At 42.8% G+C, this 60,546-nt stretch overlaps 3 protein-coding genes and 1 pseudogene across 6 annotated transcripts in view; all 4 read left to right on the top strand.

Moving 5' to 3' along the window:
* LOC103235557 (uncharacterized) overlaps positions 1–4,685 on the top strand; it is a 20,218-nt gene extending 15,533 nt beyond the window's left edge. The window contains exon 4 of the mRNA XM_073016000.1: positions 1,715–4,685. Coding sequence (XP_072872101.1) covers positions 1,715–4,533 — 2,819 coding nt within the window. The 3' untranslated portion in view covers positions 4,534–4,685. The remainder of the gene's footprint in view (positions 1–1,714) is intronic.
* A 6,302-nt stretch (positions 4,686–10,987) lies between these two features.
* Positions 10,988–29,904, top strand: LOC103235221 (uncharacterized). Its single transcript, XM_073016006.1, has 5 exons — positions 10,988–11,082; positions 14,552–14,650; positions 18,144–18,231; positions 21,924–22,050; positions 27,638–29,904. Exons 3-5 carry the CDS (start codon positions 18,217–18,219, stop codon positions 29,902–29,904), a joined length of 2,409 nt encoding a protein of 802 aa, XP_072872107.1. The 5' UTR covers positions 10,988–11,082; positions 14,552–14,650; positions 18,144–18,216.
* An 86-nt stretch (positions 29,905–29,990) lies between these two features.
* On the top strand, positions 29,991–30,934 carry LOC119623593 (uncharacterized; annotated as a pseudogene).
* Positions 30,935–39,556: 8,622 nt separating this feature from the next.
* Positions 39,557–56,808, top strand: LOC140711809 (uncharacterized). Of its 4 annotated transcripts, none has more exons than XM_073016004.1 (5): positions 39,606–39,658; positions 46,733–46,851; positions 47,740–47,812; positions 50,314–50,440; positions 53,821–56,808. In XM_073016004.1, the coding sequence occupies exons 3-5, from the start codon at positions 47,798–47,800 to the stop codon at positions 56,412–56,414; spliced, it is 2,736 nt and encodes a 911-aa protein (XP_072872105.1). In that variant the 5' UTR covers positions 39,606–39,658; positions 46,733–46,851; positions 47,740–47,797; the 3' UTR covers positions 56,415–56,808. The 4 variants fall into 4 exon arrangements, with proteins under 4 accessions (XP_072872102.1, XP_072872105.1, XP_072872103.1 ...); XM_073016002.1 differs by having other exon boundaries at positions 47,725–47,812; XM_073016001.1 differs by lacking the exon at positions 46,733–46,851 and having other exon boundaries at positions 39,557–39,658; positions 47,725–47,812.
* Positions 56,809–60,546: the final 3,738 nt, after the last annotated feature.

The raw sequence follows: 60,546 nt of genomic DNA, 5'->3' as shown, positions 1-60,546 counted from the left end.
AATTGCTGTATTGCCTGGCTGTTTCATAAATGTAGTTGTGACATCATGATTGCACCCTCTGGCAGTGTTAGTCATTCTTTTTTTTTTTTTTTTGAGATGAAGCCTCACCCTGCCACTCAGGCTGGAGTGCAATGGTGCGATCTCGGCTCACTACAACCTCCACTTCCCGTGTTCAGATGATTCTCCTGCCTCAGCCTTCCAAGTGGCTGAGATTACAGGCACCCACCACCATGCCCAGTTAATTTTTTTGTATTTTTAGTAGAGTTGGGATTTCACCATGTTGGCCAGGCTACTCTCGAACTCCTGACCTCATGATCCACCCACCTCAGCCTCCCAAAGTGCTGGGATTACAGACCTGAGCCACTGTGCCCTTCTGTTAGTCAATTCTTATTCCTTGTAATGCTGTGTACATTTTTGACTTCATAAATCAGAAGGTAGTGATCTTAACATATATTTCCTTTCTTACATTGTGTGCTGATGGTAAGTAAAATTTGTAGAGTTTTTCTTAGCAGCAAATTGTTTAGAATTTTGCAGGTTGTATAAAGGTACTTATTTGCTTCCTGGTTTTATGCATTACAATATCTCACTAATTAATTTTTATGATTGTACATAAGGTTTTTTGGTATGCGGTATGCAGTATAACTGACACAGTCCACTAGTTAATGTCACAAAGTGCCACCGGATGCTGTGGCCCACGCATGCCATCCCAGGACTTTGGGAGGCTGAAGCAGGTAGAACACTTGAAGTCAACAGTTTAAGGCCAGCCTGGCCAACATGTTGAAACCCTGTCTCTACTAAAAATACAAAAATTAGCCAAGCATGGTGGTGTGTGCCTGTAATCCCAGGTACTCAGGAGGCTGAGGCAGGAGAATCGCTTGAACCCAAAAGGCAGAGGTTGCAATGAGCTGAGATCAGGCCATTTAATTCCAGCCAGTTGCGATAGAGTGAAACTTAATCTCAAAAATATGAAAATAAAAAAATTATTTAAAATGTCACAAAGTGCTTTTTCTGCATGGATATAGGTAATTTTATGACAGTTATTCAGAAAAACATTGTATTAACTTTTTTTGTCTTTTGAGATGCAGTCTCACTTTGTCACACAGGCTAAAGTACAGTGCGATCTCGGCTCACTGCTACCTCTGCCTCTCGGGTTCAAACGATTCTTGTGACTCACCCTCCCAAGTAGCTGGGACTACAGAAGTGGGCCACCACACCTGGCTAAATTTTGTAGTCTTTTCTTATCTTCTCAGTGCTGTGATTGTTTGACAATACAGAATTTCCATTGATTTTGGTTATCCTTACATAAGCTTGTTGTGGATTATTTACCAATATAGTATTTCGTGTGATCCTTTAGCATTTATTTCTATACAGCAAATATGAAGAATATATAGTTGTCATTGATGTGACAGTGATATTTTTTGGAAACTGTTAGACACTGTAGGGTCCCTGTGGGAAAATATTCTTTAGGTGACACACGTTTGTGCCCTGTCAGTGTTTTGTCACAATATTGGAAATAGGCTTCCATAAAAGTAATTTGAAGCACATGTAATAGCCCATTATTTGTTAAAGAATCTTACGCTTTTCTGTTCCTAAGCTTTGAGGGTCATGTTTGGAAAGTTTAAAATAAGTATTGTTTTTTGTGTCATAGTTACACATTTCAGCATTGTTTACCATCTGTACTTAACTTGAAAATTTTGGTGTTTGTATTGTGTAGCTATTTCTTCCAAATGCATGACGAAGGAGTTCTCATCAACAGCGCAAGGCAATAGAGAAGTGCTCCACACACGGACTTTGCAAAGACATGAAAGTCATCACATTGGAGATTTTTGCTTCCACAATATTGATAAAGATATTCATAACTTTGAGTTTCAGTGGCAAGAAGATGAAAGAAATGGCCATGAAGCACCCATGACAAAAATCAACAACTTGACAGGTAGTACAGACCGATATGATCATAGTCATGCTGGAAACAAGCCTATTAAAGATCAGCTTGGATTAAGCTTTCATTCACATCTGCCTGAACTGCACATATTTCACACCAAAGGGAAAATTGATAATCAAGTTGAGAAGTCTATCAACGATGCTTCCTCACTTTCAACAGCCCAAAGAATTTCTTGTAGGCCCAAAACCCATATATCTAATAACTATGAGAATGATTTCCTGAATTCTTCATTACTCACACAAAAACAGGAAGTACACATGAGAGAAAAATCTTTCCCATGTAATGAGAGTGGCAAAGCCTTTAATTATAGCTCACTCTTAAGGAAACGTCAGATAATCTATTTAGGACAGAAACAATATAAATGTGATGTGTGTGGCAAGGTCTTTAATCAGAAGCAATACCTTGCAGGCCATCATAGATGTCACACTGGTGAGAAACCTTACAGGTGTAATGAGTGTGGCAAGACCTTCAGTCAGACGTCATCCCTTACATGCCATCGTAGACTTCATACTGTTGAGAAACCTTACAAATGTGAGGAATGTGACAAAGCTTTCAGTTTCAAATCAATCCTTGAAAGACATAGGAGAATTCATAGTGCAGAGAAACCATACAAGTGTAATGAGTGTGGCAAGACCTTCAGTCAGGAGTTAACCCTTACATACCATCGTAGACTTCATACTGGAGAGAAACTTTACAAATGTGAAGAATGTCACAAAGCTTTCTGTTTCAAATCAAACTTTGAAACACATAGGAGAATTCATACTGGAGAGAAACCGTACAAATGTAATGAGTGTGACAAGACCTTCAGTTCGAAGTCATACCTTACATGCCATCGTAGACTTCATACTGGAGAGAAACCTTACAAGTGTAATGAGTGTGGCAAGACCTTTAGTCAGAAGTCATCCCTTACCTGGCATCGTAGATGTCATACTGGAGAGAAACTTTACAAGTGCAATGAGTGTGGCAAGACCTTCAGTCAGCAGTTAACCCTTAAATGCCATCGTAGACTTCATAGTAGAGAGAAACCTTACAAATGTGAAGAATGTGACAAAGCTTACAGTTTCAAATCAAACCTTGAAATACATCGGAAAATTCACACTGAAGAGAATCTTTACAAGTGTACTGAGTGTGGCAAGACCTTCAGCCGGATATCATCCCTTACGTGGCATCGTAGACTTCATACTGGAGAGAGACCTTACAAATGTGAAGAATGTGACAAAGCTTTCAGTTTGAAATCAAACCTTGAAAGACATAGGAGAATTCATACTGGAGAGAAACTGTACAAGTGTAAGGAGTGTGGCAAGATCTTTAGTCAGAAGTCATCCCTTACATGCCATCGTAGACTTCATCCTGAAAAGAAACCTTACAAGTGTGAAGGATGTGACAAAGCTTTCAGTTTCAAATCAAAGCTTGAAAGACACAGGAGAATTCACACTGGAGAGAAACCGTACAAGTGTAATGAGTGTGGCAAGACCTTTAGTCGGAAGTCATCCCTTACATACCATCGTAGACTTCACACTGGAGAGAAACCTTACAAATGTGAAGAATGCGACAAAGCTTTCGGTAGGAAATCAAACCTTGAAAGACATAGGAGAATTCATACTGGACAGAAACCGTACAACTGTAATGAATGTGGCAAGACCTTTATTCAGAAGTCATCCCTTATATGCCATCGTACACTTCATACTGGAGAGAAACCTTATAAGTGTAATGAGTGTGACAAGACTTTCCGTCACAAGTCATCCCTCACATGCCATCGTAGACTTCATACTGGAGAGAAACCTTGCAAGTGTAATGAGGGTGGCAAGACCTTCAATCAACAGTTAACCCTTAAATGCCATTGTAGACTTCATACTGGAGAGAAACCTTACAAATGTGAAGAATGTGACAAAGCTTACAGTTTCAAATCAAACCTTGAAATACATCGGAAAAGTCATACTGGAGAGAATCTTTGCAAGTGTAATGAGTGTGGCAAGACCTTTAGCCGGACATCATCCCTTACATACCATCGTAGAGTTCATACTGGAGAGAAACCTTACAAATGTGCAGAATGTGACAAAGCTTTCCGTTTCAAATCAAGCCTTGTAATACATAGGGGAATTCATACTGGAGAGAAACTGTACAAGTGTAATGAGTGTGGCAAGACCTTTAGTCAGAAGTCGTACCTTAGACGCCATCATAGTCTTCATACTGGAGAGAAACCTTACAAGTGTAATGAGTGTGGCAAAACGTTTAATCAGAAGTCATACCTTGCATACCATCGTAGACTTCATACTGGAGAGAAACCTTACAAGTGTAATGACTGTGGCAAGACCTTTGGTCAGAAGTCACACCTTACATGCCATCGTAGGCTTCATACTGGAGAGAAACCTTACAAGTGTAATGAGTGTGGTAAGATGTTTAGTCGGAAGTCATACCTTACACGCCATCGTAGACTTCATACTGGAGAGAAACCTTACAAATGTAATGAGTGTGGCAAAGCCTTTCATGGGCAGTCAGCACTTCACAAATGTAGTGATTGTCACCACGTCTTCAGTAATGCTACAACTATTGCAAATCATTGGAGAATCCATAATGAAGAGAGATCTTAGAAGTGTGATAAAACTGGCAAACTTTTCAGACATCATTCATACCTTGAACTCATACTAGAGAGAAACCTTACAAATGTGAAGAATGTGATGAAGCTTTCAGATTCAAATCAAACCTTTATAGTCCTAGAAATCATATTAGAAAGAAACCTTACAAGTGTAGTGATTGTGAAAGGGTTTTGAATCGAAAAGCAAAGCTTGCACGTCATCATACAATTTATCCTGGAGATAAACCTTAGAAATGTAAATCATGAAAAAAGCTTAGTCACAAATCAAGCCTTGAAAGACAAGAAAATTCATATTGGAGAGAAACCTTACAAGTGTAATGAATATGGCGTGGTTTTTAATCAACAGGCACACCATGCACGTCATCATAGAATTCATACTGGAGAGAAACCTTAGAAATGTGAAGCACGTGACAAAGTTTACAGTTGCCAATCAAGCCTCGAGAGACAGGAGAATTCATACTGGAGAGAAAGCTTACAAATGTGATGAATGTCACAAAGTTTTCAGTTGCACATCAAACCTTGAAGGACCTAGGTGAATTCATACTAGAGAGAAACCATAGAAATGTAAGTTTGTGACAAAGCTTTCCGGTATGATTTGCACCTGGCACAACATCCTAGAATTCACACTGGAGAGAAACCTTACAAGTGTAATGAGTGTGACAGAGTCTTTAGTGGACAGTCAACACCTGTTTACCATCAGGCAATTCATGGTGTAGGGAAACTTTACTGATGTAATGATTGTCACAAAGTCTTCAGTAATGCTACAACCATTGCAAATCATTGGAGAATCCATAATGAAGAGAGATCATACTAGTGTAATAAATTTGGCAGATTTTTCAGACATCATTCATACCTTGCAGTTCATTGGTGAACTCATGCTGGAGAGAAACCTTACAAATGTCATGATTGTGGCAAGGTCTTCAGTCAAGTTTCATTCTATGCGAAACATAGGAGAGAAACCTCACAAGTGTGATGATTGTGGCAAAGCCTTTACTTTACGTTCACACGTCATTAGGCGTCAGAGAATGCATACTGGACAGGAATCTTACAAATGTCATCAATGTGCCAAGGTCTTCAATCTGAGTTTACTCCTTGCAGAACATCAGAAAATTCATTTTGGAGGTAGTTGTTCCAAATGCAATCAGTAGAGCAAACCGTTAAGCATTAATTGACATTAGAGTCAATTCAGCATTGAGTTGAGTTGATTTAACATTGAGTTCAAGCATTAATTGAAATTAAAGTGTTTATGTTAAAAGGATTGGGCTGGGCCCTGGCTCCTGCCTGTAATCTCAGCATTTTGTGAGGCCAAGGGAGGTACATCACTTGAGGTCAGGAATCTGAGATCAACCTGGCCAACAGACGTGAGCCATTTTCCCAGCCTGTTTTCTGTTTCTTTTAAAAAAAAACTGATAGGGATTTTTATGGGTATTGTGTTGAATCTAAATCACATTGAGTTATATAATCATTTAACAATATTTTCCCAAAACATCAATATGGGTTGTAGCTCTGTTTTTAATCATTTTGATCAATGTTTGTAGATTTCAAGGTATGAACTTCTGAGCTTTTAAAGTTTATTTCTAAGTATTTCTTACTTTACGTTCTCCAGCAAATGGAAGTGTTTAAAAATTTTCTTTTAAAATTTTTTATTGTTAAAGTATGGAAATTCAACTAATTTTTGGTGCTGATACTGTATTGTGCAAATCCACTGAATATGTTACCTAGTTCCAGTAGTATTTTGGTTGACTCTTTGTGATTTTCTACACAGAAGATCGTTTCATCTATAAACAAATATAATTTTACTTCTTGCTTTCTGATTTGGATGAGTTTTATTTCTTCTGCTATTTCACTGCTCTGGCTAGGACAGCCAGTATTGATTGAATAAAAGGGGTGAGAGCATTCTTTGCATCATGTGAGATCCTACAGGAAAAGCATTCCATTTTCCCTGCTTGACTCATTGGTTATTTCACAGATGGTCTTTCTATTGTTGAAGTACATTTCCTTTTCTATCTATTTTGTTTAGGATTTCTATGATGACTGGATTTTGAATTTTGTGAAATGATTTTTCTCCATCTATTAAGATGATGTGGTTTTCATCTTTCTGTCTGTTCAAGTGGCATATCACATTGATTTGCTTGAATATGTTGAACCATCCTTGCATCCCAGAAATAAGTGTCACGTGAATATCTACAATTTTTTTTAATGTCCTCTTGAATACAGTTTTCTAGTGCAAGCAATCTTGGAGAAATTCATGGAAAAATAAGTATTTTGAGAAAATTTTGCATGAATTTCACAGTTTTTCACCAAAATAAACTGGTACAAATCTGTTATAACATGTCTGAACAGGCTCTAGTTTAAGGCACTCAGAAGGATAAGACATGAGTTTGAAAAGAGATTCTATCAAAGCAATATAAATTCTGCTAAAATTGAAACAAGAAGAAACATCAAATTTATGATGAGATCAGATGCAGTATCTCAGGCGGTTAATCCTAGCACTTTCAGAGGCCAAGACAGGTGGGTCACGTGAGCCCAGGTATTTAAGACCAGCCTGGGCAACATGGTGAAACCACCTTGTCTACAAAAAATACAAAAATTAGCTGGGCATGGTGGCATATGACTGCAGAGCCAGCTACTGTGGAGTCTGCGGTGGGAGGATGGCTTCAGCCTGGGAGGTTGAGGCTGCAGGGAGCTGTGGTCATGCCACTGCAGTCCAGCATGGGTGACGGAGCAAGATACTGTCTCAATAAAAGAATAATTGTGGGAAAGTTTGGGAAGAGGAATAATCATTGATGCTTTATGAAAACGTTATGGAGATGGTGCCCAAAAGAAATAAACAGTTTGTAAATGGATAACTCATTTTAATCGGTACAAGACAGTGTTGAAGGTGATGCAAGGAGCAGCAGGCACACCATCCACATCAGTTTTTTGTTTTGTTTTGTTTGTTTGTTTTGAGACAGTCTTGATCTGTTGACCAGGCTGGGGTGCAGTGGTGTGATCTTGGCTTACTGCAACCTCTGCTTCCTGGATTGAAGTGATTCTCCTGTCTCTACCTCCCTAGTGGGTTGGGAGTACAGGGGCACACCACCACACACGGCTAATTTTTGTGTTTTTAGTAGAGATGGGGTTTCACCATATTGGCCAGATTGATCTTGAACTCCTAACCTCGTGATCCACCCACCTCGACCTCCCAAAGTGCTGGGATTACAGGCATGAGCCACCACATCTGGCCATATATATACCAGTCTAGAGTGCAGTGGTGCAATCTCTGCTCACTGCAACCTCCACTTCTAGGGTTAAAGTGGTTCTCCTGCCTCAGCCTTCCGAGTAGCTGGGATTACAGGCACGGACCACCATGCTGGCTAATTTTTGTATTTTTAGTACAGACAGGGTTTCACCATGTTAGCCAGATTGGTCTTGAACTCCTGACCTCAAGTGATCCACCCACCTCGGCCTTTCAAAATTCTGGGATTGCACACAGTTTTCTCTTTCAAAGCCAAATGAGGCTAGGCATGGTGGCGGGTGCCTATAATCCCAGCTACTCAGGAGACTGAGGTAGGAGGATCGCTTGAATCAGAGAGGCGGAGGATGCAGTGAGCCAAGATCACGCCACTGCACTGCAGCCTGGTCGACAGGGCGAAACTCGATCTCAAAAAAAAAAAAAAAAATTCAAATGACTAGTAACCTTCATTCATTAGGAAATTACCAGCCAAATTCCTTTTGGTAGGTAGCATAACATAAACACAGGAGCAGCACCAGGAGTTGGAGACCTGCCTGCAACATCATAGGACCAGTAAACTTTTTTGCACTGAGAAAAAAATTTGTCAGTCTAGCTAGAAAATTATTACCATTTGGGATATTTCTGTTAACTGAAATTGGTATACTATATATTGATAAACTATATTTGTAATAGTATATTTTACATAGTTATATAACTATACATCAATATAATTAAGTATACATCAGTATAATTATATAGTAATATATATGTAAATATTGGTAAACTCTATGTTTCTATGACATTTCTATATTATTTGGTATTCAGTTATGTTCACAAGTCCATTGCTTTCTTTCCTTTTTTTTTTTTTTTCTGAGACCAAATCTTGTTCTGTAGCCCAGATCTAGGGAGCAGTCTTGCGATTTCCACTCACTGCAACCTCTGCCTCCCAGGTTCAAGCAATTCTCCTCTCTCAGCCTTCCAAGTAGCTGAGATTACAGGCGCGCACCACCACGCCCAGCTAATTTTTGTATTTTTAGTAGAGACGAGGTTTCACCATGTTGGCCAGGCCGGTCTCGAACTCCTGACCTCAGGTGATCTGCCTGCCTAGGCCTCTCAAAGTGCTAGGATTACAAGCGTGAGCCACCGCGCCAGGCCATGATAATTTAATTTCTACCCTACTTTATTTTATCATCCTCTAGTGTTTCACGCCAGGTAGTTAGGACATGACATCAGAGTGTCCATTAATTCCTGTGGTAGGTGCCATTGTACTTTCTTTCCTGGCATAAAAAGAAGTGAGTCTCTGTGTAGCTATCCTGATAGGGGGTCAATTGTTTAAATCTAATTTAGTGATGAGGCAGATTCCTGTAATTTTATACTCCAATCAGGGTATCTACATTTAATCAAAGTCTTTAAAGATTTATTCACAACTGGTATCAGCCTCTGGGGTAATATTTGACACATCAGTGGAAACCGGTCAAAAACAAAATTATGAAATTAAATGTACCTGTGTAAAATATAGAGATAAGGTATAAAATGAAAATTAAATATGTATCTTCATTATTGGAAGAACTCCGCTAACTGGCTTTGACAGTAGAGCATGGTGGTTAATGCACTCTGAAATCAGCCCAGACAAGATCAGTCCCCATTCCACCCCAAACATGGTGTCAATTTACACAAATCATGTCATCTCTCTGTGCTTGAGACCTCTTGGTCTTTATAATGGTGGTGCCTGGCTCATAGATTATGAAGACTATGGAGGTGAATACATGTCTGTTCTTCAAAGCAAGGAGCAATTCATTGCAAATACACTTAAAATGACACATCCAAATATGGCAAACTCTTCATAATAGAAAGGAACTTTATGAAGTATTTCTATTGCATTTCAGCTGACTGTATTTTTTTATTTTTATTTATTTATTTATTTCTTTTTTGAGATAGGGTATCACTTTGTCACCTAGGCTGGTGGGCAGTGGCACGATCTCAGCTCACTGCAGCCTCAACCTCCTGGGCTCAAGGGATCCTCCCATCTCAGCCCCCCACCAAGTACCAGCTGCCTTTTAAATGTCGCTCATGCATCACGTTCTCTGCAGGATCCTGTGTCTCTGAAGATAAGTAGCACCCTGTGGGAACTGACAGAATGGCTGCTGGGATGGGGCAATGGGAATGATGTTCTTATCGCAGACTACACTTAGAATCCTGGGGAATTTCTCTCTTATTTACCATTATCTGTTCTTTTACATCACTGGGTGCAGGTTAAGGTCCACAGATTTGATTATCAGACACCTAATTGTAGCCAACACCTTATTCCTCCTCCCTAGAGGAGTCCCACAGACAATGGCAGCTTTTGGGTTTAGACATTTCCTGAATGATTCTGGATGTAAATTTCTTTTTTGTGTCCACCGAGTGGGCAGGGGAGTGTCCATTGGCTGCAGTGAGCCCAGACGGGATCTGTCGGGCCACTGCCCTCTAGCCTGGGCGACAGAGAAATACTCTGTCTCAAACCAAAGAAAAGGAATAAGTACATAAATAAAAGAAAGTAACAGATCTCTTCCACAAATGTGCTGGGACAACTAACTGGATAACCCCAAGGAAAAGAATAATGTTGGATCCCTATCTCACACCATCACAATTTTATTTTAAAACGTTAAAAGAAAATGAAGAAAAAAAGAGAGAGAGAGAGAGAGACAAAGGGAGCCCTGCGGGAGGGGGTGTTACTTTGTCGCACAGGCTCGCCTGGATCCCCAGGTTCAGCAATCCTCCCGCCGCTGCTTCCTGAGTAGCTGGGACCTCAGGCTCCCGCCCCTGCGCCCGCATCTTTGCTGTGTTTATCCAGCAGGTCCTCCCTCGCTGACCTGAGCAGTCCGTCCTGCATCCCAGGCGATGGTCCTAGGGAAGTCTCTGAAGCTGAGCACAGACAGGGTGGACTCTCCCTCCCGAGTGAATGGAGAATAGAAAGGGAAAGAATTTGTTCTGTTTTGTGGCCGGTCAGCATGAAATCGTACGTTCCGCCCAGGCCGAGCCTTGCGTTTTACATTCTAGTTTGCATCCCCGTTCCAGACAATTCCAGGGCTTTTGAATCATGCCTCAGCCTTCCTGGCCGGTCTCGCCTCCAAAACCTGAAAACAGAGGTGCTGGGAACAAGGCCGCCCCGGCCCCGCCCTCTGCGGGTTCTAAAGGGCAAAGTCTCTCCGCCTCGCGCCCCGCCCCTACCTCGCCCAGGCCCCGCCCACCTCCTCGCGGGTCCCGCCCAGGCCTGGCTTCTGTCCTGCGCGCGCAGATTCGCGCAGACCAGGAAGCGGATCGCGTGGAGTGACAGTACCGCCGCGGCGCGTGAGTTTCGCCCTGTCTTGTATTAACTCTGCGCTTCCCAGATCCCCAGAGCTTCTGTTCCTGGGACTTGGGATCCCCACAAACCTGGAAATTCGCAGCCGTCTTCCTTCACCCAGAGCAAATTGAGACATCCCCGTGAGAGGCCGGGGGTCGCTTCCTTTTGGGTTTAAGGTCGCCCTGAGGCTGGTCCAGTCCCGGGTCTTTCTGCTGTAGGGCAATGTATACACTTTCTAACGCGTAGTTTTCCTGCTCTAAACCTTTTTCTGACTCCTCCCGCCGCGCGCTTTTTAAAGTCCTCACCCGAGAGGTGGATTCTCGCCCTCTTAGGCCCCTGGAGCGCAGCACCGCTGCCGCAGTCCCGGGAAGGCCGCGTCCTCTGCCTGGTCCTGGGATCCTGCAGACCCCACCCTTGTCTTAAGACGCCATCGCCCCTTCACCTCCCTCCTGGTGCCGGGCCCTGCAGTTCCCCAGGTCTCCCCTCCACAGTCACCGCTTCTCCTGAGCCCGCGTTGGGGAAGTGCCCGGAGTCTGTCCTGTGACACGGGGTGTTCTTGCCTGCCCAGCTCCAGCCCCTGGAAAATGCGCACCCGCGGGATGCAGGAGTCTTACTGCAAACCCTCCTGTGATTGTGTGGGCCAAAGGGATCAGGAGACGGAGAGAGAGCAGTAGAAAATCTGAGACAGAAAAATGAGAAAGACCCACAACAGATGACAAAGTAGAGGATGTTGAGGGATTTGCCAAGAGACAGCAAAAGTGAAAAGAAAACGATAAGAAAGCAGGAGGAGAAAAGCAACTGGAGAAATGTAGAGAAAAGCTAGATGTACAGAGAGATGAAGGACAGCAAGTTGGGAGAGGGGCAGCAAAGAGGGAGGCTCATCAGGGTGAGGGAGAGGAGGAGGGATTTGGAGCCGGGGCAGACAGAGCAGAGTGGTGCTGGTGGCAAGGAGAACAGAGAATCACAGCAGGGAGGACACCTGGGGATCTAGGCTGCCAGAGAGTGGGGTCAGGGCGGTATAACAGGGAAGAGGGAATTTAATGGAGAGAGCAGAGGAGGCGCAGAGATGGTGTTCTGGGAAACTCAGGACTAGAGAGACTGATATGGGGGAGACAGAAGGGTGTTTATTTAAGGTAGGCACTGGCTCAGTGGATTTACATCTAAAAAGCTGAGCATTTCAACAAACACAGAGTGGGGTTTTTTGGTTTCAAAACTGCAGAATAAAAGCAGTTAATCATATATTGATAGGTCACGTAATCTATAGCATAGCGTAACTTGTGTCCTTCCATAGCTAGTGGCTTTGTAGCTGCATTGAAAGAAAAACAAAAACAGCTAAATACACATATTTGTCCTTTTTTTTTTCTTTACTCTTGTTCTGGGAAGGTGGGGGGCTGTCTGGAGCCCATTCCTTTGGCTTCGACTTTGCAAACAGCGTTATCTTATAACTGTCCTTGAAGTGAGCTTGCTAGGCAGAGGAAAACTGGTTCGTCTTTTCTTTTTAACCCTTGCCTTGCCCGTTACTTTTCTTGGAGTGAATGAATGCATATTTATTTTTTAATTGTCTGCCTCAGTTTCCTCACTTAGATGCTTGTTATTAATAAGATTTTAATAGAAAGCATCACTGTTACTGGATTCCCCATGAAAGAGCAGGTTTTCTTCTTTAGGCACAGGCTGATATTCACATAGAGCTATTAGCTGAGTCGTAGTCTGCCTGGTTGCAATTGCTGCTATCATTGATTGAATGTTCTTAACAAGGAGAGGTAAGAGGCAAGGGAGTATTAAACAAATTCTTAGTATGGCTAGAACCATTTCCATTAAGGTTTTGAACCTACTGAAGGAGGAAAATCAGCCTCTAAAGAGGGACTCAGGAGTCTACTTTGTCTCAATCTGGACTGAAACATGGGCTAATTTTTTAATTCTGTCAGTTATTTCTATAATAGCCTTCCTATTGCCGTGGATTTCTAGGCAGCAGTTAGTTAGATTAAACTTGCTAAATACTCCTCCTTCCTGGGCTAGGAGGTAGTCTAAAGTTAATCTATGTTGGTAGATGGCATTTCTCATTTTTGTGGCTTGCTGGGCCAGTAAGTCGATGCATTTGCTGTTTCATTAGTGATGATTTCACGTACTGCTTGCAACTTTGTGATGCAGTTAGAATGTAAATTGGGGTGCGGTGGCTTTATGACTTACCTTGTGCCCAGGTAGCTGGCCTAGAGTACTGAATTAGTCTTTCAGGGGGCCAATTTGTGTCTTTCTAATCTTCTATTTTTATGTCTTCTCTTATGTCTATACCTCTTTTGTTTTTTTCTTTAATGTTATTGTAGACAGGATACCTTCAAGGTTCTCCCTGTTGCAGTGGGAGTGAGAAGAAACATGGTCTAATTGTTTCAAGTACACAAGCCCTTGTCCACTTTCCTGGCAACTGTCCGTAGTCGCGAGGCCCACAGATCTAATAGAGACTGGAGGGTGCTTGCCAGGTATTTGGAGCTTCAAGCTGATACTAGATGCAGTTTAGAGAAGAGAAACAGGAGAATGGATTTGGATGAGGTGATCTGGAGTCATCCTTGCCTTGCCACGAAGTTTTCTTTAGTGTTTTATTATAATACTGCTGTCTTAAACAAGTTAATTCTTCTACTGCGTCTGTAAAAGCTTTTCCTTAGCGAACAGCACAGTATCTCCTGATAATGGAAGTTTTTAAGAGTGAGGCGCTTGAACATGTCAGCATTGGTTCGAGGGAAGAGTCAGAGTTAAATTATCTTATGACATTAACTCTTTTGCTTCTTAAGGCCACTGGTCTCCTATGTTAGTCCTTCTACAAACAACATGAGGAAATGCTTAAGCTGCTAGCAATGTTTTCAGCTACCCGAGCAAACAGGTTTTTAGCTAAAAGAGGAGACTGTGGTAACTTCTGGTCTACGTGCTTATGGAATGATTTGAAGACTCGGAATCATTGGTGTGTAGAGACATGTATGGGGTAACCTGCAGTTCACATTGGTAAGTCTGGCTTTAGAATGGTGCAGTTTACAGGACGACAGGTTTTTGTTTCACAATCTGGTTTTTCCGGCATTTCGGTAAGCATAATTGGCCTTTGTTGTGTGCTGGGGTGCCACAATATGCAATACTCACCATCTTTTTCTGGCGTCCCAGGGGAACAAGGTGGCATGCATACGTATTTATAGTCATTTCTATAGTATCTCTGTACAGGTAGGTTACCACAGACGGGTGAGTCTAGGTCTGCTGCTGGACAAGCATCAAAATACAGAGAAATAGGCCCTCGGTAAAAGGGAGGGACCTTGGTTTGGTTTAAGAGAGGACTTTCTTTTGACCTTGCATGAATTTTAAACTATTCACCAGGTGAAAACTTGAGGTTGTAACATACATCAGGTTGGTTATTTCCTGGTCACAAATTGAGTAATTGAGTGGGTGGTCTGGTTATAAGTAAAAGTCTTTTTTTTTTTTTTTTTTTTTTTTTAAAAGATGGAGTTTTGCTCTTGCCTGACTTGGTGGCTCATCCATGTGATCCCAGCTACTCAGGAAGCTGAGGTAGGAGGATCGCTTGAGCCCAGGAGCTATAAGGTATTAAGTGCATGCTTCCCTCAAGGCCCTCTGGTCCCTTCTGGACTAATGTTGAAATATGGGATGGATTGGCATGGAACTGTTGGGGTGGCCACACCCAACACCAGGCCGCAGGGGCTACGAAATCTGGCAGAGTCAAAGGAATGAGAAAAGACAAGTTAAGGATGCATAAGGTGGGTCCAGGGGGCCAACGCTAGTATGGATGCTACAAAAGACCCGAGCTCTGGAAGCCCACACTATTTATTTGTGGTCAAAGAAGCAGGTGGTGAGGCTGTGGGGGTTGAAAGGAAGTGGTGCATCAAGCACATGATCTACAGGTGTGTGGTTTAGCGTTTATATGGGACATGTTCTGCTACTTGAGATCGTGGGGAACATGTTCTTTTAGTTTAAGATACAACCGTTTTCTGAGCCTGGGAGTGCTAAAAGCAAGGAACCAGCAAGTCTAGGCACATTCCAGAGGCCATCAGGGGTTTTATGCCCTGAGCCCTGGATTCCGTCCAAGCCATGAGGTGTCTGTGGGGAAAAGAGAGAGAGATCAGACTGTGGCTGTGTCTATTGTAGAAAGAAGAAGACATAAGAAACTCCATTTTTTTCTGTCCTAAGAAAAATTCTTCTGCTTTGAGATGCCATTAATCTGTAATCCTAGCCCCAACCCTGTGCACACAGAAACATATGCTGTGTTAACTCAAGGTTTAATGGATTTAGGTCTGTGCAGGATGAGCTTTGTTAAAAACGTGTTTGCAAGTAGTATGCTTGGTAAAAGTCATCGCCATTCTCCAGTCTCAAATACCCAGGGACGCAATGCACTGCAGAAGGCTGCAGGCACCTCTGCCCAAGAAAGCCTGTGTATTGTCCAAGGTTTCCCCCCACTGAGACAGCCTGAGATATGGCCTCATGGGAAGGGAAAGACCTGACCGTCCCCCAGCCCGACACCCATAAAGGTTCTTTGCTGAGGAGGGTGAGTGAAAGAGGGAGGCCTCTTTGCAGTTGAGATAAGAGGAAGGCATCTATCTCCTGGTCGTCCTGGAATGGAATGTCTCAGTGTAAAACCCAATTGTACATTCCATTTTCTGAGATGGGAGAAAACCACCTTATGGCTGGAGGTGAGACATGCTGGTGGCAATACTGCTCTTTACTGCATGGAGATGTTTGTGTAAAGCCAAACATAAATCTGGCCCACGTGCACATCAAGGCACAGCACTTTCCCTAAATTTATTTATGACACATAGACCTTTGTTCACGTTTTCCTGCTGACCCTCTCCCCACCATTACCCTGTAGTCCTGCCACATTCCCCTCCCTGAGATAGAAGAGATAGTGATGAGTAAATACTGAGGGAACTCAGAGACCAGTGCTGGCGCGGCTCCTCCGTACGCTGAGTGCCGGTCCCCTGGGCCCACTGTTCTTTCTTTTTACTCTGTCTCTGTGTCTTATTTCTCTTCTCAGTCTCTCATCCCACCAGATGAGAAATACCCACAGGTGTGGAGGGGCCAGCCCCCTTCAGGATTTTATGCCTTGGGCTTAGATTGTAATGCAGCAGGGCAGCCTTCCACCCTTTGGCACAGAACTTGGAGTTCCAAAGGCCACAGCGGGTTTTAGACCCTGGAACCCTTCATGTTCCAAGACTCTTTTTATATTATGTCAGACTAGCAAGCCCTGCCTCAGCTTTTCTCCAACACTCAGCTTTTCCCCAACATGGGATGCTATTGTAAAAGCACCCATGTATTCTTTTTTCTTTTCTTTTCTTTTTCTTTTTCTTTTCAGGTGGAGTTTCCCTCTTGTTGCGCAGGGTGGAGTGCAATGGTGTGATCTCGGCTCACATGGCACCTGGCCACCCATGAATTCTTGGTTGAGAAAATTTGCTTATGTCTTAGTTCCACAGCTGACCCTCTTTCCCTGTTTTCAAGGTCGATAGCTGTGTATTCGCACTTCTGCATTTTATAAATGTCACTGTGATTTTCTTGTAAGGAAAAATTAAATGTCGGGAATCAATGGCATCAGAACCATGTAAAGAAGTTTCTTTGGCCCAGGCATGTGAAAGAGGCTTCTCTAATTTTCAAAGATAGGGGTGATAAAGACCAACCCTTCCCATTAGCCCTTCTAGGCCCCATGTAAGAATTCAGGCACACGTTTTCACTCATCTATCACATCAGAAACGTGTTTTTTTTTTTTTTTTTTTTTTTTTTTTTTTTTTTTTTTTTTGAGACAGAGTCTCTGTTGTCCAGGCTGTGAGTGCAGTCTGATGATCTTGGCTCACTGCAACCTCTGTTTCCTGGGTTCAAGTGATTCTTGTGCCTCAGCATCCCAAGTAGCTAAGATTACAGGAGTGTGCCACCACACCCGGCTAATTATTATATTTTTATTTTATTTTGTTTTTGAGTCTCACATTGTCACCCCAGACTGAAGTGCAGTGGCATGATCTTGGCTCAGTGCAACTGCCACCTCCTGGGTTCAAGCGATTCTCCTGCCTCTGCCTCCTGAGTAACTGGGATTACAGACACCCACCAAGCCCAGTTACTTTTTTTAGTTTTAGTAGAGATGGGGTTTCACCATGTTGGCCAGGCTGGTCTTAAACTTCTTTTTTTTGAGACGGAGTCTCGCTCTGTCGCCCAGGCTGGAGTGCAGTCGCCAGATCTCAGCTCACTGCAAGCTCCGCCTCCCAGGCTTACGCCATTCTTCTGCCTCAGCCTCCCGAGTAGCTGTGACTACAGGCGCCGCCACCTCGCCCGGCTAGTTTTTTGTATTTTTTTTTTTTAGTAGAGACGAGGTTTCAACATGTTAGCCAGGATGGTCTCGATCTCCTGACCTCGTGATCCGCCCATCTCGGCCTCCCAAAGTGCTGGGATTACAGGATTTGAGCCACTGCGCCAGGCCTTGTCTCAAACTTCTGACGTCAAGACCTTTGAGAGTGCTAGTATTACAGACATGAGCCACCGTGCCTGGCTCAGTTTTTATTTTTAGTAGAGACAGGGTATCACTGTGTTGGCCAGGCTGGTCTTGAACTCCTGAGCCCAAGTGATCCTCACACCTCCGCCTCCTAAGTAGCTGGGACCACAGACACACATGTGCACAACCATGCCTGGCTAAGTTTTTGTATTTTTGGTACAGATGGGGTTTCACCATGTTGCCCAGGCTGGTCTCAAACTCCTGAGTTCAAAAGATCTATCTGCCTCAGCCTCCTAGAGTACTGGGATGATAGGCATGGGTCACCACACCCAGCATCTGCATGGGGTTTGGTCAGGGCTGGGTCTGGGGACCAGGGCTGGGTCAGGCAGCAGAGCTCATTCCAGCCCAGCTCCCCACTGCAGCAGCATATGTGTGGGCTCCTTCAGGAGAGAAGTGGGAGTTTTCCTGTAGGAGTTTATCATCCCTGGTGCAGTAGGCAGCACAGGGGACCATATTTCCCAGGGTGAGGTCTCCTTTGTATGTTTCATTGTGTTACAGGGAGGGGGTTTCTTGATTCTGAGCAATAAACAACATATTTCTAACATTCAGGACTGACTTCTAAACACTCTTGGTACATGAGGAAGAAACCCGGAAGAGGAAGAGGAAAGCAAAGGAGTCAGGGATGGCTCTTCCTCAGGTGAGATGATATTTCGGTGGATTGTTCTGTCTCCTTCCTTTCAGAAACGCTGGACTTAGAGTTGGGGAATCTTCTCTGAGTCTGAAGCTTCCTGCCTGACAGTTTTGCTCACCCTCACCCATGCCTTCCCTCAGTCCCTCTCATCTCGCTTAGATTCCATCTCTCGTGACCCAGTGACATGAACTTGGGAAGAGGCGGCACTGGGCATGGTCCTGGGAAGGGCTCACACCAGACATGGATGGAGATGGGGTGAGGGTCCCGTGGTGTCAGTGCTGTTGGGCAGCAGGGATTGTTCAGGGGCCACATCTGGATGCACTGTCAGTTCTCTGTGGACCAGGATTAGAGCAGCTGCCACTGGAAGTCACGTATTAATGTGCACAAAGTATGTGGTAAATTCCAGAAAAGAAGACCAATATGGAGAAATGTTTTCTGCTTGATTTTTTACTACACTTTTAGGTAATTGAATGAGTTACTGTGTTTCTGACTCCAAAAATCTTACTAATTAGAATGGAAAGTTCGTACACAGATACGAATGATACAAGGTGTTTTATTCCATCATTATTTTAAGAATATGAAATCAACCTAAATAATAGCAGGAGATTCATTAAACCATTCTTAGCACATTAAGCTCATGGAGACTGTGGTGTTACTGTGGAGAGACTTGTGAAACAGGTGCTTTCCGTAAAAATGGTTACAATTTTTATTATCATTATTATTATTATGTTATGATAATGTTATTATATTTCAAATATACGTCGTCTTGCTGTATCGCCCAGGCTGAAGTGCAGTGACATGATTGTGGCTCACGGCCACCTCCACCTTCCAGGTTCGAGCGATTCTCCTGCCTCAGCCTCCCGAGTAGCTGGGATTATAAGCACATGTCACCATGCCCAGCTAATTTTGTTGTATTTTTATTAGTGACGGGTATCACCATGTTGGCCAGGCTGGTCTCAAACTACTGACCTCAGGTGATCTGCTCACCTCAGCCTCCTGGAGGGCTGGGATTACAGGTGCAAGCCAGCGTGCCCAGCCCCAACAATTATTATTAAATATATATTTTTTCTATTTAAACATCACATGATGAGTATATTTGTTTTGTGGTAAAACTCCAAGCAAAGCTGCAGCTTAGACCCTGGGCCATAAGGCATCTCCGTTCCCTGTCACATCCTCCACCCTCCTTCCAGCCTCACTGCAGAGCTGCTACTGTCAGTTTTGTGCCAGGTGTCAGAGCTAGTCTCGTACACGTGTATTTCTGCATCATTATAAGACTTTAGAAAAAATTCTACAATAAATTTTAAAAAAAAGTTTTTTACAAAAATTAGCTGGGCATGGCGGCACGTGCCTGTAATCCAAGCTACTCAGGAAGCTGAGGCAGGAGAATCGCTTGAACCTGGGAGGTGCACGTTGCAGTAGACATTGCAGTAGGACGTTGCAGAGATTGTGCTACTGCACTCCAGCCTGGGCACAGAGCAAGACTCCGGCTCAAAAAAAAAAGAAAAAAAGTTTTTATATTTCTGTTTTCACTTTAGATTTGGGGCTACATGTGAAGGTTTTTTACACAGGTAAACTAGTGTCATTGGAGTTTGTTGTACAGATTATTTCATCACTCTGGTGTTAAGCCCCGTACCCAAAAGTTATTTTTAATTAATTTAGTTTTTTGAGACTCAGTTTTGCTCTTGTTGCCCAGGCTGGAGTATAATGGCATGATCTCAACTCGCTGTAACCTCTGCCTCCCGGGTTCAAGCGATTCTTCTGCCTCAGCTTCCCCAGTAGCTGAGATTACAGAGGCCTTCTACCATGCCTTGCTAATTTTTGTATTTTTAGTAGAGACAAGTTTCACCATGTTGGGCCAGGCTGATCTTGAACTCCTGACAGGTGATCCACCTGCCTCGGCCTCCCAAAGTGGTGGGATTACAGGCGTGAGCCGCCGCGTCTGGCCCCCAATAGTTATTTTTTCTGCCGCCTCCTTCCTCCCCACCCTCCACCCTCAAGTAGACCCCAGAGTCTGTTGTTTTCTTTGTTGTGTTTTAGTAAATATTGTACTTTGATATTTGATTCTGCTGGTTGTGAATTTACATGTTGTCCTGTTAGTAAACATGGCTACCTTGCTCTTTGACATCTGCATTGGAAAAACTGACTGAATGACAAGTGGGTCCTTTGTGATTTTTTCCTGTATAAAGAGTGCCATAGTGGCTGCCTCTGCGCACGCCTGCATTCCTGCAGATATCTGAACGTTCCTCCAGGTCAGGCAGGTGAAAGGGTGATTGCTTCCTCTAGGATGGGACATTTCCTGTTTTCTTAGATCCAACAAGATTCCCCCCACCCCCAACTGCCGAAGTGTCCTTTTCCAGCAAGATGAGATTCCTCTTCAGTTAAACAAAACTTGCTACTTTTTATATTTTTAAAGCCTTTATATATATAAACACACACACACATACACATATACATACATATACACACACAAATGTATATATTTTGAACAACTTTTACAGTTTGAAAATCTGGGGAAAATGACAACCCTTAGTATTAACATCTAGTTTTTTGTGAGTCTGTGTAGGCTTCATTATTTTGTTATATATATATAACATATATTATACATATATAACATATATAACAAATATATATATATTTGTTATATATAACAAATATTTATATATATTTGTTATGTATATATAATATACATTATATCTAACAAATATATTATTTATATATTTGTTATATATAACATATATATTATATACATATATAAAATGAATTTTCATACTTTGAGTAATCTAGTTTTCATGTATTTTCTTTTATTTTGAGACTGGGTCTCACTGTGTTGCCCCGGCTGGAGCACAGTGGCACGATCTTAGCTCACTGCAACTTCCACCCTCAGGGTCAAACCACCTTCCTACCTCAGGCTCCCCAGTAGCTGGAACTACAGGTGCCTGCCACCATGCCTGGCTGGTTTTTTTTTTTTTTTTTTTTTGAGATGGAGTCTCTGTTCCCCAGGCTGGAGTGCAGTGGCATGATTTTGGATCATTGCCACCTCTGCCTCCCAGGATCAAGCAATTCTGCTGTGTCAGCCTCCCAGGGAGCTGGGATAACAGGCGTGTGCCACTGTGCCCAGCCAGATATTAGTTTCTGATCTTTCATTGTGAATATTGTCATCTCTGAAGACATCACCCATACTCTGTCTCATCTAGATACTGAATGTCACTTGGTGTGTCAATAAAAGTTTCTTGGGCGGGCACGGTGGATCACGCCTGTAATTCCAGCACTTTGAGAGGCTGAGTCAGGTGGATCACGAGGTCAGGGATTTGAGACCAACCTGGCCACTGTGGTGAAACCCCATTTCTGCTAAAAATACAAAAGTTAACTGTTCCTGGTGGCATGTGCCTGTAATTTCAGCTACTCAGGAGGCTAAGGCAGGAGAATCGCTTGATCCTGGGAGGTGGAGGTTGCAGTGAGAGGAGACTGCGCCATTGCACTCCAGCCTGAGTGACAGACCGAGACTCCACCTAAAAAAAAAAAAAAAATTTAGTAAAACACAACTGGGAGGACAAAATGTGGTGAGAAATCCCTTACGCAGATTGGTTAGAATATTCACTGCATTTAAATCCATGCTTTCACCTCTCTTTTCTTCTCATTTTCTGTAAAGATAAGAATTCCGCCCATAACCATTTGGTTAAAATGTGTTTTCCTTTCAGGGTCTATTGACATTCAGGGATGTGGCCATAGAATTCTCTCAGGAGGAGTGGAAATGTCTGGACCCTGCTCAGAGGACTCTATACAGAGACGTGATGGTGGAGAATTATAGGAACCTGGTCTCCCTGGGTGAGGATAACTTCCCTCCAGAAGTGGGGATGCGCACTTGCGTATCTTTGTATTTTATCTTTTTTTTAGATACAAAGTCTTGCTCTGTCCCCCCAGGGTGAAGTGCAATGGTGGGATCATGGCTCACTGCAATCTTGAATTCCTGGGCTCAGGTGACTGTCCCACCTCAGCCTCCACCAGTAGCTGATACAGGTGCATGCCACCACGTTGGGCAAATTTTTAGTTGTTTTTTTTCCAGACGGGGTCTTGCTGTGTTGTTGAAATTCGTCTTGATCTCCTGGGCTCAAGAAATCCTCCTCAGTCTCCCGAGTAGCTGGGATTACAGGCGCCAACCCCCATACCTAATTATTGGCTTTTATTTTTAAGATTTTTGTGTATGTGCAGCCGGGCATGGTGGCTCACGCCTGTAATCTCAGCACTTTGGGAGGCCGAGTCGGGCAGATCATGAGGTCAGGAGATCGAGACCAGCTTGATCAACACGGTGAAACCTGGTCTCTACTAAAAATACAAAAATTAGCTGGGTGTGGTGGCACTGGCCTGTAATCCCAGCTACTTAGGAGGCTGAGGCAGGAGAATTGCATGAACCTGGGAATCAGTTTACAGTGAGCCAAGATCGCCAGTGCACTGCAGCCGGGCGACACAGTGAGACTCCATCTCAAAAAAATAAATAAAATAAAATAAAATATTTGCATATGTGTGTCCTTAAGGCTAATATGAGTCTATGAGTTTCTTGTAGACAACACGTAGTTGGTTCCTGTTGATTCAGCCAGTCTTTGCCTTCTGAGTGCAGAGTTAAATACTTACAGCTGAAGTATTACTGATGGAGAAGACCTTACCTTTGTGATTTTGTTACATATTATCTGTATTTCTTGTAGGTTTTTTTGGTTCTTCGTTTCTCATTTCCTACTTTTTGTGTTTAATTGCTTTTTTGTGTAGACCTGCTTTGACTCCCTTATTTCCTTGTTTGTTTGTTTATGATGGAGTCTCACTCTGTCGCCAAGGCTACAGTTCAGTGGTACGGTCTTGGCTCACCACAGCCAACTCCAACTCTCGGGCTCAAATGATCCTTGTGCCCCAGTGGCTCACCCCTATAATCCCAGCACTTTGGGAGGCCAAGGTGGGCAAATCACCTGAGGTCAGGAGTTCAAAACCAGTCTGGCTAACATGGCGAAACTCCATCTCTACTAAAATACAAAAATTGGCTGGACACTGTGGTGGGCGCCTGTAATCCTGCTACTCAAGAGTCTAACCCAGGAGGGTAACTTGAACCTGGGAGGTAGAGGTTGCAGTGAGCCGAGATTGCACCACTACACTCCAGTCTGGGTGACAGCACGAGCCTCTGTCTCAAAGAAAAAAAAAAAAAATTCCATAACCTGCAAAAACTACTCTTTCTCTATTAGAACTCTGTGTTTATGTCAGAATTATTTTTGTGTATGTTGCATTTTCATTAACATATATGTACAGTGTTTTTTCATGCTTTTTTCTTCTAAACAACAGAAAAAAAGTTGAATTATGAAGAAAAGGTATACTTACACCAGTTTCCGTATCTGTCCTTTTATTTTCCTATTCATTTATTTATTTATTTGTTGATGAGATGAAGTTTTGTTCTTATCGCCTAGGCTGGGGTGCAGTGGCACAATCTCGGGTCACTCCAACCTCCAACTCCCGGGTTCAAGTGATTCTCCTGCCTCAGTATCCCGAGTAGCCGGGATTACAGGTGTGTGCCACCATGCCTGGCTAATTTTGTTTTTTTTGAGACGGAGTCCTGCTCTGTCGACCAGGCTGGATTGCAGTGACGCGATCTCGGCTCTACCTCCCGGGTTCATGCCATTCTTCTGCCTCAGCCTCCCGAGTAGCTGGGACTGCAGGCGCCCGCCACTATACCCGGCTAATTTTTTGTATTTTTAGTAGAGACGAGGTTTTGCCGTGTTAACCAGAATGGTCTCAATCTCCTGACCACATGATCCACCCGCCTTGGCCTCCCAAAGTGCTGGGATTACAGGCATGAACCACCGCCCCTGGCCATAGTTTTGTATTTTAATAGACACAGGGTTTCTCCTTTTTGGTCAGGCTGGTCTGGAGCCCCCGCCCTCGAGTGATCCACCAACCTCGGCCTCCTAAACTGCTGGGATTACAGATGTGAACTACCACGCCCGGCCTCTCTTTTTATTTACCTTTACTGGAAAACTTTATATATATTTGTGGGTTGGAGTTACTCTTTGGACTTCTTTCATTTCTTTCTTTCTTTTTTTTTTTTTTTTAAGACAGAGTCTTGGTCTGTCACCCAGGCCGGAGTGTGGTGGTACGATCTTGGCTAACTGTAACCTCTGCCTCCCAGGTTCAAGTGATTCTGCTGCTTCAGTCTCCCAAGTAACTGGGACTACGGGCACATGCCACCACACCTGGCTAATTTTTTCTTTTTTTCTTTTTTGTAGAAATGGGGTTTCACTGTGTGAGCCAGGATGGTCTCAATCTCCTGACCTCGTGATCCTCCTGCGTCAGCCTCCCAAAATTCTGGGATTACAGGCATGAACCACCATGCCTGGCCAGCCTCAAAGTTTTTAAAACATGTTATTGCTATAGATGCCTTCAAGTATTGCAAGATTTATAGTACAAGCTCTAAACTTCCTTTGTTTAATCAGATTTGTCAGCCTTTGGTGATGTTGATGATGATGAGATGCTCCTGTTCCTGTCTCAGTCATTTCACTGTCCTGTCAGAAGTAGGTTAGACTGGCCAGCTGAGGTGGCTCACGCCTCTAATCCCAGCAGTTTGGGATGCCAAGGTGGGCGGATCACTGGAAATCACGAGTTTGAGACCAGTCTGGCCAACATGATCAAACCTCGAATCTACTAAATACAGGAAATTGGCCGGGTGCAGTGGCTCAAACCTGTAATCCCAGCACTTTGGGAGGCTGAGAGGGGCAGATCACCTTTGTTCAGGGGTTCAAGGCCAGCCTGGCCAACATGGTGAAACCCCGTCACTACCAAAAATACAAAAATTACCTGGGCGTGGTGGCGCATGGCTGTTATCCCAAGCACTTGAGAGGCTGAGGCAGGAGAATCACTTGAATGCGGGAGGTGGAGGTTGCAGTGAGCCAAGATTGCCCCACTGTACTCCAGTCCAGGTGACAAAGTGAGACACCAGGCTGAGGTGGGAGAATCTCTTGAGGCAGGAGAATCCTGCCACTACACTCCAGCCTGGGTGACAGAGTGTGACTCGGTCTCAAAAACAAAGAGGAAAAGAAATAGCTTAAACTAGGAGGCTTCAGACATAGAAATTTATTTCTCATGAATTTGGAAAGTAAGAAATCCAAGAGCAAGGTGCCAGCCAAATTGGTTCCTGGTGAGAGCCTTCTTCATGGTTTAGTCCAGCCATCTTCCTGCCGTGTCCTGACACGGGGGAAAGAGGAACAGAAAACGAGCTCTTTAATATCTCTTCTTATGAAAGCACAAGTCCTATTCATGAGTAGTCAACACCCATGACCAAACGCTCTCAAAGGCCCCATCTGCTGGAAAATCCTATTAGAGAATAAGAACTCTGAACATGGCTTTTGGCCAAGAAGAACATTCATACCAGGGAGCCTGCATCATATTTTTTATGTTTTTATTGTGCAATTTGATTTTTAAAATGTTTTCTCTGATCTCAGTTTAAACATTTTCCCAGCACACATTCTATGTTTTATATTTTGTGCACAGTGAACTAGATAATTAAGGCCAACAATGCATATATATATATAGAATTGCTGTATTGCCTGGCTGTTTCATAAATGTAGTTGTGACATGGTAATTGCACCCTCTGACAGTGTTAGTCATTCTTTTTTTTTTTTTTTTTTTTTTTGAGATGAAGCCTCACCCTGTCACTCAGGCTGGAGTGCAATGGTGCGATCTCGGCTCACTACAACCTCCACTTCCCGTGTTCAAATGATTCTCCTGTCTCAGCCTTCCAAGTAGCTGAGATTACAGGCACCCACCACCACGACCAGCTAATTTTTTTGTATTTTTAGTAGAGTTGGGATTTCACCATGTTGGCCAGGCTACTCTCGAACTCCTGACCTCATGATCCACCTGCCTCAGCCTCCCAAAGTGCTGGGATTACAGATCTAAGCCACCGTGCCCGGCTGTTAGTCAATTGTTATTCCTTATAATGCTGTGTACATTTTTGACTTCATAAATCAGAAGGTAGTGATCTTAACATGTATTTCCTTTCTTACATTGTGTGCTGGTGGTAAGTAAAAGTTGTGGAGTTTTTCTTAGCAGCCAATTGTTTAGAATTTTGCAGGTTATATAAAGTTACTTATTTGCTTCCTGGTTTTATGCGTTACAATATTTTACTAATTAATTTTTATGATTGTACATAAGGCTTTTCGGTATGTATGCGGTATGCAGTATAACTGACACAGTCCACTAGTTAATGTCACAAAGTGCCACCGGACGCTGTGGCTCATGCATGCCATCCCAGGACTTTGGGAGGCTCAGGCAGGTGGATCACTTGAGGTCAAAAGTTGGAGGCCAGCCTGGCCAAATGTTGAAACCTTATGTCCACTAAAAATACAAAAATTAGCCAAGCATGGTGGTGTGTGCCTTGAACCTAAAAGGTGGAGGTTGCAGTGAGCCAAGATCAGGCAGCATTGAACTCCAGCCCATTGTGACACAGCAAACCTTTGTCTCAAAAATATAAAAACTAAAAAAAATTTTCAAATGTCACGACATGCATTTTCTGCATGGATTTAGGTAATTTTATGACAGTTAGTCAGAAAAACATTGTATTTTTTTTTTTTTTTGAGACGGAATCTTGCTCTGTCACCCAGGCTGGAGTGCAATGGCCAGATCTCAGCTCACTGCAAGCTCCGTCTCCCGGGTTTACGCCATTCTCCTGCCTCAGCCTCCCAAGTATTTGGGACTACAGAAAAATATTGTTTTAACTTTTTTTTTTTGAGATGGGGTCTCACTTTGTCTCCCAGAATGAAGTGCAGTGGTGCAATCTCAGCTCACTGCAACCTCTACCTCTTGGGTTCAAACGATTCTTGTGCCTCAGCCTCCCAAGTAGCTGGGACTACAGATGTGGGCCATCATATCTGGCTAAATTTTGTAATCTTTTCTTATCTTCTCAGTGCTATGATTGTTTGACAACACAGAATTTCCATTGATTTTGGTTATCCTTACATGAGGTTGTTGTGGATTATTACCAATATAGTATATCGTGTGGTCCTTTAGCATTTTTTTGTATACAGTAAATATGCTGTAAATATGAAGAATACTTTTCATTGATGTGACAGTGATGTTTTTTGCAAACTGTTAGACACTTTAGGGTCACAATGGAAAAATATTCCTTACTTTAGGCTACACATGTTTGTGCTCTGTCAGTGTTTTGTCATGATATTGGAAATAGGCTTCCGTAAAAATAATCTGAAGCACATGTAATTGCCCTTTATTTGTTAAAAAATCTTACGCTTTTCTGTTCCTAAACTTTGAGGGTCATGTTTGGAAAGTTTAAAATAAGTATTGTTTTTTGTGTCGTATTTATACATTTCAGCATTATTGGCCATCTGTACTTAATTTGAAACCTTTTGGTGTTTATATTTTGTAGATATCCCTTCCAAATGCAAGATGAAGGAGTTCTTGTCAACAGCACAAAGCAATAGAGAAATGTTCCACACAGGGACATTGCAAAGACATGAAAGTCATCAAATTGGAGATTATTGCTTCCAGGGTGTTGATAAAGATATTCATGACTTAGAGTTTCAGTGGCAAGAAGATGAAAGAAATGGCCATGAAGCACCCATGACAAAAATCAAAAAGTTGACAGGTAGTACAGACCGATATGATCAAAGGCATGCTGGAAACAAGCCTATTAAAGAGCAGCTTGGATTAAGCTTTCATTCACATTTGCCTGAACTACACATATTTCACACCGAAGAGAAAATTGATAATCAACTTGAGAGGTCTGTCAACGATGCTTCCTCGGTTTCAACAACCCAAAGAAATTGTTGTAGGCCCAAAACCCATATGTCTAATAACTATAGGAATAATTTCCAGAATTCTTCATTATTTACACAGAAACAGGAAGTACACATGCGAGAAAAATCTTTCCAATGTAATGAGAGTGCCAAAGCCTTTAGTAATAGATCACTCTTAAGGAAACATCAGATAATCCATTTAGGAGAGAAACAATATAAATGTGATGTATGTGGCAAGCTCTTTAATCAGAAGCAATACCTTGTAGGCCATCATAGATGTCACACTGGTGAGAAACGTTACAGTTGTAATGAGTGTGGCAAGACCTTCAGTCAGACGTCATCCCTTACATACCATCGTAGACTTCATACTGGAGAGAAACCTTACAAATGTGAAGAATGTGACAAAGCTTTCCATTTCAAATCAAATCTTGAAAGACATAGGAGAATTCATACCGAAGAGAAACCATATGAGTGTAATGAGTGTGGCAAGACATTTAGGCAGAAGTCAATCCTTACATGCCATCGTAGACTTCATACTAAAGAGAAACCATACAAGTGTAATGAGTGTGGCAAGACATTTAGGCAGAAGTCATCCCTTACATGCCATCGTAGACTTCATACTGGAGAGAAACCTTATAAGTGTAATGAGTGTGGCAAGAACTTTAGGCACAAGTCATCTCTTACATGCCATCATAGACTTCATACTGGAGAGAAACCTTACAAATGTGAAGAATGTGACAGAGCTTACAGTTTCAAATCAAACCTTGAAATACATCAGAAACTTCATACTGAAGACAATCCTTACAAGTGTAATGAGTGTGGCAAGACCTTTAGCCGAACGTCATCCCTTACATGCCATCGTAGACGTCATACTGGAGAGAAACCTTACAAATGTGAAGAATGTGACAAAGCATTCCGTTTCAAATCAAATCTTGAAAGACATAGGAGAATTCATACTGGAGAGAAACCATACAAGTGTAATGAGTGTGGCAAGACCTTTAGTCGGAAGTCATACCTTACATGCCATCGTAGACTTCATACTGGAGAGAAACCTTACAAGTGTAATGAGTGTGGCAAGACGTTTAGTCACAAGTCATCCCTCACATGCCATCGTAGACTTCATTCTGCAGAGAAACCTTACAAGTGTAATGAGTGCGGCAAGACCTTCAATCAGCAGTTAACCCTTAAACACCATTGTAGACTTCATACTGGAGAGAAACCTTACAAATGTGAAGAATGTGACAAAGCTTACAGTTTCAAATCAAACCTTGAAATCCAACAGAAAATTCATACTGAAGAGAATCCTTACAAGTGTAATGAATGTGGCAAGACCTTCAGCCGGACGTCATCCCTTACATGCCATCGTAGACTTCATACTGGAGAGAAACCTTACAAATGTGAAGAATGTGACAAAGCTTTCCGTGTGAAATCAAACCTTGAAGGACATAGGAGAATTCATACTGGAGAGAAACCATACAAGTGTAATGAGTGTGGCAAGACTTTTAGTCGGAAGTCATATTTTACATGCCATCATAGACTTCATACTGGAGAGAAACCTTACAAGTGTAATGAATGTGACAAGACCTTTAGTCAGAAGTCATCCCTTATATGCCATCGTAGACTTCATACTGGAGAGAAACCTTACAAGTGTAATGAGTGTGGCAAGACATTTAGTCAGAAGTCAAACCTTACATGCCATCGTAGACTTCATACTGGAGAGAAACCTTACAAATGTAATGAGTGTGGCAAGAACTTTAGTCAGAAGTCATACCTTACATGCCATCGTAGACTTCATACTGGAGAAAAACCTTACAAGTGTAATGAATGTGGTGAGGTTTTTAATCAACAAGCACACCTTGCAGGTCATCATAGAATTCACACTGGAGAGAAGGCTTAGAAATGTGAAGCATGCGACAAAGTTTACAGTCGCAAATCAAGCCTTGAAAGACAGGAGAATTCATACTGGAGAGAAAGCTTACAAATATGAAGAATGTCAGAAAGTTTTCAGTCGCACATCAAACCTTGAAAGACATAGGAGAATTCCTACTGGAGAAAAACCATAAATATGTAAGAGTTTGTGACAAGGCTTTCAGGCGTGATTCGCACCTGGCACAGCATCCTAGAATTCACACTGGAGAGAAGCCTTACAAGTGTAATGAGTGTGACAGAGTCTTTAGTGGGCAGTCAACACTTGTTTACCATCAGGCACTTCGTGGTGTAGGTAAACTTTACTGATGTAATGATTGTCACAAAGTCTTCAGTAATGCTACAACCATTGTAAATCATTGGAGAATCCATAATGAAGAGAGATCATACTAGTGTAATAAATTTGGCAGATTTTTCAGATGTTGTTCATACCTTGCAGTTCATCGGTGAACTCATGCTGGAGAGAAACCTTACAAATGTCATGATTGTGGCAACGTCTTCAGTCAAGCTTCATCCTATGCAAAACATAGGATAATTCACACAGGAGAGAAACCTCACAAGTGTGATGATTGTGGCAAAGCCTTTACTTCACACCTCATTAGACATCAGAGAATGCATACTGGACAGAAATCTTACAAATGTCATCATGGTGCCAAGGTCTTCAGTCTGAGTTCACTCCTTGCAGAATATCAGAAAATTCATTTTGGAGGTAGTTGTTCCAAATGCAATGAGTAGAGCAAACAATCAAGCATTAATTGACATTAGAGTCAATTCAGCGTTGACTTGAGTTTGAGTTGACTTAACGTTGAGTTCAAGCATTAATTGACATTGAAGTGTTTATGTTAAGAGGATTGGGCCAGGCACAGTGGCTCACACCTGTAATCTGAGCGCTTTGGGAGGCCAAGGTGGGTACATCACTTGAGGTCAGGAGTTTGAGATCAGCCTGGCCAAGAGATGTGAGCCATTTTCCCTGCATGTTTTTCATTTCTTTAACAAAAACTGGCCGGGCGCGGTGGCTCAAGCCTGTAATCCTAGCACTTTGGGAGGCCGAGACAGGCGGATCACGAGGTCAGGAGATCGAGACCATCCTGGCTAACATGGTGAAACCCTGTCTCTACTAAAAAATAGAAAAAAATTAGCCGGGCGCAGTGGCGGGCGCCTGTAGTCCCAGCTACTCGGGAGGCTGAGGTAGGAGAATGGCGTGAACCCGGGAGGCGGAGCTTGCAGTGAGCCGAGATTGCGCCACTGCACTCCAGCCTGGGCGACAGAGCGAGACTCCGTCTCAAAAAAAAAAAAAAAAAAAAAAAAAAAAAATTAATTTTTCCAAACCATGAATATGGGTTGTAGCTCTATGTTTTAAATCATTTCAATCAATGTTTGTAGATGTCAAGGTACAAATTTCTGACCTTTTTATGTTTGTTTCTTTTTTTTCTTTTTTTTTTTTGAGATGGAGTCTTGCTCTGTCACCCGGGCTGGAGCGCAATGGCCAGATCTCAGCTCACTGCAAGCTCTACCTCCCGGGTTCATGCCATTCTCCTGCCTCAGCCTCCCAAGTAGCTAGGACTATAGGCGCCAGCCACCTTGCCCGGCTAGTTTTTTGTATTTTTTTTTTAGTAGAGACGGGGTTTCACCATGTTAGCCAGGATGGTCTTGATCTCCTGACCTCGTGATCCACCCGTCTCGGCCTCCCAAAGTGCTGGGATTACAGGCTTGAGCCACCGCGCCCAGCCGTTTATTTCTAAGTATTTCTTAATTTAAGTTCTCCAGCAAATGGAAGTGTTTTAAATTTTTCTTTTAAAATTGTTTATTGTTAAACTGTGGGAATTCAACTAATTTTAGGTGCTAATATGGTGTTGTGCAAATCCACTGAATATGTTACTTAGTTCCAATAGTATTTTGGTTGACTCTGTGATTTTCTACACAGAAGATCATGTCATCTACAAACAAATATAATTTTACTTCTTTCTTTCTGACTTGGATGAGTTTTATTTCCTCTGCTATTTCATTGCTCTGTCTAGGACAGCCAGTGTTGATTGAATAGAAGGGGTGAGGGCATTCTAGCATCATGTGAGGTCCTACAGGAAAAGCATTCCATTTTCCCTGCTTGGTTATTTATTCATTTGTCATTTCATGGATGGTCTTTCTATTGTTGAGGCAAATTTCCTTTTCTATCTATTTTGTTTAGGATTTCTATGATGACTCGATTTTGAATTTTGTGAAATACTTTTTTCCATCTATTAAGATGATGTGGTTTTCATCTTTCATTCTGTTCAAGTGGTATATCACATTGATTTGCTTGAATATGTTGAACCATCCTTGCATTCCAGAAATAAGTGGCACTCGAATATCTACATTTTTTTTAATGTCCTCTTGAATACAGTTTTCTAGTACAAGGGATCTTGAAGAAGGTCATGGAAAAATACGTATTATGAGAAAATTGTGCATGAATTTCACAGTTTTTGCACCAAAATAACCTGGTGCATGCCTGTAATCTCAGCTTCTCTGGAGGCTGAGGCAGGAGAATCGCTTGAAGCCATTTGGCAGAGATTGAGGTGAGTTGAAATCATGCCATTGGACTCCAGCCTGGGCAACAAGAGTGAAACTCCATCTCAAAAAAAAAAAATAGAAAAAGAAATAGAAAACATCACTGATTGGTTAAAGCTATTGAATTAGACAGAAATGTAACTCTGAAAATATATATTTAAATATTGAATAATGAAGAGCATTTCTGAATGGTGTGTATATACATATATATTTTGTATATGATTTCAGATGCAATTTTAGATATTCTATGAAATTGTATAGGCAGAAGGATACAGCACAAACTGGTAAAAATTGTGTCTAGATATAAATGACTACTTTTTATTTTAGTGTTTAAATATTTTATTACATTTGTTCAGGTGAGTGTTAATTTTTTGTTTATGCATTGCCACGGTATAGCCAGCAGTTTACTACAACACTCATTTATTTTCTCACAGTTCATAGATGAAAAATGTGTCAGGTTTTTGTGGGTACTCTGGTTTCACAAGGCCAAAATCAAGGTCAAAGCCATGGGATCGAGTCTTGAGATTGTGGGGGCAGAATTTCCTTCTAAGCCCATTCAGATTGTTGTCAGAATTCATTTCTTTCTCCTGATCCCCATATATTCAAAATCCAGCACGTGAAATCACCCTCGCGCTCCTGGGTCCTAACTTCCTCTGCTTTTGCATCTCTCTGACATACATTTCTGCTGCAGGGACACATAGGACCTACCCAGATAATCCAGGATAACTTTATTTATTTTTCTTCTTTTTTTCTTTTTCTTTTTTTTTTTTTTTTGAGACTGAGTCTTGCTCTGTCGACCAGTCTGAAGTACAGTGGTGCAATCTCTGCTCACTGCAACCAGTGCCTCCCGGGTTAAAGCGATTCTCCTGCCTCAGCCTCCCGAGTAGCTGGGATTACAGGCACACACCACCGTGCTGGCTAATTTTTGTATTTTTAGTAGAGACAGGGTTTCACCATGTTAGCCAGGCTGGTCTTGAACTCTTGATGTCAAGTGATCCACCCACCTCGGCCTTTCAAAATGCTGGGATTACACACAGTTTTCTCTTTCAAAGTCAGATGAGGTCAGGCATGGTAAGTGGTGCCTATAATCCCAGCTACTCAGGAGACTGAGGTAGGAGGATTGCTTGAACCAGAGAGGCAGAGGATGCAGTGAGCCGAGATCGCGCCACTGCACTCCAGCCTGGATGACAGAGCAAAACTGAGTCTCAAAAAAAAAAAAAAAAATTCAAATGACTAGTAACCTTCATTCATTAGGAAATTACCAGCCAAATTCCTTTTGGTAGGTAACATAACATAAACACAGGAGTAGCACCAGGAGTTGGAGACCTGCCTACAACATCATAGGACCAGTAAACTTTTTTGCACTGAGAAAAAAATTTGTCAGTCTAGCTAGAAAATTATTAACATTTGGAATATTTCTGTAAAGAGAAATTGGTATACTATGTATTGATAAACTACATTTGTAATACTATATTTTACATAGTAAAATATTACATAGTAAAATATATTTTATTTATTTCATATATTTATATTATATTTATACAAAATATAGTATTTTAAAGTATGGTATTTTACAATACTGTATTTTACATGATCTTGTACCATTTTATGGCTGCATAGGCCATGATGTATGGGTACCACAATAACTATACATCAATATAATTAACTATACATCAATATAATTATATAGTAATATATATTTAAATATTGGTAAACTATATGTTTCTATGAAATTTCTATATTATTTGGTATTCAGTTGTGCTCACGAGTCGATTGATTTCTTTTTTTTTTTTTTCCCTGAGAGCAAATCTTGTTCTGTAGCCCAGATCTGGGGAGCAGTGTCGCAATCTCGGCTCACTGCAGCCTCTGCCTCCCAGGTTCAAGCGATTCTCCTCTCTCAGCCTTCCAAGTAGTTGGGATTACAGGCGCGCACCACCACGCCCAGCTAATTTTTGTATTTTTAGTAGAGATGAGGTTTCACCATTTTGGCCAGGCTGGTCTCGAACTCCTAACCTCAGGTGATCTGCCTGCCTAGGCCTCCACTAATCATATTTCCTGATCCTCTCCCTTCTCCCACCCTTTACCCTCCAATAGGCCCCAGTGTGTGTTGTTCCCCTGTATGTATCTGTCTTCTCATTTACCTCCGTCTTATAAGTGAGAACATGCGGCATTTGGGTTTGTGTTCCTGGGTTTGTTTGCTAAGGAAAATGGCCTCCAGCTCCATCCATGTCCCTGCAAAGGACGTGGTCTCATTCTTTTTTATGGCTGCATAGTCTGTGAGGTATAGGTACCACATTTTCTTTATCCAGTCCACCGGTGATGGGCATTTAAATTTCTTCATGTTTGCTGTCGTGAATATTGCTGCAAATAACATATATGTGCATGCGTCTTTACGATAGAACAATTTATATTCCTTTAGGCATATATCCAGTAATGAGATTGCTGGGTCGAATGATATAGCTGTCTTTAGGTCTATTTGTGGAAGGCAGAGTGACAAGTTCAAAAATTTTTAATTTAAACTAATGGCTTTATGTTCTTCCTTTTACTTCCTTTCATGTCTTTCAAAATCCATCTTAAGTGCTTTGCCTGATTCCAGTCATCTGCATATAGCTTAAACTATCAAAGATCTAAATATTATAAGGAAATCTACTTTGGGTGGAAAGACTTCTCTGGGAGGCAGAGAATCCACTGAGACCTACGTAGCGTGTGTTAGGTGCCTGACATACCAGACCTCAGTATTTCCTGCTTCCTTCTTGTGAGACCCTCTCTACCTCCAAGGATCAAAGAAAAGAATCTCCCCAGACACTCTAAAATCCCTTTGGAGATGCTACCTAGGAATTAGTAAATGTTTTGTTCGTAATTACAACAGGGAAATAAAGTTTTAAAAATATAATAGCGTCCTAGGACTGCACTGTTACCTGTGACAGGTAAAATGATCATTGCAGTTGTGAGAGCAGGTCAGTACACAGAACCACAAGTCCATATCTAGCAGCCTGGCTGCTGCCCTCTCATATAATACTGACTGGCATGACCAGGTCACTGAGCTCACCATCCAGACAGAAGGATGGGTCAGGTGAGTGTTTTATGCTTCAGTTTGACAGGCAGAGTCTGGAATAGAAGGAGGTATATAAGAAGTCCAGATATGGCCGGGTGTGGTGGCTCACGCCTGTAATCCTAGCACTTTGGGAGGCCAAGGGGGGAGTGGATCACCTGAGGTCAGGAGTTCGAGACCAGCCTGGCCAACATGGCTAAACCCATCTCTACTAAAAGTACAAAAATTACCGGGCTTGGTGGTGGGTGCCTATAATCCCAACTACTCTGGAGGCTGAGGCAGGAGAATCGCTTCAACCTGGGGAGCAGAGGTTATCATGAGCCGAGATCATGCTGCTTCACTTCAGCCTGGGTGTAGGAGCGAAACTCCATCTTGGGAGAAAAAAAAGGTCCAGATAAGTGATCACATCAAGAAAAGGGAATCTTAGGGGTTTGGGGAAACTAGTCTAATGTCAAAGCCACACAGGAAGGAGGAATAATTCCTGGGGCATGAGCTGAGCCAGGAAGGAGAGTTGGGGACTGTAGACCCTATCCCAGTCCCTGATAGCTCCTAATGTAGTTTAGTTTAATCCTTCCATAATAATGATTTTTTGGTATTTAATCCACATGATGATGAAACCTGGGTTTTAAGGTCCTTGAAGACTGGAACTCTAAAATCTATCTGTGGTTCAGCCACTTCACACAAATCATAGAAAGACTATTAAGGATAATTAGAAGTATGCCCTTATGACCCTAATGCTGGAAATCATTGGGATAAATCTACAAGAATTACCTAATTCTGTGCGGAATCCGCGCCCTCAAGTGGCAGTTGCTGGCATAGAAATGTTATCTCAAAGTTCTCCTCTGAAGGGCTAAATGGAGAGTCATTGTTTCTCTATTGAAAACATAAGGAGTCTGTTGATTATGGTGAGACTGTTTTCATTCTTGAAGTTAGGAAGGCAACGTTTAGGGAACAGGAAAGTTTCTAATAATCAGTTTTAGATAGCAGTTGTCAGTCTTGGATTATCTTGTAATGCTGTTGTCTGGCTTAAAAGAAACTCTAATATCCGGTTCTCATCACAACAATACAGTAAGTTGGTGAGGTGATGCATATGTTAATTAGCTTGATTGTAATACTATATTTTACATAGTTATATAACTATACATCAATATAATTAAGTATACATCAGTATAATTATATAGTAATATATATGTAAATATTGGTAAACTCTATGTTTCTATGACATTTCTATATTATTTGGTATTCAGTTATGCTCACAAGTCCATTGCTTTCTTTCCTTTTTTTTTTTTTTTTTCTGAGACCAAATATTGTTCCGTAGCCCAGATCTGGGGAGCAGTCTTGCGATTTCCGCTCACTGCAACCTCTGCCTCCCAGATTCAAGCAATTCTCCTCTCTCAGCCTTCCAAGTAGCTGAGATTACAGGCGCGCACCACCACGCCCAGCTAATTTTTGTATTTTTAGTAGAGACGAGGTTTCACCATGTTGACCAGGCCGGTCTCAAACTCCTGACCTCAGGTGATCTGCCTGCCTAGGCCTCTCAAAGTGCTAGGATTACAGGCGTGAGCCACCGCGCCGGGCCATGATAATTTAATTTCTACCCTACCTTTTTTATTTGATCATCCCCTAGTGTTTCACGTCAGGTAGTTAGGACATGATATCAGAGTGTCCATTAATTCCTGTGGTAGGTGCCATTGTACTTTCTTTCCTGGCATAAAAAGAAGTGAGTCTCTGTGTAGCTATCCTGATAGGGAGTCAATTGTTTAAATCTAATTTAGTGATGAGGCAGATTCCTGTAATTTTATACTCCAATCAGGGTATCTACACTTAATCAAGGTCTTTAAAGATTTATTCATAACTGGTATCAGCCTCTGGGGTAATATTTGACACATCAGTGGAAACCGGTCAAAAACAAAATTATGAAATTAAATGTACCTGTGTAAAATATAGAGACAAGGTATAAAATGAAAATTAAATATGTATCTTCATTATTGGAAGAACTCTGCTAACTAGCTTTGACAGTAGAGCATGGTGGTTAATGCACTCTGAAATCAGCCCAGACAAGATCAGTCCCCATTCCACCCCAAACACGGTGTCAATTTACACAAATCATGTCATCTCTCTGTGCTTGAGTCCTCTTGGTCTTTATAATGGTGGTGCCTGGCTCATAGATTATGAAGACTATGGAGGTGAATACATGTCTGTTCTTCATAGCAAAGAGCAATTCATTGCAAATACACTTAAAATGGGACACATCCAAAGATGGCAAACTCTTCATAATAGAAAGTAACTTTATGAAGTATTTCTATTTATTTTTTGAGACAGGGTGTCACTTTGTCACCTAGGCTGGTGAAAATAACCAGTCAACTTGCTGCACTCTATGCACTGGTCTTGAATGGAAAATGTGGTGATTCTGCTAAAGCTTCTCTGTCTTTCCCTGTGTGTGAAACCTAAACATCTCTACTTGGGTACGCTCATCCCATTCATTTAGAGTTGATGTTTCCAGGTGGCTGTCCTCACGCTTTGTGTTCACATAAACTGTATACTTAATCATATATTCTAAATTTTATTATTTATTATTGACATCAGTTTCTATCGGATTCTAGGAGCCTCACCAGAGAGGGCACCTGTCGCCATGTTGTAAAACTCACACTTGTCAAGAAGACATGGGTTAGGGTTTTCCCCCTCCTTCAGGATGAAGCTAATTAGCTGACACAGATGGTCACCTCCATTACCATGTAGAGCCAGGATGAACTACGTGTGACCAAGAGTGTTCAGTCCTCTTCCCTGAGGACTGATTAGTGTTTATCTTGAAAACATGTACTTAGTGGGTTGTATAGAAAAGTGAAGTTTATTTCCCTTTTTTCAACCTCTTAGCTGTTTGCCTGTATTTCGCATCACAATCTGGTCTAAGGTTTATCTATCAGTGAAATGGTTTTTATTTCTTTATTATCGTCGTGGAGATGATTTGTCATTTGGGGGAAGACTTTTTGTTTTCAATTATATTTTCTCAGCAATTAGTAAAGTAAAAAGTATTTTTGGGGGGCCAGGCGCGGTGGCTCATGCCTGTAATCCCAGCACTTTGGGAGGCCGAGGCAGGTGGATCACTTGAAGTCAGGAGTTTGAGAGCAGCCTGCCCAACATGGTGAACCCGCCTCCAAAAATACAAAAAAAGCCGGGCATGGCGGCATGCGCATGTAATGGCAGGTACTCTGGAGGCTGAAGCAGGGAAATCGCTTGAACCCAGGAGGCAGAGGCTGCAGTGAGCCCAGATCCCGCCACTGCACTCCAGCCTGGGCGACAGAGAAATACTCTGTCTCAAACCAAAGAAAAGAAATAAAGCAACAGATCTCTTCCACAAATGTGCTGGGACAACTAACTGGTTATCTACATGGAAAAGAATAATCTCACACCATCAAAATTTTATTTTAAAATGTTAAAACAAAATGAAGAAAAAAAAAGAGAGAGAGAGACAAGGAAGGGAGCCCTGCAGGACAGGGTGTTACTTTGTCGCACAGGCCTGCCTGGACCCCCAGGCCCAGCAATCCTCCCGCTGCTGCTTTTGAGTAGCTGGGACTTCAGGCTCCCGCCCCCGCGCCCGCATCTTTGCTGTGTTTATCCAGTAGGTCCTCCCTCGCTGACCTGAGCAGTCCGTCCTGCATCCCAGGCGATGGTCCTAGGGAAGTCTCTGAAGCTGAGCACAGGGTGGACTCTCCCTCCCGAGTGAATGGAGAATAGAAAGGGAGAGAATTTGTTCTGTTTTGTGGGCGGACAGCATGAAATCCTACGTTCCGCCCAGGCCGGGCCTTGCGTTTTACATTCCAGTTTGCATCCCCGTTCCAGACAATTCCAGGGCTTTTGAATCATGCCTCAGCCTTCCTGGCTGGTCTCGCCTCCAAAACCTGAAAACAGGTGCTGGGAACAAGGCTGAGACACTCACAGGTCCCGCGCCAGCCCCGCCCTCTGCGGGTTCTAAAGGGCAAGGTCTCTCCGCCTCGCGCCCCGCCCCTACCTCACCCAGGCCCCACCCACCTCCTCGCGGGTCCCGCCCAGGCCTGGCTTCTGTCCTGCGCGCGCAGATTCGCGCAGACCAGGAAGCGGATCTCGTGGAGTGACGGTTCCAACGCGGCGCGTGAGTTTCGCCCTGTCTTGTATTAACTCTGCGCTTCCCAGATCCCCAGGGCTTCTGTACCTGGGACTTGGGATCCCCACAAACCTGGAAATTCGCAGCCGTCTTCCTTCAGCCAGAGCAAATTGAGACATCCCCGTGAGAGTCCGGGGGTCGCTTCCTTTTGGGTTTAAGGTCGCCCTGAGGCTGGTCCCGTCCCGGGTCTTTCTGCTATAGGGCACTGTATACACTTTCTAACGCGTAGTTTTCCTGCTCTAAACCTTTTTCTGACTCCTCCCGCCGCGCGCTTTTTAAAGTCCTCACCCGAGAGGTGGATTATCGCCCTCGTAGGCCCCTGGAGCGCAGCGCCGCTGCCCCAGTCCCGGGAAGGCCGCGTCCTCTGCCTGGTCCTAGGAGCCTGCAGACCCCACCCTTGTCTTAAGGCGCCCTCGCCCCTTCACCTCCCTCCTTGTGCCGGGCCCTGCAGTTCCCCAGGTGTCCCCTGCACAGTCGCCGCTTCCCCGAGCCCTCGTTGCAGAGGTGCCCCCGGCCTGTCCTGTGACACGGGGTGTTCTTGCCTACCGAGCTCCAGCCCCTGGAAAATGTGCTCCACCGGGATGCAGGCGTCTTACTGCAAACCCTCCTGTGATTGTGTGGGCCAAAGGGATCAGGAGACAGAGCAGTAGAAAACCTGAGAGAGAGAAAAGAAGAATGAGAAAGACCCATAACAGATAGCAAAGTAGAGGATGGGTGAGGGATTTGCCAAGAGACAGCAAAAGTGGAAAGAAAACGATAAGAAAGCAGGAGGAGAAAAGCAACTGGAGAAATGTAGAGAAAAGCTAGATGTACAGAGAGATGAAGGACAGCAAGATAGGGAGAGGGGCAGCAAAGAGGGAGGCTCATCAGGGTGAGGGAGAGGAGGAGGGATTTGGAGCCGGAGCAGACAGAGCAGAGTGGTGCTGGTGGCAAAGAGAACAGAAGGAGAACCACAGCAGGGAGGACACCTGGGGGTCTAGGCTGCCAGGGAGTGGGGGGACAAGGGAGTGTAACAGGGAAGAGAGAATTTAATGGGGAGAGCAGAGGAGGCGTAGAGATGGTGTTGCACTGGCTCAGTGGATTTACATCTAAAAAGCTGAGCATTTCAACAAAGACAGAGTGGGGTTTTTTTGCTTTCAGAAGCAGAATAAAAGCAGTTAATCATATAATGATAGGTCACGTAATCTATAGCATAGCGTAACTTGTGTCCTTCCATCGCTGGTGGCCTTGTAGCTGCATTGAAAGGAAAACAAAAACAGCTAAATACACACGTTTGTCCTTTTTTTTCTTTTTCTTCACTCTTGTTCTGGAAAGGGTGGGAGGGTGGGAGGAGCTGTCTGGAGCCCATTCCTTTGGCTTCGACTTTGCAAACAGCTTTGCAAACAGCGTTATCTTATAACTGTCCTTGTAGTGAGCTTGCTAGGCAGAGGAAAACTGGTTGTCTTTTCTTTTTAACCCTTGCCTTGCCCATTACTTTTCTTGGAGTGAAAGAATGCATATTTATTTTTTTAATTTCTGCCTCAGTTTCCTCCCTTAGATGCTTTTCATAAACCAGATTTTAATAAAAAGCATCACTGTTACTGGATTCTTCATGAAAGAGCAGGTTTTCTTTAGGCACAGGCTGATATTCACATAAAGCTATTAGCTGAGTGATAGTCTGCCTGGTTGCAATTGCTTCTGTAGTTGATTGAATGTTCTTAACAAGGAGAGGTAAGAGGCAAGGGAGTATTAAACAAATTCTTAGTATGGCTGGAACTACTCTATTAAGGTTTTGAATCTACTGAAGGAGGAAAACCAGCCTCTAAAGAGGGACTCAGGAGCCTACTTTTTCTAAGTCTGGATTGGAACATGGGCTAATTTTTTCATTCTGGCAGTTATTTCTGTAATAGCTTTCCTATTGTCATGGATTTCTAGGCAGCAATTGGTTAGATTAAATTTTCTACATACTCTTCCTTCCTGGGCTAGGAGGTAGTCTAAAGTTAATCTATGTTGGTAGATGGCATTTCTCATTTTTGTGGCTTGCTGGGCCAGTAAGTCGAATGCATTTACTGTTTCATTAGTGATGATTTCACGTACTGCTTGCAACTTCAGGATGCGGTTAAGCGTGTAAATTGGGGTGCAGTAGCTTTATGACTTACCTTGTGCCCAGGTAGCCGGCCTAAAGTACTGAATTAGTCTTTCGGGGGCCAATCTGTGTCTTTCTAATCTTCTATTTTTATGTCTTACGTCTATATCCCTTTTGTTTTTTTCTTTAATGTTATTGTAGACAGGATACCTTCAAGGTTCTCCCTGTTGCAGTGGGAGTGAGAAGAAACATGGTCTAATTGTTTCAAGTACACAAGCCCTTGTCCACTTCCTGGCAACTGTCGGTAGTCGCGAGGCCCACAGATTTAACAGAGACGGGAGGGTGCTTGCCAGGTATTTGGAGCTTCAAGCTGATACTAGATGTGGTTTAGAGAAACGGGAGAATGGATTTGGATGAGGTGATCTGGAGTCATCTTTGCCTTGCCACGAATTTTTCTTTAGTGGTTTATTATAATATTGCTGTCTTAAACAAGTTAATTCTTCTAGTGAGTCTGTAAAAGCTTTTCCTTAATGAGCAACACAGTATCTCCTGATAATGGAAGTTTTTAAGAGCTAGACGCTTGAACTTGTGGGCATCGGTTTGGGGAAAGAGTCAGTTAGGGTTAAATTATCTTGTGACATTAACGCTTTTGCTTCTTAAGGCCATTGGTCTCGTATGATGAGGAAACGCTTAAGCTGCTAGCAATGTTTTCAGCTACCCGAGCAAACAGGTTTTTAGCTAAAGGAGGAGGCTCTGGTAACTTCTGGTCTATGTGCTTATGGAATGATTTAAAGACTCGGAATTGTTGCTGGTCCGGGTTCCTTTTTAATAAGGTATAGGTAGGTTGCTGGGTAGGTGTGTGGAGACATGTATGGGGTAACCCGCAGTCCGCATGGGTAGGTCTGGCTTTAGAATGGTGAAATTTACAGGACGACAGGTTTTTGTTTCACAATCTGGTTTTGCCAGCATTTCGGTAAGCATAATTGGCCTTTGTTGTGTGCTGGGGTGCCACGATATGCAATACTCACCATCTTTTTCTGGGTCCCGGGGGGACAAGGTGGTATGCATAGGTATTTGTAGTCGTTTCTATAGTATCTCTGTACAGGTAGGTTGCCACAGACGGGTGAGTCTAGGTCTGGGGCTGGACCAGCATCAAAATACGAGAAATAGGCCCTTGATAAAAGGGAGGGACCTTGGTTTGGTTTAAGAGGGGACTTTCTTTTGACCTTGCACGAATTTTAAACTCTTCACCAGGTGAAAACTTGGGGTTATAACATACACAAGGTTGGTTATTTCCAGGGTCACAAATGGAGTAGATAGTCTGATTGTAAGTACAAGTTCTTCAGCGAGTCCTTATACACTCCTAACAAGTATGGAACAATAGAGTCTTAGTTATGCTGTTCTCTGACCAGGTAGTATGTGTACAGCGGGGACACGTTTCTATAGGGGCTTCTTCTAACATGGTTAAGGGGGGTAACAACAGCAAAACAATGGACAGCATATTCATATCCAGCAAGGACAGAAGAGGGCCTTGCCTGGGGGAGGAGATTGGTCAGAACGACAGAACAGTAGGAAGACGGTTAGTATTACAAGGAAAACTACTAGTCTTAAGATTACTAACTACATTTACTTGCTTGACGTGTCCTCAAGCTTCAGCTGTGCATAGTCTAGTCAGCTTCCAGTATGTGACTAGAGCAGGGCTTGCTGTTTCTTCAAGCTTCAGCCACGTGTAGGCTGGTCAGCCTCAGAAAGTGACCAGAGCAGCGCTGTCGTCCTCAGCAGCAGCTTGGTCTCGTCACAGGACCAGCCGAGTTGGATGATCTGGGTCTTGCTGGCCGGTCCACTTGTCCTGAGCTGCCGGTTTTGGCTGACTGTGGTGGATCTAAGGCACGATTTGTCCACTCCCACTGCTGTTTAACTTATAAGAATTGTGCATGCTGGGTATGCAGTGATAACATTAGACTCGGGAGTAGAGGCTCAGCCTCTGCCTACTAGAACATCAATCAATTAATTTTTTGGGACAGGGCCTGGCTGTATTGCCAAGGATGGAGTGCAGTGGCGTGATCTCCTCTAACTGCAGCCTCGACCTACTGGGCTCCAGCGATCCTCCTACCTTGGTCTCCCGAGTAGCTAGGACCACAGCCGTGAGCCACCAATCCCAGCTAGTTGTTTGTTTGTGGTTTTTTGTTTTGTTTTGTTTTGTTTGTTTTTTTGTAGAAATGGGGTTTCACTATGTTTCCCAGGCCAGTCTCGAAATCCTGGGCTCAAAGGATCTTTCTGCATAGGCCCCTCAAAGTACAAGGATTACAGGGATGAGCCACCGCACCTGGCCTACATAGTACTTTTTGAAAGGGACATCAAAGCATGGTGGCTCACACCAGTAATCCCAGCACTTTGGGAAACCGAGGTGAGTGGGTCACCTAAGGTCAGGAGTTCAAGACCAGTCTGGCCAATATGGTGAAAACCAGTCTCTACTAAAAATACGAAAGTTAGCCAGGCGTGGTGGTGTGCACCTGTAGTCACAGCTACTCGGGAGGCCGAGGCATAAGAATCGCATGAACCTGGGAGGCAGAGGTTGCAGTGAGCCAAAATTGTGCCACTGCACTGCAGCCTGGGTGGCAGAGTGAGTCTCCATCTCACAAAAACAAACAAAAAATAAAATAAAAAACAAAAAGAGACATCAAAAGTACATGTGTTCTCATGTGTAATACGTTTACTTTATTTTCTTTCTGTTTCCTCTTCATTTCTTTCTCTTTTTTTTCCAATTTGAGTTTGAGATAAATCTTAGTTTTGTTTTTGTTTTTGTTTTTTGTGTTTTTTTTTGGCAGAATCTCACTCAGTCACCCAGGCTGGAGTGCAGTGGCATGATCTCAGCTCACTGCAACTTCCGCCTCCTGGGTTCAAGCGATTCTTTTGCCTCAACCTCCCAAGTAGGCGGGACTACAGGCGTGCACCAACATGCCCAGCTAATTTTTGTACTTTTAGTAGAGATGGAGTTTCACCATGTTGGCCAGGCTGGCCTTGAACTCCTGACCTCAGGTGATCCACTCGCCTCGGCCTCCCAAAATGCTGGGATTACAGGCATGAGCAACCACGCCCAGCCGAGATAAATCTTAGTTTTCAGAATTTATTTGTTAATACATAAGCACTTCTGAAAGATGCCTTTGTCACATCCAATAATCAGCTGACATCATTTTTTTTTGTACGTGTATATTTTCCAGTTATTTTCCCCTTGACCCCAGAATTTGTTAGAGTTTTTTTAAAAACAATTTCAAAATAGTTTATTTTTGAAATCAGTTGCGTCCAGTTCAGATCGAGGTCTGCATGCTTTCCAGTTTTTATTATTTGTTGAAAAGCTTTGGAACCTAATACAGAAGTTTGATTGTTTCCGTGTGTACCTGGTAATGATATCAGTGACCTTTTATCTTAACATCAAAATGTAGTTCAACCAGTTAGTCTGTTTTTCAGTTTTCTTTCCTTCTGTCATTTGTTAAAATCTTGAGCTGTGAGCTATTAAGTGTATGTTTCCGTCAAGGCCCTCTGGTCCATTCTGGACTGATGTTGAAAGATGGGCTGGACTGGCATGAAACTCTGTTCCGAAAGCTCCCGTGTATTCCTTTTTTTTTTTTTTTTTTTCCCTGAGATGGAGTTTCGCTCTTGTCGCCCAGACTGGAGTGCAATGGCGCGATCTCAGCTCACTGCAACCTCTGCCTCCCGGGTTCAAGCTATTATCCTGCCTCAGCCTCCCAGTTCGATGGGATTACAGGTGCCTGCCTCCACGGCTGGCTAATTTTTTGTATTTTTAGTAGAGATGGGTTTTACCATGTTGGCGAGGCTGGTTTCAAACTCCAGACCTCAGGTGATCCACCCACCTCGACCTCCCAAAGTGCTGGGATTGCAGGCGTGATCCATTGTGCCTGGCCACTCATGTATTCTTGTTTGAAAAAATTTGCTTATGTCTTACCTCTACAGCTGACCTTCTTTTCACCGTTTTCAAGGTCAATAGCTGTGTGTTCACACTTCTGCATTTTATAACTGTAAGTGTGATTTTCTTGTAAGGAAGAATTAAATGTCAGGAATTAATGGCGTCAGAACCTTGCAAAAGAAGTTTCTTTAACCCAGGCATGTGAAAGATGCTTCTCTAATTTTCAAGGACAGGGGTGATAAAGACCAACCCTCCCATTAGCCCTTCCAGGCCCCCATGTAAGAATTCAGGCACACCTTCTCACTCATCTCAGACCTTCTCAGGGTAACTTGGTGAATATGTCCCTGCTCTGAGCCCAGTGAGCCTCCCTGCAGCTTGGAGATGACGGGCTAGACCAGAAAAGCTCAACCCGAGCGACGCTGACCCCTGAAATGGTTGGCAAAATAGAGTGTGTGTCTGGGTGTGGCTTTTCTTCTGGGAGAGGGGAGTGTCCAGTTGTAATTAGAATTTTAAATGGGATGCAGTACCCCCCCCCCCCCCCAAAAAAAAAAAGCAGAAGAATGGAAGAAACTGGTGTAGACTCAGACACAGAGACCATCTTCGGGGCCTTTCTCTGAGTTAGGATATCACAGCGAAATCTAAAGCCGTCACGTCAGTCCCTGGCAGGGAACCCTCCACCGGCTTCCCGTGTTCCCCAAGACAAAAGCCCAACTCCTCACTGTGGCTCCACAGCCCTGTGTCCAGGGCCCCTGCCAGTGTCCAGCCTCCTCCTGGGAGCTTGCCCTCCTCTCCCGACTCCCTCTGCCCCGGTCACATTTGCTTTTCTCTTTTCCCAAACATCAAAACCCTTCCTGTCTCTGGTCACTGTCCCTGCTCTTACCCTATGTCCCTAAATGATCACGGTGCTGTCCCTTTCCTCCTCCTTCAGGTCTAGGCTCAGAGCTGTCTCCCATGCCCTCCCTCCCCCATCTGAAGTTCCCTCTGCCCGTCAGTCTCTATCACGTTACTCAGGTTTTATTATTTCTGCATCAATCATATCAGAAACACTTTTTTTTTTCTTTTTTCTGGACAGAATCTCGCTCCATCACCCAGGCTGTGAGTGCGGTCTCATGATCTTGGCTCACTGTGACCTCTGTCTCTGGGGTTCAAGTGATTCTTATGTCTCACCCTCCCAAGTAGCTGAGATTGCAGGTGTGTGCCACCATACCCAGCTAATTATTGTATTTTTATTTTTATTTTATTTTATTTTTGAGTCTCAATCTGTCACCCAGGCTGGAGTGCAGTGGCATGATCTCGGCTCACTGCAACCACCACCTCCCGGGTTCAAGCGATTCTCCTGCCTCTGCCTCCTGAGTAGCTGGGATTACAGACACCCACCAAGCCCAGTTACTTTTTATATTTTTAATAGAGACAGGGTTTCACCATGTTGGCCAGGCTGGTCTGGAACTCCTGACGTCAAGTAGTTAACCCACCTCGGCTTTCCAGAGTGCTAGTATTAGAAGCACGAGCCACCGCGCCTGGCCCAATTTTTTTATTTTTAGTAAAGACAGAGCTTCACCATGTTGACCAGGCTGATCTCAAACTCCTGAGCTCAAGCGATCCTCCCACCTCAGCCTTTTAAGTAGCTGGGACCACAGACACACAGACGTGCACCATCACGCCTGGCTCAGTTTTTGTATTTTTGGTAGAGATGGGGTTTCACCATGTTGCCCAGGCTGGTCTCAAACTCCTGAGCTCGAGGGATCTACCCACCTTAGCTTCCTACAGTGCTGAGATGACAGGCGTGAGTCACCTCACCCAGCCTCTGCATGGGGTTTGGTCAGGGCTGGGTCTGTTCCCTGAAGGGGAGCTCATTCCAGCCCAGCTCCCCACTGCTGCAGCGTGTGTGGGGGCTTCTCAGGAGGGGAGCGGGAGTTTTCCTGTGGGAGTTTATTGTCCCTGGTGCAGTGGGCAGCAGAGGGGACCGTATTTCCTCAGGGTGAGGTGTCCTTTGTATGTGTCATTGTGTTACAGGGAGGGGGTGTGTTGATTCTGAGCAATCAACAACATATTTCTAACATTCAGGATTGATTTCTAAAGACTCTTAGTCTGTGAGGAAGAAACCCGGAAGAGGAAGAGGAAAGCAGAGGAGTCAGGGATGGCTCCTCCTCAGGTGAGATGATATTCTCGGTGGATTGTTCTGTCTCCTTCCTTTCAGAAACGCTGGGCCTTGGAGTTGGGAATCTTCTCTGAGTCTGAAGCGTCCTGCCTGACAGGTTTGCTCACACTCACCCGTGCCTTCCCTCAGTCCCTCTCATCTCGCTTAGATTCCATCTCCTGTGACCCAGTGACATGAACTTGGGAAGAGGCGGCACTGGGCATGGTCCTGGGAAGGGCTCACACCAGACATGGATGGAGACGGGGTGAGGGTCCCGTGGTGTGAGTGCTGTTGGGCAGCAGGGATTGTTCAGGGGCCACATCTGGATGCTCTGTCAGGTCTCTGTGGACCAGGATCAGAGCAACTGCCACTGGAAGTCACGTATGCATGTGCACAAAGTACGTGGTAAATTCTAGAAAAGGAGACCAGTATGAGGAAATCTTTTCTCCCTGATTTTATACTACATTTTTATGTAATTGAGTGAGTTACTGTGTTTCTGGCTCCAAAAATCTTACTAATTAGAATGGAAAGTTTATACACAGACATGAATGATAGAAGATGTTTTATTTCCTCATTATTTTAAGAATATGAAATTGGCCAGGCGCGATGGCTCATGCAGGTAATCCCAGTACTTAGGGAAGCCGAGATGGGTGGATCATGAGGTCAAGAGTTCAAGACCAGCCTGGCCAAGACGGTGAAACCCTATCTCTCCTAAAACTACAAAAATTAGCCAGGCACAGTAGCATGTGCCTGTAATCCCAACTACTTGGGAGGCTAAGGGAGAAGAAGCACTTAAACCTAGGAGATGCAGGTTGCAGTAAGCTGAGATCATGCCATTGTGCTCCAGCCTGGGTAACAGAGCGAGACGCTGTCTCAAAAAAAAAAAAAAAAAAATTAGCCAGGCGTGGTGGCGTGCCATCTGTAACACCAGCTACGCAGGAGGCTGAGGCAGGAGAATCACTTGAACCTGGGAGGCGGAAGTTGCAGTAAGCTGAGATTGTACCACTGCACTCCACCCTGGGTGACAGAGCAGGACTCCATCTCAAAAAAAATAAATTTATATTTATGTTTTTACTTTAGGTTTGGGGCACATGTGAAGGTTTGTTACACAGGTAAACTAGTGCCATCGGGGTCTGTTGTACAGATTATTTCATCACTCTGGTATTATGCCCTGTACCCAATAGTTATGTTTTATTTATTTATTTTTTCGAGACTAAGTTTTGCTCTTGTTGCCCAGGCTAGAGTATATTGGCATGATCTCAGCTCACTGCAATAATACTGCCAAAGTATCATTTTCCAGCAAGATGAGATTCCTCTTCAGGTCAACAAAACTTGCTACTTTTGATATTTTTTAAAACTTTACATATGTAAACACCCACACACACAATATACACACACACATATACATATACATACATATGCACACACACAAATGTATATATTTTGAACAACTTTTACAGTTTGAAAATCTGGGGAAAATGACAACCCTTTATATTAACATCTAGTTTTTTGTGAGTCTGTGTAGGCTTCATTATTTTGTTTTTTATATATATATATATATATTTATATATATATATTTATATATATATATAAAATGAATTTTCATACTCTGAGTAATCTAGTTTTCATGTATTTTATTTTATTTTGAGACTGGGTCTCACTGTGTTGCCCAGGGTGGAGCACAGTGGCACGATCTTAGCTCACTGCAACTTCCACCCTCAGGCTTAAGCCATCCTCCTGCTTCAGGCTCCCAAGTAGCTGGAACCACAGGTGCCTGCCACCATGCCCGGCTAATTTTTTTTTTTTTTTGAGATGGAGTCTCTGTTGCCCAGGCTGGAGTGCAGTGGCACGATTTCGGATCGCTGCCACCTCTGCCTCCCAGGATCAAGCAATTCTGCTGCGTCAGCCTCCTGGGTAGCTGGGATAACAGGCATGTGCCACTGTGCCCAGCCGGATTTTAGTTTCTGATGTTTCACTGTGGACGTTGTCATCTCTGAAGACATCACTCATACTCTGTCTCATCTAGATACTGAATATCACTTGGTGTGTCAATAAAAGTTTCTGGGCCGGGCACAGTGGATCACGCCTGTAATTCCAGCACTTTGAGAGGCTGCGGCAGGTGGATCACAAGGTCTGGAGTTTCAGGCCAATATGGTGAAACCCTGTTTCTACTAAAAATACAAAAATTAACTGGTCATGGTGGCACACACCTGTAATTTCTGCTACTCAGGAGGCTAAGGCAAGAGAATCGCTTGATCCTGGGAGGTGGAGGTTGCAGTGTACCGAGAACACGCCACTGCACTCCAGCCTGGGCACTCAGTGAGACTCCACCTCAAAAAAAAAAGTATAATAAAACACAACTGGGAAGACAAAACATGGTGGAAAATCCCTCACTCAGATTTGTCAGAACATTCACTGCAATTAAATCCACGCTTTCCCCTCTCTCCTCTTCTCATTTTCTGTAAAGATAAGAACTCCTCCCATAACCATTTGGTTAAAATGTGTTTTCATTCCAGGGTCTATTGACATTCAGGGATGTGGCCATAGAATTCTCTCAGGAGGAGTGGAAATGCCTGGACCCTGCTCAGAGGACTCTATACAGAGACGTGATGTTGGAGAATTATAGGAACCTGGTCTCCCTGGGTGAGGATAACTTCCTTCCAGAAGTGGGGATGTGCCCTTTTGTATCTTTGTATTTTCTCTTTTTTTTTTTTTTTTTTTTTCAGATACCGTGTCTCTCTCTGTCCCCCAGAGTGGAGTGCAATGGTGGGATCAGGGCTCGCTGCAATCTTGAACTCCTGGGTTCAAATGATTGTCCCACCTCAGCCTCCCCCAGTAGCTGGTACAGGTGCATGCCACCATGCCGGGCTACATTTTTAGTTTTATTTTTTTTTTTTAGAGACAGATTCTTCCCATGTTGTTGAAGTTGGTCTTGATCTCCTGGTCTCAAGACATCCTCCTTGGTCTCCCAAGTAGCTGGGCTTACAGGCCCCAATCCCCATACCTAACTATTGGCTTTTATTTTTTTAATTTTTGCATGTGTGTGTCTTTACAGCTAATACGAGTTTTCTGTGGACAACACGTAATTGGTTCCTGTTGATTCAGCCAGTCTTTACCTTCTGAGTGCAGAGTTAAATATTTACATTAGAAGTATTACTGATGGAAAAGACCTTACCGTTGCGTTTTTGTTACATATTATCTGTATTTCTTGTAGGTTTTTTTCCTTCTTCATTTCTCATTTCCTACTTTTTGTGTTTAATTGCTTTTTTGTGTAGACATGCTTTGACTCCTTTCTTAATTACTTTTTTTGTTGTTGTTTTTTATGACGGAGTCTCACTGTGTTGCCCAGGCTACAGTGCAGTGGTGCGATCTTGGCTCACCGAAGCCAGCAACGCCTCTCGGGCTCAAACGATTCTTGTGCCCCAGGGGCTCAAGTCTGTAATCCCAGCACTTTGGGAGGCCGAGGCAGGCAAATCACCTGAGGTCAGGAGTTCAAAACCAGCCTGGCTAACATAGCGAAACTCTGTCTCTACTGAAAGTACAAAAATTAGTTGGGCATGGTGACGCACAGCTGTTATCCCAAGTAATCAAGAGGCTGAGGCAGGACAATCACTTGAACCCAGCAGGTGGAGGTTGTAGTGAGCCAAGATTGCCCCACTGCACTCCAGTCTGGGCGACAAAGTGAGACTCTGGGCTGAGGTGGGAGAATCTCTTGAGGCAGGAGAATCCTGCCGCTACACTCCAGGCTGAGTGATAGGCATGACTCAGTCTCAAAAACAAACAAAAAATGAAATAGCTTAAACTGGGAGGCTTCAGACACAGAAATTTATTTCTCATGAATTTGGAAAGTGGGAAATCCAAGAGCAAGATGCCAGCCAAATTGGTTCCTGGTGAGAGCCTTCTTCATGGTTTAGCCCAGCCATCTTCCTGCTGTGTTCTGACATGGTGGAAAGAGGAACAGGCAGTGAGCTCTTTAATATCTCTTTTTATAAAAGCACGAGTCCTATTCATGAGTAGTCAACACCCATGACCAAATTCTCTCAAAGGCCCCATCTGCAGGAACATCGTATTGGAGAATAAGAACTCTGAATGTGGCTTTTGTTCAATAAGAACATTCAGACCAGGGAGCCTGCATCATATTGTTTATGGTTTTATTGTGCAATTTGTTTTATACAATGTTTTCTCTGATCTCAGTTTATATATTTTCCCAGTACACATTCTATGTTTTATATTTTATGCATAGTGAACTAGATAACTAAGGGAAATGCATATATATAGAATTGCTCTATTGCCTGTCCCATAAATGTAGTTGTGACATCGTAATTGCAACCTCCGACACTGTTAGTCAATTTTTTTTTTTTTTTTTTTTTTTTTTGAGACAAAGTCGCTCAGGCTGGAGTGCAATGGCTCGATCTCGGCTCACTACAACCTCCGCCTCCCGGGTTCAAATGATTCTCCTGACTCAGCCTTTCGAGTAGCTGGGATTACAGGTGCCCACCACCACGGCCAGCTAATTTTTTTGTATTTTCAGTAGAGTTGGGGTTTTACCATGTTGGCCAGGCTACTCTTGAACTCTGGCCTCATGATCCGCCCGCCTCTAAAAGTGCTGGGATTACAGGTATCTGCCACCGCTACAGGCCGTTAGTCACTTCTTATTCCTTATAATGCTGTGTATTTTTTTGACCTCATAAATCAGAAGGTAGTGATCTTAACAGGTATTTCAGTTCATATATTGTGTGCTGGTGGTAAGTAGAAGTTGTGGCTTTTTTCTTAACAGGGAATTGTTTAGAATTCTGCAGGTTGTATAAATGTACCTGTTATTTGCTTGGTAGTTTTATGGGTTACAATATTTTACTAATTTTTATGATTGTACATTAGGCTTTTTGGTATGTGGTAAGCAACATAACTGACATGAGTCCACTAGTTAATGTCACAAAGTGCCACCAGGCACTGTGGCTTACGCCTGCAATCCCAGGACTTTTGGGAGGCTGAGGCAGGTGGAGCACTTCAGGTCAAAAGTTCGAGGCCAGCCTGGCCAACATGTTGAAACCTTATCTCTACTAAAAATTCAAAAATTAGCCAAGCATGGTAGTGTGTGCCTGTAATCCCAGGTACTCAGGAGGCTGAGGCAGGAGAATAGCTTGAACCCAAAAGGCGGAGGTTGCCGTGAGCCAAGATCAGGCCATTGCACTCCAGCCTGTTGCGACAGAGTGAGACTTCACCTCAAAAATATAAAAATACTAAAAATACTAAATTTTTTTTCTTAATGTCACAACTTGCTTTTTCTGCATGGATATAGGTAATTTTATGACAGTTATTCAGAAAAACATTGTATTAACTTTTTTTTTCTTTCTTTTTTTTTGAGATGGAGCCTCACTTTGTCGCCCAGGCTGAAGTACAGTGGTGTAATCTTGGCTCACTGCAACCTCTACCTCTTGGGTTCAAATGATTCTTGTGCCTCAGCCTCCTGAGCAGCTGAGACCACAGCTGTGGGCCACCACGCCTGGCTAAATTTTGTAATCTTTTCTTATCTTCTCAGTGCTATGATTGTTTGACAATACAGAATTTCCATTGATTTTGATTATTCTTACATGAGCTTGTTGTGGATTATTTATGAATATAGTATATTGTGTGGTCCTTTAGCATTTATTTGTATACAGTAAATATGCTGTAAATATGAAGAATATATACTTTTCATTGATGTGACAGTGATATGTTTGTTGCAAACTGTTAGACACTTTAGGGTCACAGTGGAAAAATACTCCTTACTTTAGGCTTACACATGTTTGTGCCCTGTCAGTGTTTTGTTATGATATTGGAAATACACTTCCGTAAAAATAATTTGAAGCACATATAATTACCCTTTATTTATTAAAGAATCTTACGCTTTTGTGTTCCTAAACTTTGAAGATCTTGTTGGGGAAGTTTAAAATAAGTATTTTTGTGTGTGTCATATTTACACATTTCAGTATGATTTACCATCTGTACTTAATAGGAAACCTATTGGTGTTTATATTTTGTAGATATCTCTTCCAAATGCATGATGAAGGATTTCTTGTCAACAGCGCAAGGCAATACAGAAGTGATCCACACAAGGACATTGGAAAGACATCACATTGGAGATTTTTGCTTCCAGGAAATTGGTAAAGATATTCATAACTTTGAGTTTCAGTGGCAAGAAGATGAAAGAACTGTCCATGAAGCACCCATGACAAAAATCAAAAAGTTTACAGGTAGTACAGACCGATATGATCAAAGGCATGCTGGAAACAAGCCTATTAAAGATCAGCTTGGATCAAGCTTTCATTCGCATCTGCGTGAACTGCACATATTTCAGACGGAAGAGAAAATTGATAATCAAGTTGAGAAGTCTATCAACGATGCTTCCTCAGTTTCAACAGCCCAACGAATTTCTCGTAGGCCCCAAACTCATATTTCTAATAACTATAGGAATAATTTCTGGAATTCTTCATTACTCACACAGAAACAGGAAGTACACATGAGGGAAAAATCTTTCCAATGTAATGAGAGTGGCAAAACCTTTAATTATAGCTCACTCTTAAAGAAACATCAGATAATCCATTTAGGAGAGAAACAATATAAATGTGATGTATGTGGCAAAGTCTTTAATCGGAAGCAATATCTTGCATACCATCGTAGATGTCACACTGGTGAGAAACCTTACAAGTGTAATGAGTGTGGCAAGACCTTCAGTCAGACGTCATCCCTTACATGCCATCGTAGACTTCATACTGGAGAGAAACCTTACAAATGTGAAGAATGTGACACAGCTTTCCGTTTCAAATCAAACCTTGAAAGACATAGGAGAATTCATACTGGAGAGAAACCGTACAAGTGTAATGAGTGTGAGAAGACCTTTAGTCGGACGTCATCCCTCACATGCCATCGTAGACTTCATACTGGAGAGAAACCTTACAAATGTAATGAGTGTGGCAAGACCTTCAGTCAGGAGTTAACCCTTACATGCCATCGTAGACTTCATAGTGGAGAGAAACCTTACAAATGTGAAGAATGTGACAAAACTTACAGTTTCAAATCAAACCTTGAAAGACATCGGAAAATTCATACTGGAGAGAAACCTTACAAGTGTAATGATTGTGGCAAGACCTTTAGTCATATGTCATCTGTTGTATACCATCGTAGACTTCATAGTGGAGAGAAACCTTACAAATGTGAAGATTGTGATGAAACTTTCACTTTCAAATCAAATCTCGAAAGACATAGGAGAATTCACACCAGAGAGAAACCATACAAGTGTAATGAGTGTGGCAAGACCTTTAGTCGGAAGTCATACCTTACACGCCATCATAGACTTCATACTGGAGAGAACCCTTACAAGTGTAATGAGTGTGGCAAGACCTTCAGTCAGCAGTTATCCCTTACACGCCATCATAGACTCCATACTGGAGAGAAACCTTACAAGTGTAATGAATGTGGAAAGACCTTCAGTAAGGAGTTAACCCTTACATGCCATCGTAGACGTCATACTGGAGAGAAACCTTACAAGTGTAATGAGTGTGGCAAGACCTTCAGTCAGGAGTTAACCCTTACATGCCATCGTAGACGTCATACTGGAGAGAAACCTTACAAGTGTAATGAGTGTGGCAAGACCTTCAGTCAGGAGTTAAGCCTTACATGCCATTGTAGACTTCATACTGGAGAGAAACCTTACAAGTGTAAAGAGTGTGGCAAAGCCTTTTGCGGGCCATCAGCACTTATTTACCATCAAGCAATCCATGGTCTAGGGAAACTTTACAAATGTAACAATTGTCACCAAGTCTTCAGTAAGGCTACAACCATTGCAAATCATTGGAGAATCCATAATGAAGAGAGATCTTACAAGTGTAATAAATGTGGCAAATTTTTCAGACATCATTCATACCTTGCAGTTCATGGGCGAACTCATACTAGAGAGAAACCTTACAAATGTGAAGAATGTGATGAAGCTTTCAGATTCAAATCAAACCTTGAAAGTCATAGGAGAATTCATATTGGAGAGAAATCGTACAAGTGTAATGAATGTGGCAAGGTTTTTAATAAAAAAGGAAACCTTACACGTCATCATAGACTTCATACTGGAGAGAAACCTTACAAGTGTAATGAGTGTGGCAAGAAGTTTAGTCGAAATTCAACTCTTGTAATTCATAAGGCAGTTCATACTGGAGAGAAACGTTACAAGTGTAATGAGTGTGGCAAGATGTTTGGTCGAAATTCAGTCCTTGTAATTCATAAGGCAATTCATACTGGAGAGAAACCTTACAAGTGTAATGAGTGTGGCAAGACCTTCTGTCAAAATGCAGCCCTTGTAATTCATAAGGCAATTCATACTGGAGAGAAACCATACAAGTGTAATGAATGTGACAAGGCTTTTAATCGAAAAGCAAACCTTGCACGTCATCATAGGCTTCATACTGGAGAGAAACCTTACAAGTGTAATAAATGTGGCAAGGTTTTTAATCAACAAGCACACCTTGCACGTCATCATAGAATTCATACTGGAGAGAAACCTTACAAGTGTAATGAGTGTGGCAAGGTTTTTAATCGAAAAGCAAAGCTTGCACGTCATCATAGAATTCATACTGGAAAGATACATTAGAAATGTGAAGCATATGACGAAGTTTACAGTCACAAATCAAGCCTCAAAAGACAGGAGAATTCATACTGGAGAGAAACCATACAAATGTAAGAGTTTGTGACAAGGCTTTCAGGCATGATTCACACCTGGCACAACATACTAGAATTCACACTGGAGAGAAACAAGTGTAATGAGTGTGACAAAGCCTTTAGTGGGCAGTCAACATTTATTCCTCATCAGGCAATCCATGGTATAGGGAAACTTTACTAATGTAATGATTGTCACGGAGTCTTCAGTAATGCTACAACCATTGCAAATCACTGGAGAATCCATAATGGAGATCTTACATATGTAATAATTGCGGGAAATTTTTCAGACATCATTCATACCTTGCAGTTCATTGGCAAACTCATGTTGGAGAGAAACCTTACAAATGTCGTGATTGTGCCAAGGTCTTCAGTCAAGCTTCATCCTATGCAAAACAGGAGAATTCATACAGGAGAGAAACCTCACAAGTGTGATGATTGTGGCAAAGCCTTTACTTCACATTCACACCTCATTAGACATCAGAGAATGCATACTGGACAGAAATCTTACAAATATCATGAGTGTGGCAAGGTCTTCAGTCTGATTTCACTCCTTGTAGAATATCAGAAAATTCATTTTTGAGGTAATTGTTCCAAGTGCAATGAGTATAGCAAACCATCAAGCATTAATTGACATTAAAGTGTTTATGTTAAGAGGATTGGGCCAGGCGCAGTGGCTCACGCCTGTAATCCTAGCAGTTTGGTAGGCCAAGGCGGGTACATCACTTGAGGCCAGGAGTTTGAGATCAGCCTGACCAACAGACAGGAGCCATTTTCCCAGCCTATTTTTTGCTGCTTTAACGAAAACTGATAGGGATTTTTCTGGGTGTTGTGTTGAATCTAAATCACATTGGGTTATATAATTATTTAACAATATTACTTTTTCCAAACCAGCAATATGGGTTTTATATATATATATATATACACACACAGATTTCTCATCTTTTTACAGTTATTCCTATTTAAGTTCTCTAGCAAATGGAAGTGTTTTTAATTTTCTTTTAAAATTGTTCATTGTTAATGTATGGAAATTCAACTAATTTTTGGTGCTGATATTGTATTGTGCAGATACATTGAATGTGTTTGTTAGCTCCAGTAGTATTTTGATTGACTCTTTGTGATTTCCTACACAGAAGAGTGTGTCATCTACAAACAAATATAATTTTACTTATTTCTGATTTGGATGAGTTTTATTTCTTTTGCTACTTAATTGCTCTGGCTAGGACAACCAGTATCTATTGAATAGAAGGGGTGAGTGCATTCTTGCATCACGTGAGATCCTACAGGAAAGCATTCCATTTTCCCAGCTTGGTTATTTACTCGTTGGTCATTTCATGGATGGTCTTTCTATTGTTGAGGTAAATTTCCTTCTCTACCTATTCTGTTTAGGATTTCTGTGATTATTAGATTTTGAATTTTGTGAAATGCTTTTTTTCCATCTATTGAGATGATGTGGTTTTCATCTTTTGTTCTGTTCAAGTGGTATATCACATTGATTTGCTTGAATATGTTGAACCATCCTTGCATTCCAGAAATAAGTGGCACTTGAATATCTACAATCCTTTTTATAGCCTCTTGAATACAGTTTTCTAGTACAAGAGGTCTTCAAGAAGTTAATGGAAAAATATGTAGTATGTGTATTATGAGAAAATTGTACATAAATTTCACAGTTTTTGCAACAAAATAAACTGGTATAAATCTGTTATAACATGCCAGAATAGGCTCTAGTTTAAGGCACTCAGAAGGATAAGACATGAGTTTGAAAAGAGACTCTGTCAAAGCAATATACATTCTGCTAAAATTGAAACAAGAAGAAACATCAAATTTACAATTTACAATGAGACCAGATGCAGTGGATCAGTCCTGTAATCCCAGCACTTTCAGAGGCCAAGACAGGTGGGTCATGTGAGCCCAGGTATTCAAGACCAGCCTGGGTAACATGGTGAAACATCCTTCTCTAGAAAAAATGCAAAAATTAGCTGGGAATGGTGGCACATGTCTGCAATATTTTTAGTAGAGATGGGGTTTCACCATATTGGCCAGGCTGGTCTTGAACTCCTGACCTCGTGATCCGCCTGCCTCAGCCTCCCAAAGTGTGGGGATTCCAGAAGTGAGCCACCGCGCCCACCCCATATCAGTTTCACAAAAAAAAAAAAAAAGAATCTTGTTTGTGCCACAGTGAAGAGAACTGACACCTAACAGCAGAAACAGTATTCAGGAGTTCAAGAACAGGCTGGTTAACATGGTGAAACCCTGACTCTACTAAAAATACAAAAATTACCTGGGTATGGTGGTGGACGCCTGTAATCCCAGTTACTCAGGAGGCTGAGGCTGGAGAATCGCTTGAACCCCAGAGGTGGACGTTGCAGTGAGCTGAGGTGGCACCATTGCACTCCAGCCTGGGCTACAAGAGCGAAACTTTGTCTCAAAAAAAAAAAAAGGTCAAGCCCCTTCTCTTCCTCTCTCCTCTCCTGGTGTGTGTACTTAACTCTGCTTCTTGCCAGATCTTCTCACAAGACTTTCAGGATTAAGCGATTCCTGGCCAAGAAACAAAAGCAAAATCGTTCCATTCCCCAGTGGATTCAGATCAAAACTGGTAATAAAATCAGGTACAACTCCAACAGGAGACATCGGAGAAGAACCAAGCTGGGTCTATAAGGAATTGCACATGAGATGGCACATATATTTATGCTGTCTGAGCATCACAATCGCATTAACCATGTCAAGCTGAAGATGTCACCACTGTCTGGAGAGTTATACGTGTTTTATTGGGAATATATTTTTTTCTCTCTGAATCTGTTACGAATGTGTTAGTTGGATGGGTTCAGTAATAAATACGTAAGACTTTTCATTTCAAAAAACAAAGTCAAATGATGTCATTCCATAGAGTACCTTAATTTCTGTATTGCTTTCTTCTTTTTTTTTTTTTTTTTTTTTTGAGATAGAGACTCCACTGGGTTCAGTGGATCACACCTGTGGTCCTGGCACTTTGGGAGGCTGAGGTGGGAGGATTGCTTGAGACCAGGAGTCTCCTGGGAATCATCTCCTCTCTTCTAACCCAATTCATGACAGACCCTTGGACTTTACTGTTTGGAAAATCTATATAAAGCAGTATCAGTGTGTTAAAGCATTATGTCTGTCACAAGCTTGTGAAAGGAAAATAAAAATTACTAAGCCAAAGAGAAAAGTCAAGCTGGGAACTGCGTCAGACAAACCTGCCTTCCATTTTATTCTTAAATGAGATAGCTACAAGGATTTAAAAAAAGCTACATAGGCCGGGCGTGGTGGCTCAAGCCTGTAATCCCAGCACGTTGGGAGACCCAGACGGGTGGATCACGAGGTCAGGAGATGGAGACCATCCTGCCTAACACGGTGAAACCCCGTCTGTACTAAAAAATACAAAAAAACTAGCCGGCTGAGGTGGCGGGCGCCTGTAGTCCCAGCTACTGGGGAGGCTGAGGCAGGAGAATGGCGTGAACCCGGGAGGCAGAGCTTGCAGTGAGCCGAGATCGCACCACTGCACTCCAGCCTGGGCCACAGAGTGAGATTCCGTCTCAGGAAAAAAAAAAAAAAAACACTACATAGAGGCCGCGCACGGTGTCTCATGCCTCTAATTCCAGCACTTTGGGAGGCTGAGGTGGGCAGTTCACCTGAGGTCAGGAGTTTGACACCAGCCTGGCCAACATGGCAAAACCCCATCTCTACAAAAAATACAAAATTATCCGGGAATGGTGGTGCGCGCCTGTAGTCCCAGTTACCCAGGAGGCTGAGGCAGGACAATCGCTTCAACCCAAGAGGAGGAGGTTGCAGTGACCTGAGATGGTACCACTGCACTCCAGCCTGTGCAATACAGCAAGACTCCATCTCCAAATAAAAAATAAAATAAATAAATAAATGTGCCCAGATGCAGTGGCTCATGCCTGTAATCCCAGCAATTTGGGAGGCCGAGGGGGGCGGATCACAAGGTCAGGAGATTGAGACCATCCTGACCAACATCGTGAAACCCCATCTCTACTAAAAATACAAAAATTAGCTGGGCATGGTGGCATGTGCCTGTAATACCAGCT

This window comes from Chlorocebus sabaeus, chromosome 6 (assembly GCF_047675955.1).
Source record: "Chlorocebus sabaeus isolate Y175 chromosome 6, mChlSab1.0.hap1, whole genome shotgun sequence".
Classification (NCBI taxonomy): Eukaryota; Metazoa; Chordata; class Mammalia; order Primates; family Cercopithecidae; genus Chlorocebus; species Chlorocebus sabaeus.
The sequence above is the reverse complement of the archived record's forward strand: the minus strand, read 5'-3'. Positions and strand labels throughout refer to the sequence as shown.

Coding starts and splice junctions, on each gene's coding strand:
- LOC140711809 (XM_073016001.1), top strand. Junction 50,441..53,820: donor TAGGAACCTGGTCTCCCTGG/GTGAGGATAACT, acceptor TATATTTTGTAG/ATATCTCTTCCAAATGCATG.
- LOC103235221 (XM_073016006.1), top strand. Junction 22,051..27,637: donor TAGGAACCTGGTCTCCCTGG/GTGAGGATAACT, acceptor TATATTTTGTAG/ATATCCCTTCCAAATGCAAG.